This window comes from Macrotis lagotis, chromosome 8 (genome assembly GCF_037893015.1).
Source record: "Macrotis lagotis isolate mMagLag1 chromosome 8, bilby.v1.9.chrom.fasta, whole genome shotgun sequence".
NCBI classification, from domain to species: domain Eukaryota; kingdom Metazoa; phylum Chordata; class Mammalia; order Peramelemorphia; family Peramelidae; genus Macrotis; species Macrotis lagotis.
Window position 1 is genome coordinate 78,490,425 of NC_133665.1, and position 72,089 is coordinate 78,562,513.

General features: G+C 32.8%; 1 pseudogene; it reads left to right on the forward strand.

The window, feature by feature from the left end:
- The first annotated feature begins 31,303 nt into the window (after positions 1–31,303).
- On the forward strand, positions 31,304–32,044 carry LOC141494861 (ribose-5-phosphate isomerase pseudogene; annotated as a pseudogene).
- Positions 32,045–72,089: the final 40,045 nt, after the last annotated feature.

Genomic DNA, 72,089 nt, shown 5'->3' on the forward strand with positions numbered 1-72,089 from the left:
ACCTTTGAGATACTTATGATTATGACCAAATTAGCTACAGTTTTAACACAAGGACAATGTCATCTTGCCACACTTGGGTTTTTGTTACTCTGATCTGTTAGTAAACTCCCCAGAATTCACCAGATGCCACTGAACAGGGACACTTTTCAAGGTAGGCAGAGGCCACTGGGGAGGCTTTCTATGGGAGAGTGCTGGGAGAGAGAATAGAGGTACTTTGGTGCTTTGTGAGCCAGTCCTACCAACCCAGTCCTTAGAGTCACTCCTTATCCCAATGCTATAGATCCAACTTGTCAACTTCCCTTACCTACTTGGTTTAATCAATTTATTAATTAATCTTTATAGTTTTATAGTCTCTGTTGTTTTATAGTATCACTTGTTTACCAAAAAAATCCTTTCTAAGGGTCAAAGGGTCTTTTAGATCAAGGTATGTCATCCTTCTGATTTACCTGACAATACATCATTGAGCCATTCCTTGTCAAACAAAAGGCAACTCTGAGGATAAGTTGTGACTTCACATGTGACAGATTATGCTCCCTCTCTGACATTAAAGGAATGCTACTTGCTCCATGAAAGACATTTGTCTTTAACAATCTTGATTTAATCAGGCCTCACTGACTTGAATTCCCATCTGTAGATCAAGTCATCCCAAACTTCAGTAAATGAAAAGCAAGGAAATAAGAGTCATCTCTGGTAGGGTTTTAGCTGACTTCTGTTTATGGGATAAACAGAAATAAAGGAATCCTGACCAAGAACATTAAGAAGCAGATGCCTTGAGTGCTGACAGTGATTACCTTAATCTGTTGCATTCTTTAGAAATTGATTTTACTTGAGAAATAGAATCTGAGGAAATGACTGGAATCAAAGAGGAATGTTGGTATTAAAAAATTAATTTTCCTCATCCTTATACCCTAAGAAGGGATTGAGAACATGAATGAAGTCCTATACCTGAGAATTAGATAATTGTCCTTATTGTTAGTATAGTAATTCAGAATTGAATCATTGTATCCACGTGTCTATCTTTCTAAATATCTATCTGCATATACATATGTACATGCAAATAATGCATATATATACATATGTATGTATGATTATATACTTTCATTTTTCAAGCACATACTTTATACAGAATACCAGTCTCAGCATGGAAGATTACAGTTTAGGAAAACATAGCTATTGCCCTCAGAGAGTACAGAAGTAAATATGACACAGATTCATTATATAATCATACATTCATTAGAGAATTCCAAAACAGAATACTTTATGAAGTCTGTGGGAAAAATGTCTTACTAGTAGGAGGTATCTGAAAAGACTTTCTTCAAGGAAGTAATCTTTGAATTGATCTTTGAACCATGATTAAAAATTCAACAGGAAGAATTAAATTGACAATCCATTACCAACACATATTTATAAAGACTCTGCTGATTGCTTAATTTCAGGCATAGTTTACTGTGATAAATGCCTTAAAATGGGAAAAATGTGGTCTTCAGAGATTTCATAATTAAATGATATTAAATGAATGCACATTAAAGAGTGAAAGAATCATGAAAGTATAGGCTAGAGACCTAGACATGGAACCAGGAAGAACTGTGTTCAGGTTTTGCTTCCCATTTTACCAAGGAGTAACTGAGACCATGCAAGCTAATTAACCTGGCTCAATTACTCCTTGGTAAAATAGGAGATAAAAACAATCCATATCTCATGTTGTGGGGATCAGACAAGAAAAAAAGACAAAGCATCTTGCAAAACTTTGATATACAATAATTATTATTAACATGAATAATAATAATTATAATAACTATTTTAATAGTTTTAAAAGTTTCTCTAATCTTTATTTACAAACACCTTATCTGAGTTTCATAACAATTCTATGAAGTGGTACCAAAAGATAGTAGAATTTTGTAGAATAACAAAGATAGTAGAGTTAAGAGATTAAATGACTCTTTCATAGTAACACAAATAATAATGATAAGAGGCAGAATTTTAACTCAGGCCTGTCTGACTTTGGTCCTAGAACTCCAATCATTGTACCTTACGGTAACCCTGGAAATGGTGAATTCAATGACTGGAAGATCATTAATAAGAAAAATTAGTGTTTATTCCAGGGATTAAAGAAGGAACAACAAAGAAGTGAGTACCAAATTGAAACATGGGTAACAATATCATAAGCAAAGGGAACAGTTAAAAGTCTTTACAATGGAAGAGAATACCTTAGAATAAAATTATAAATCATATTAAAATGCAAATAATAATTGGCAGCTTTAGTTATGTAGCACTTTAAAGTTGTCAAAAGAGCTTTACATACGCTAATTTAGTTGCCACTAGCAACTAATCTGTGGAGTACATACTATGAGGTAACTCAAGATAAGAAAAGTCAAATGACTTGCCAAGGGCCACACAGCTAGATAGGTTTTATTTATTGCATTTAGGTCTTTATTTAAAGGAAATGGTAAAATAATAAGTTGTACCAGAAAATCTCTGATTATATGAAGATGATTTAAAAAAAAAGAAGAGTTAGGTGGCCTCTTTATGCGGGGAACCTGAGTAGAGGAGATGAGTTAGAAAATATATGAGAAAGCTAGAATATGGTTAGATTATTGAAGGTCATGAAAATTTTCAAAATTAGTTTAGACTGAACCCAAAGGAAAAAGGATCAATTTAAGATTCCTAAGTAGTGAAATGACATGATGGAAATCATGTTTTATGAGGAGTTGGACATAGAAGTAATTACAAAATTGGATTAGATTGCATTTTATAAATTGCATAGCACTTTAAATAATCTTACATTGCTTGTTCCTATAAAACACTAACTCTTTAAAACCAATATTTTCCTATAAATCAGATCTATAATCTTAGAAGAAAACAACACTGCATCTGAATGTCATGGTAATGAGAGGCGGGGGTAAGGCTGTAAAAGTATGTGACTAACAATGATGAAGCTGTGAAAAAACATTGAAAAAGGTAAGCTAGACATATGATGAAGATAAATATTAATAAATGGACAACCTGATTGGCATATTGGTATCTCTATGGGTGAAAGAAAAGTACATTGGAAAGATCAGTGACTCAAAAATAAACTGAATTCATATCCTTCTTCCTCTGTGATCTTGGTCAAGTTACCTAACTGCTTTGGATCTTAATTCCCTCATCTTTAAAATTAAGCACCTTAACTTCTTTTAATAGATCTATGATCCTATGAGTAAAATGAGGCTCATAAAATATTTTCAGGAGGAAGATGCATTTCATATGGGAAGGGAGGTGTGAACACATTACAGGGGGATCAAAATATTCAGTTTGGAGTGAGTTGTAGATATCTCACACTTGAAAAGTTTCAAATGGAACTTATGATCTTTCCTCACATTTTAATCCATCTTCCCAATTACCCAGGCTTATAAATTTGGTAGAATTCTGAAATTCTTCTCAGTTAGTCCATATTTACTTTGTCAAATCCTGTAGCTTCTACCTTCAAAATAATTCTCCTATATTTTCTTTCCCTCCATTTTCACAGCAATGACACCAGTTTAAACCTTACCATTGAAAGTCTTCTAACCAAATCCTTGCTTCAAGTTTCACCCCTTTCCAATATCTTTCACACATCAGCAAATATGATTTTTCAAAGGTCTGTGCCTGACTATATCACCCCTTGAGCTCATCACTCCCTATTACCTTCATGTTCATATGTAGACTTCTTTGTTTAATATTTAAAGTTAATTCTAAATACACAATTCCCTTACATTTAATTTCCTCACACTTTAGTCTCTGTCACACACTTTTCATTCCAGATACAATGGCTTACAGCTTTTTCCTAGCCTCCCATCCTTCTCCCTTAGTTACTAATGTCTTAACTCTCAAAGAGTATTCTCTTTATTTTATACATATCTTGAATTTGCTGAGTTGCTTATATATTGTCATTCTTATTAGACTGGAAGCTTCTTAAAGACAGAAATTTTATTTTTCTCTTTTTTTTGTATAATCAGCACTTTGAACCAACCTTCAATGCTTGTTGAATTGACTTGTTAGCCATGGGCAGAAAGAATTAGAGTGGGCACAGAGGAAAAAGATAACAATATTTATTCAACCTTTTTAAAAGCAAGATTCTTATTAATGTAATGATCAAGTAACCATGAATGCATGGGATTGCCTATATTTTTTATCACAACTCTCACTGCTATATGAAATTAATTCTGACTTTAAAAATTAGCATCATCAGGGGTGGTTAGGTAGCTCAGTGGATAAAGCACCGGCCCTGGAATCAGGAGTACCTGGGTTCAAATCTGGTTTCAGACACTTAATAATTACCTAGCTGTGTGGCCTTGGGCAAGCCACTTAACCCCATTGCCTATCAAAAAAAAAAAACTAAAAAAAATTAGTATCATCTTTAAAAATAGATAGTTTTTCTTCAAACAAAGAACTTTTCCCTCAGGATAACCTAAAAATTTTTGTTTTTTATTCTCCATAATATAACCAAGGCACTGATTTATTCTAGTTGTTGATATTTGAGATTTTGACCTTTTTTCTAGGTTTTTGCAAGGCCACACAGCTAGGTAAGTATTAAATGTCTGAGGTCGGATGTGAACTCAGGTACTCCTGACTCCAGGGCCGGTGCTCTATCCACTATGCCACCTAGCCACCCCCCCCCCAAAAAATTTTGACTTTCAAACAATAATTCTGAATATTTGAAGACAATATAGAAAGGTCAATTAAACTCATTACCTAGTGTTTCTAAATGACATAGATATTGTTTCAAATTTCTGGGTTCTATGATAAATTACTTCATAAATGAAAGGGATAAATAAGCTTTAAAATAGAAAGGATGCTATCCATTTTTTAAAAAGAAAATATATTCAATGAATTGAGATTTTATTCATTAATTGAATTCAGATGAATATGCAAAAAGATGATTTCATCCTTAGCACTGATTGGAATTTAATGATAATTAATGATACAGGTACCCAGACAATGAAAACAAGTAAGTAATCATTATGGGTGTATGTCACAAAAGATTGCCAGTTATAATGTACCCACCTCAATAAATAGAACTGAATTCAATTTAGAGTTCCAGTTTTTTACAAATTAAAAATTCTATTGAACTAGTTTTCTGTCAATGCATCCCTTCTGTTAAGCAATGTTTGTCTTGTGAAAAAGAAAACCACATCTTAAATTTTCAGGAGATTACTTATCAGATGTCAAAGTGTAGAAAATTATCATTAAAGTACAGTGTTCTTAAGGAGAAAATATATGGCATGCCTGCTAAAGTTATTAAAATAATAAATGTGTTATGACAAACAAATTATATTATTTAGAAAGCAGCAGTATGAAAAACACATGCACAAGAAAGATACTTTAATATATCACTATTTCTAAAGTGGAACTCAGAAATCTCACTATTTAATAAAGGTGATGATGTTAAGTTCTTTAGTATTATGCCTGTGGAGTGTAGCCTCTTTCAAATACTACCATGTCAGAAATTTTTTAAATATTGTTTAAGTTACATATGTATGTCTGTTATCCAACTATCTGCCTAACCAAATGCAGCCAAATGGTTAACTATACAATGATCATATTTTTTATTATACCAACTGAGAGAGGATTTTGTGATGTGTGGTTTTGACAGGAAGAGTATCTGTAGAACTGAAATCCTTTAAAATTATAATAGAAAATATTCTTATTCCTTCATGTGTTATGATATCACGGATAGATAAAGAGCCAGTCCTGGACTCAGGAAGGCCTAGGCTCAATCTTCCTTCTGACAAATACCAGCTGTTAAAACACAGTGAAGTCATCAAAAATCTCAGAGTCGGGGGGAGGCTAGGTTGTGCAGTTGATAGAGCACCGGCCCTGGAGTCAGGAGTACCTGAGTTCAAATCTGGCCTCCGACACTTAATAATTACCTAGTTGTGTGATCTTGGACAAGCCACTTAACCCCATTTGCCTTGCAAAAAATTTTTAAAAGAGATCTCAGAATCCTAGGTAACTCAACAAAGTTACTACTAAGTATTAATAAAATTTCATATCTGCATATATGTGAGTAAAAAGATGCACATATATATATTCACTCAAATATGCCTGTATATATATACATATATATATATACACATATTTATAGACACACACACACACATATATAATATATATATACTCAATAAAATGTGTAAAAATGATAGGCACACCCCTATGGTTGTCTTATAAAGAGAGAAAAGGATAGATAAATGAAATTGCAATTCAAGTATATGTCCTCAAAAATAAAAACAAATTTTAGATAGATACATAGGTACATAGATACATAAATACATAGATACATAGTTAGGTAGACATTATTAATACACATATAAATGTGTTTATTAGATTAATGTATTTAAACATATTAATGTAATAAACACATTTATATATCTATAACATGCATATTAATCTCATAAAATGATGTTCAGAATTAACTAGAAGTCCAATATGATGACCATAAAAATCACATTCAAAATAGACTTTCAAAATAAAGACTACAGGTCAGCTTTTACAAAGCATTTCCACTTTTTTTTAAAATAATGATGTTGGGGAAAACATTCTGATTATTTGAAAGAAATGAGATTTTAGGTTTTAGTCAATGTCATTTTAAATTTTCTTGAGATTGAAGAAAATACTTTAAAATTTTTCTGGCTACAAATAACTCTCTCTCTCATTCTCTCTCTCTCTCTTTCTCTCTCCTTTCACACACATAAAAGCACACACACACAAATATATTCTATAACTCTATTTTTGTAGTACCTGTAGAAATTCCCTCCAAATTTAAATTGAGTATTGTTTCCTTTCTTTCTTTTTTTTTCTGAGGGGGGTTATTCCAGAAAAGAACCTGTCAATTACTATTTGAAGCTGATCAATCTAAGCTCAAGATCCTGGGAGAATTTTCTTCTGGTGTTTGAATCTAAAACTACTCATTGGCTATTTATTTACTCTCTCATGATAACTTGAACGGAACTATATTAATAGGGCTCAGAAAGTTATCTATTGTTTCAATTAAACTATATTTCTTCTTTCTTGAAATAAGTTGTCATATGAGATAAAGATGTTAAACCAAAAATAATATAAATGAAGGCTTTGGAAGATTTTTTTTTTTGCCGCCATTTTAGGAGCCTCCTTATATTCTCCCTATCCACAACAGGATTTTGATCAGTAAAAATAAATCCTCTTTATTTTCTTCATTATGTCTCCTCCCTCCAGATCTCTTTCCCTTCTTTCTTGCTTTGCTTCTTCCATCCCTTCTTTCCTGGCTTTATTTCTAACTTCATTATTTGCCGCATCTTTTTCTCACTCTCTTCCTTCTTTTGTCCCTTCATTCTTATTTTCAATTTTTTCCTTTTTCATTTTCCCCTTCTCTTCCCTTCTTATTCTCCTTTTCTCCCATTCAACTCAACATTCCATATTTTGCAACACAGTTCTAAGTAATTCAAAAATGAATACTAAATATAAATCATTAATAAATTTTGTTCTGAGCTAAATTTAAAAAGAATGACACAAAAGGCACTGGTCCTGGCCCTGGAGTTATGGGGACATGAGTTCAAATCCTGCCTCAGACATTTAATAATTACCTAGCTATATGATCTTCGGCAAGTCACTAAACGCCATTGACTTGGAAAAAGAATAACCAAAAACAATGGATGACTCCACTTTCTAGTCACTATCATCTTTGTTCTTACAATCTGTTTTTTTCCCCTTTCTTGGGGAAAGTGATTTTATTCAATAAATCTCAGTTTTCATAGTCCTCATATTTCCACTGTGTGGGGAGTTTGCTAAGAGAGGATTTTAAGAATACTGAACTATCCATTTAAATTAAGGAAAACAGGAAAATTCTTTTTCCTGGAAGAGGACTGAAGATAAGTAAGATGATGAAATAGGCTAATTTCATGTAACTAATGAATTCAGATCACCAGTTTCAGACAAACTCAATACCAAAGAAATTTTTAAAAAAACAAACTAATACTTCTCATGACCTAACCACTGTGTTATGTGGGATATTTCAAAGATCCTGCAGAACTTTATTGGTACTTCTAGTCTAGATAAAGACCAATGCTAATTTTGACAAAGGAAGTGCACAAAATCTATAAACTGTAGAAAAGTGAGCTTCTTAGGGCTGAAAAAGAGGAGGGAAAACCTTATGAGCAGTCTCTAACATGATTTGTGAGCAGTTTGAAATGTGAACAATGCTAATTTGATAGGATCATCAAGAACCAACCATGTCATATTAGAATCATTTATCTTTTTGACAGTTTCTAGAATATAATTATAGATCTGGAAGAAGTATATTATACTCATATTTGAGAAAAGCACCTGGCCGTCTCTACTGCAACCTTTTAGAAGAATTTTGACAAATAAAGGATAGATAAAAGTTGTTAATTAGATATGAAACTATGTGAATGAATTGACCACTAACATAGTAACCAATAATTTAATGTCAACTTGAAGTAAGGTTCCTTACTGAAGTGCTCCAGTTATCCATCTTGACCCTGAGCTATTAAACATTTTTATCAATGGCCTGGATAAAACTACAGATAGCTTGATCATCTACTTTGAAAATATTATTTAGATCAATGATAAAGATCCAAAAAGATCTTGACAGCTAGAATTATAGGTAGTTTAATGTTAATAAATATAAAGTTCTATGCTAGAGATGAACATATAATAATAATAATAATATATAACATTTATATAACACTTGTAGATCAGACATTTGTTAAGTACTTTACAATTATTATTGTCATTTGTTTCACAATAACCCTGAGAAGTAAATACTATTATGATGGCATATTATTATCTCCATTTTGTAGATGAGGAAGCTAAGGTAAATAAAATTTAAGAGAATCATCTAGAGCTAATAAATGTCTAAGGTACTCTTCCTGGCTCTAAATCGGACATTCTATGCATTGTGCCATGTAGGATGGAAGTGACATGACTAGAAAACAATTTCTTTTTGAAAAAATATTTTCAAAGGTGGGAATAGATATTTAATTGCATACTAAATGTTTATGGTACACAGCAGCCCAAAAAATTCTATCCTATTACTAGGTTGTGTTAAAAGAGTCATGATGAACAGAAAGCATAGCTACAATATACTATTAATTCTCATGTCTCTAATTATGTCATGTGTAGAATATACCTGCATTTTTATATGTATATAGAAAACTCAGAGATCAACTGCCAAAGAGTGATTAAAATAATGAAAAGCACTATAGAATCTATCATAGATCCCCAATTAAATACAAAATTAGAAATTCTGAAAATCAAGGGAGAAATTAATAAAAATTGAAAGCAAGAAAACCATTGACCTAATAAATAAATCTAAGAGTTGATTTTTATGAAAAAAGTCAATAAAATAGATAAATTTTGGTTAATCTGGTTAAAAAAGAAGATAACCAAGCTATAAGAGTCAAAACTGAAAAGGGTAAACTAACCACCAATGTGGAAGAAATTAAATAGATAATTCAGAACTACTTTTCCAAACTGTATTCCAATAAATGTGATAACCTGAATGAAATGGATGAATATTAAAAATTGCAAACTTCCCAGATGACCAGAAGAAAAAAATAACATACTTAAACCCATTTCAAAAAAAAGAAATTGAAGAAACCATAAATAAACTTCCTAAAAAATGTCTCCAGATCCAAATGGATTTGCAAATGAATTCTACCAACATTTAAGGAACAATTAATTCCTATTCTACATAAACTATTTTAAAAATTAGGGAAAAAAGAAGTCCTGCCAAATCCCTTTATGACAACAACATGGTGCTGATATGTAGACCAGGAAGAACCAAAACATACAAAGAATATAGACCAATCTCCCTATTGAGCATTGAAGCAAAAATCTCAAATAAAATTTTAGCAATGAGATTGCAGCAAGTTATTACTAGGATAACATACCATGATCAGGTAGTATTTATACCAAGTAGTCAGGGATTTTTCAATACTAGAAAACTGCTCAACACAGTTGAACATATCAGTAGCAAAACCAAGAAAAATCACATTATCTCAATAGATGCTGAAAAAGTTTGATAAATTACAATATCCATTCCTATTAAAAACACTAGAATGTTTAAGGATAAATGGAGTATACCTTAAAATAATAAGTAGTATCTAAAACCATGAACAAATAGCATATGTAAAAGGAAAAAATTCAGAGCATTTCCAATAAGAACAGGGTTGAAATAATTATACCCATAATAACAATTACTATTCAATATAGTAATAGAAATGTTAGCTTTAGCAAAAAGAAGAAAGTAAATTGAAGGAATCAGAATTGGTAATGAGGAAGCAAAGCTTTCATTCTTTGCAGATGATATGATGGTATAGTTAGAGAACTCAAGAAAATCATCTAAAAAACTCTTTGAAACAATTATCAAATTCAGCAAAGTAGGAGGATTTAAAATAAATCCACAAGGGGTGGCTAGGTGACTCAGTGGATAGAGTACCAGCCCTGGAGTCAGAAGTACCTGAGTTCAAATCCAGCCTCAGACAACTTAATAATTACCTAACTGTGTGGCCTTGGGCAAGCCACTTAACCCCATTTGCCTTGCAAAAAACCTAAAAATAAATAGATAGATAGATAGATAGATAGATAGATAGATAGATAGATAGATGATAGATAGATAGAAAGAGAGATAGGTAGATAGATAGAAAGACAGACAAACAAATTAACAAATAAATAAATAAAAACATGCATGAATAAATGAATCGACAACCAAATAAATAAACAAATAAATAAATGAATAGATGAATGAATAAATAAACAAACAAATAAATAAATAAGAAAGCAGATTAAACAAACAAAAAATAAATGAATGAATGAATGAATAAATAAATAAAATAGACCCACATAAATCATCAACATTTTTATATGAACAACAATGCCCCAAAGCAAGAGAGATAGAAAAAGAAATTCCATTTAAAGTACCTGTAGACAACATCAAATACTTGGGAATCTACCTCCCAAGACATATTCAGAAACTGCATGAACACAATTATAAATCACTTATCACCCATATAAAACTACGAGCATGGTTAGGTTAAGCAATTATAATTAAAATGACAATTCCACCCAAATTAAGTTATTTATTCAGTGTCATACCAATTAAACTATCAAATAATTATTTTACTGATCTAGGAAAAAAGTAACAAAATTCATCTCGAGCAACAAAATTTCAAGAATTAGAAGGGAACTAAAGAAAATTGTAAATGGAGATGACCTAACTTTACTAGATCTAAAACTATACTAAAAAGTGGTAGTCATCATAACTGCCTGGTACTGGTTAGGTAATAGAGCAATGGACCAGGAGATTAAGATAAGTGCAAAAAGAAACAGTACTAAATGACCACAGTAATCTACTGTTTGACAAACCCAAAGACATTAGATTCTGGGAAAAGAACTCACTATTTGACTACATTTCTTGGGAAAACTGGAAAATAGTATGGCAAAAACTAGGCATAGATCCACATCTCACACCCTGTATCAAAAAAAAATGTCAAAATGGGTAAAAATTTAGAGAAAAAGGATGACATCATAGATAAATTAATAGAACAAGAAGTACTCTATCTATCAGATCTATTGAAAAGGGACAAATTTATGACCAAACAAGAAATAGAATGCATTATAAACTGCAAAATGAATGATTTTGACTATATTAAGTTGAAAAAGATTTTGCACTAATAAAATCAATGCTACCAAAATAAGGAAGACAGAAAGCAGGGAAATAATCTTCACAACTAGGAATTCTGATAAAGGTCTCATTTCTAAAATATATATAGAGTACTATATCTAATATATAAGGTTACAAGACATTGCCCAATTGTTTCAGTTCAAAGGATATGGATAGACAGTTTTCAAATGAAGAAATTAAAGTATTATTTAATCATGAAAAAATACTACAAATCATTATTAATTATAGAAATGAAAATTAAAACAATGCTGAGGTATCCCCTCATTCCCATCAGATTGACTAAGATGACAAAAAAAGGGAAAATGATCAATGGTGGAGAGGTTGTAGGAGGATTAGGACATTAATGCATTGCTGGTGGAGTTATGAACTTATCTGCTATTCTGGAGAGCAATATGAAACTATGTCCAAAGAGCAATTAAAACTGTTCATTTTTTTATCGTGGCAAAGAATAAGAAGTTGAGGGGATGCCCAGGAATTGGGGAATGTTTAAGCAAGTTATGGTATATGAATATTATGGAATACTGTTTTTCTTTATGAAAACATATTTGGTCAAACTGTAGAGAAGCATGGAGTGAATTATATGATCTTATGCTGAGTGAAAGGAGCAGAACCAAGAGAACAATGCCCACATTAACGACAACATTGTGAGCTGATCAACCCTGATTGATGCAGCTGCTCTCAGCAATTCAGAGAGCTAGGATAAAACCCTCTTAGACCACTATAGAAAATTCTATACCCAGCCAAAGGTAGAAAAGCAAAAGAGAAAAAAGGAAGCAAAATAAAAAACCCTTCAGAAACTGATAAGCACTACATCATTCACCTTTTAAAAAATATCTCTTGGGGTGGGAAGGGAGGGTGCAAGTAAATTTTGTAGCTTAAAAATATATATGTACACATGAATGAATGTTGAAATGCTTTTATAACATGTATTTAGAAAAATAAAATATCAATAAAATATAAAAGAATAAAAAAATTTAAAAAGGAACGTTAAATTACAATTAAAATTATTGAATACATCATGTTTATAAATTTTATTTATTTTTTCCAATTTCATATAGAGGTAGTTTTCTACATTCATCCTTCTGCAAGTTTTTGAGTTTCACATTTTCTATCATCCTCCCTTTCCTATCCCCTCCCCTTGGCAATGAACAATATTATATGTGAATTGTACATGTATAATCATGTTTAACAAATTTCCATATTAGTCATATTGTGAAAGAAGAATTAAAACAATTGGGGAATCAAACCCTTGAGAAAGAAAAAAACATAAAAGAAAATTTTTTATAAGTGAACATAGCACTTTGCTCTGTGTTCAGATTTCATTTTTTTTCCCTGATGTGGATGGCATTTTTCATAACAGGTCTCTCAGCATTGTCCTTGATAGCTGAACCTTTGAAAAGAGCTGCATCCATCATAGTCCATCATCTATTGAGTACATTATTGCAGATGCCTGAGCCCTTTTTAATATATAACTGATGCAGATGATAATACTGTCAGCTATTTTGACCATCTGTAGACAAGTGAAACATATTTATGTTCTATGGATTGCTTTTTGCCTTGCTATACTCTTCACTGATCCAGAACGGGGGGGGAAGGAGGAAAAGAGTCTTATAATAACCTATAATTCATTTCCCCTCTTCCAAGTTAGAAAACATTTTAAAAAAATATCGAGATAATCATAAAGTAGATCTCAAAAACAAATTTCCAAATAACAGAAGGCCTGAGGTATGAAATTCTTCCCCAATAACTATAGATTTGGGAGATTGGAGGTTTGGGGTTTGAGGTGGAGAGAAGTATATGATTTAAGATTTTACAGAATTATAGATTCTCAGATTTGAGAGATTTTCTTTCTAATCCTTCATTTTTTTTTCAATTCATTCAACTACATGTATGTTAATTTATATTTTTTTCTGGTTTTTATTCCCCTTCAGCCAACTATTCTTCCACTCTCTTGTTGTTTATTTTCCAAAAACTCCCTGGAGTCCAGCAGTAAACAAAATACATTTTTTTCTGCCTATAAAACAGTTTCCTCATTATTTTCTACAGTGTTGGAACTAGGTCAAGGCAAGATCTGTGCACTCTGCTGTAATGCCCAAACTATGACATGTATATGACTAAGACCCTGAAAATTATAAATAACAGTTTGTGAATTGTAAGATCAGCCCAATACTTGACATAAATAAATTAATTTACTAGGAGAATGTTATAGATATTGTGTTTTAAGAGGGAGTCATCAACAATAAGCAGTCTTCTACTGGGCATTTGTTATGTGTCAGACTCTATGTTCTGCTTTGGGAATGGAAACAAAAGCCCCAATGAGCTTATGTTCTAATGAGAAAGGAACTGTGGAGTAGTATTGACATAGGCACATGATGACAAGGTCTAGAGACAAAGTCTGAGTCAGGAGAAGAAGTGAAATTTAAATAGCCTGGGTCCTTTCCATAAACTAGTGTTGCAGAGAAACTCACCAATGGAATAAGGGACCCAGAGGAGTAGAAATATATTACAAGGTGAGGAAGGCATAGGAAGCATGGTGGTGAAATCCAAAGAATCAGAAGTAGAGCCAGAAAAGGAAATAAAGGATCTTCTTTTTTAATTTTTCTTCCAAGGGATTGTTTTATTATTCTTTTTTCAGTTTTTATCATTTTTATTTAAAGTTTGGGTCATATTTTACCTCTCCCCGCCTCCTTGAGATGCTAAACAATCAAAGGTTATACATGTGTGATTATGTAAAACATTTCCTATTAGTTATTTTGTACGAGAATCAAATGAAAGAAAAAAATGAGAGTGAGAAATAACAAGCTTCAGTTTACATTCAAATAATATCACTTTGTTTTATTTTGTTTCATTTTTCTGGAGCTGAACATTTTGGTCACCATTAGTCCTTTTGGATTGTATTAGTTCATTGTATTTCAGAGAATAGTTGTCATTCACAGTCCTTCATTGAACAATATTGCTGTTACTATGTACAACATTCTGTTTCTGTTCACTTCATTATGCATCAGTTCATTTACAACTACTGGTTTTGCTGAAATCATCTTGCTTGTCATTTCTTATAGCACAATAATATTCTATTATAATCATATACCACAGCTGGCTTTATTATTCTTGAAATTAACTCCCCTGGTAAAAAATATAATGCCTCAAATTATTAGGAAGAAAAGTATTTTAATTGTGAATTTCATATTAAAAATTGAAAGCATGAAGGTGGTAGTAAAAGTGTAATCACTTTCTATATTAACAAGAATCTCAGAGTTAAGAGAGATTTCAGAGGTCATATAGTCCAATTCATAACTGAACAAAACTCCCTTTTATAATAATCCCTGATAAACTGGTCATTTTATATCCTCTTCAGTCACTCTAGTAACTTGGAAGTTGCTCTTGTTATGATATTGAACTGAAATGTTGCTGAAGACAAGTTCACTGGTATATATTTATTTGAAGATTTAGCTATGTATTTACATACATCAAAGAAATTAGAAGCATAAAACAAATGTTTCTTCACTCTGATGTCAAGTTAGAGGAATACTTGAATTGAAGGCACATGTACCTATTATTGATTTATAAAACTAATTCTATCTGCTTTAAGATTATAAAATAGGAGATAATTATAATAAAACAAATATGAATTAATTTCAAAAAAGAATGCTTCTCATTTCACCAAAATTTTTCAAATCTAACATTGAACAATTTTGTAATAGTATGCCATTATAATCAGTGCGATGTACTGAACAACTCTTCATCTCCCATATGTATCACCTACTCAAATCTCTCATAGTCAAAACCTCATTCAACAGACCGCACAACTAGGTAATTATTAAGAGTCTGAGACCTGATTTGAACCCAGGTACTCCTGACTCCAGGGCCAGTGCTTTATCCACTACGCCACCTAGCTGCCCCATGTTGTTATTCTTTATGCAAATTTCATCTACCACTAGTATGTCTTTCCATAGGCTAGCTCCTGTGTTCTGTACTCACATCTTTCTCTTGAAATCTACCTTTCTTCAAGATTAAATTTAGAGTGATTGCCTAAACAATTCCTTTTCTTAAGCTCCCAGTTGCTAATGTTCTCTCTCCAAATAGTTATATATGTATTTTGTATAAACTTTGCATTTAGCTATCTGAGTCTAACATCAGTTGACACTTTAATCTTGCATTTTACCCACATTAATGCACAATGTTGAGGGTTCTTCAGCATCCTTAAGAGGTTAAAATGTGTCTGTACTTTGCCATTAGTTTGATGCTCCATCAGCCCCATATTTCAAGGTTCCGGTGACTCGCAACTCAAATCCACTTAATCACTTATCCAATTTTCTTCAAAGTTATAGCAAAAATAAATGTACAAATTTTTATACTAATATATTATAGACATAATAGCCTCCTTAAACTATCTCAGTGTAGTGGGGTTAATTGAGGTTGGAAATTAGACTCATTATTCAGCTCAATTTTAACACAGATCCAACCAAGTTTGTGTCCAAAGTCAGATTTGCAGACTGCAGTGGAACTAGAATTCCAAGGCCTTTGTTCCTCAGGGCCTCAATATGCAACCTGTGTTCCTGAATTCCCAGAATCCCATGACTTATTCCTGGGCCAAATTGAAGAATACACTATTTACACCTAACATAGAAATGACCAAGTGGAAAGGTCAAAGACTCAGTCTCATTTCTGAGATCTACATGGTTTGGTTGTTGGGGACTAGCAGAAGCAGGCCTCCCCATCACTGCATAGCATGAGTGAAGGAGTCACCTTCACCCTCAGATGCCAAAGCAGCAAAAAAACTGTTCCATCTGGTGCTGAGTTAACTTATTTTAAATAGGCCAATAACTGTAGCTACGCAGTACAAGGAAAAAGACTGCTCTCAATTACATGTTAGGCCACTGCAGATTGTCCACACATGCTATAGTTCCCAAGTTTCCTGTAAAGAGATTCACAGAAATAGCCAAATGGACAAGAATACCTTAAGGGGTCTGGGCATGTGCTAGACATCCCCCCCCCAATTACAAAAGCATATATTGTAGCATTACATTACACTACAGTGAAATGTAAGTTATTTGAGGTCAGAGACTTTCCCCTTATTTTGTATTCTCAGTGTCCAGGACAGATTCTCTGCAAATATTAATCATGATTGAAGTATAATTTTTTTAATTTTTAATTTTTCAAGAGGTTTCTCTTTTTTGGAGGAGTTTATGTTTACTTTTACAACATGAATATGGTGATAGTTTAAAATAGAAATTATGTAATAACTTTCTAACTTGAATTGAATTGAATAGCACAAAACACTGGGCATTTGAACATCTATCTTACTTTTCTAGCTTCTGTACCAACCCAATAGCTTATTGCCCATTGTATCATATTTAACTTGTTCAAGTTCAACCATTGAACATATCTAGATCTCCTCTAACCAGGAGCCTTTTAGCCCTTGTTCTTTTACATCCTCCTTGCCCTTTCATGGGGATCATGGCTTTGAGCTCAGTGGAGCAAAGTTTAGCCCATCTGGGAAAGTTCCTGAGGTTTCCTATGCTCATATGCCTTACTCTTTATTTTTTTAATGCTCCCAGTTCTAAATCCCTAACATTCCTGCATTAGTGGACACAGTCTCAGAGACCTCACATTTTGCTTCCCCAAAAAAAGGACATTGTGGATAATTCTTATTCATGTTTGACTAAATACATTTTGATAAGGAAAATTATCTTCAGGGCATGAGAAAAGTGGTTTCTTCCTTTGTGGAGGATTCTGGACTATTGTTTCTTCCCTTAGGGCAAGGAAATGGGAGGTAGAAAATGTGGGTATAAAGTGACTAAAATATTCATAACTTCTGAGCCAGAGACCCCATTTACAACTGAACTTATATTCCAAGGAAGTCATTGATAGGAAATTCCCATATTCAACAAAATATTTATATAGATCATTTTTGTGAAAGTGAAAAATCAGAAACAATTCAGATTGCCATCCACTGAAGACTATCTAAAAAGTTGTGCATAAATGTACTTTACTATAAGAAATTATGTTGTAATGAGTTCGAAGGAATATGTCAAGATCTATACAAACTGATACAGAGTGAAACCAAGAAAATAATATATACTCTGACTGCAACCATGTAAATAAAAAAAAACAACCATATACCACAAAATCGAAAGTGAGTGTAACAAAATTATGAAGATAAAGAATGAATCAAATGTAATCTAGGAGAGAGCACTTGTAACCTTTCACTTCAGAAGTGATACATCCAGAAATGTTGACTATCTCAAGTGTTTTTTGTATTTTGTCAAGTTGTATATGAGTTATATTAATTTTCCCCTTTCTTAATATTTAAAAATATACTTTGTTATAGGATATGGTTCTCTGGGAGGGGAAGGAACACATGGTAACTATGATGATGTCATAGAAAATTATCAAAAATGCATTCAAATATGAATACTAATTCTAGATCCAGTGTATTCATATCTCACCTCCAGTATTTCCTAACTAATTTAATCAAATCACTTAACCTCTCAGGTTGCATTCAAAAAATGAGAGGATTGGACTAAAATGACCTCTCAAGTTTATTATATGATCCTAAATTTCATTATAATCTTATGAAATAGGGATGTTACATCATAGGAGAAGGTGTTATATTTTATGTCATAATATTCTAGAAAAGAAGTATGATACTTTTGATTTATGTAGTTTACACTTTTTTTCAACTGTCTTTTAAAAAAGATCAAGGAGAATTCAAACTGTGGTAGAAGACAAATTGCTTGATATTTTTAAAAGAAATATAGATCATAAACCACTACTATAAGCCATTAACCTTGACTTTAAATTCTGAAAAATAAGTATATATAAATGAATAAAAAGAGCAGGTATGAGGAAAAAGTAGTACCAAAAAAATGTCATAGAGAAAAGGCACTTATTAAAGGTAAAGATAACCAAGGAATACTTTTCTTTCATAATCTAATTTGCATGAAACTGAGAAGAGGACTTTGAAGATAATAGCGGAAAAAACTTATTCCTATAAGTTTTGATGATTATAGGAGGAATGAATACTGTGTAGTGATAGATTCTCTAACAAATAAGAATTTTAATTAAACAGAAGGGAGTAGTATCAATGTAGAATTTATGCTTTAGGTAAAAAAAAACAGAATGGGAAGAAGGAATTAGGTTCTCTACCCATACAAAACATATAAAATTAGATGATTTTGAAAATCTACAAAAAGAAGTAGTAATCAGAACTAGTCTGTATGGGTCCAGGAACAGATCATAACTGAATTCTTCACTCCCTGTTATATAATAAAATCATTAAACTGACACATCAATAAATTGCTAGAGATCTACTTTGTATAATACTAAACATTTGACAAAAGTTTGTATGCTATTTTATAGCGAAGAAGAGGAGATCTGATTGAATTACAGGAACTCAAAAGTAGTACTTAATGTTAATATAAACCTAGAAGTAACTTCCTAGTGGAGGTTTCTAAGTATATATTCTTGCTACGTAGTCAATGTATAGTGCAAACTTTAAAAATTTAGGGTTAAAATAAAATGACAGAATGTAGGCTAGACATGAAGATTATTCTCTAGGACTTAACATAAAACCTATAGGCAGGGCCTACCTATTCAAGATGTCCACATTAAACAAAAAGAAAGGAGTATTTTCTCCATAAACAAAAAATAAGGGAACTTATTAAACTCCTGGAGACCAGTTTATTAGACTGCACAATATTAGGTTTAACAATTGTTTCTCAAAGAATTTTACAAGGCTATTTGATTGTTATCTCTTCTTGGTTTTGAAGAGGGCAATGCAAGTTTTGAGGCTTTTCTAATCATTTGCCTTCTGAGTTTGTAATTAAACACAGGAGGAGATAACATTCTAGTTTTTTTCAAAAGAAAGAAATCTGACTTTTTGACAAAAAATCAGGTTTAAAATACTTATTAAACCTCAATAGAAACATATTCAATTTTGTTTAAGGAGTTTTGCCTGACACACACCAAATTTTACTCTTCTTTGTAAAATCTCTTCCTTCTTTTATGTGAAAAAATCTTCCCCAGTCTACCTCTCTTTTCCCTCCTCTCTCATTATGTCCTTCTTTCTTATCTTATAATTTTTCCCAAGAGATGTTTCCAACACAATCAACTCCCACCTATTTCCTCTACATAAGATACTTTTAACTGTCCTCTCAATGAAAGAATTCTTAGACATTTCAACTATCATTTCCCCATATTGGAATGTAAGCAGTTTAATCTTCTTGAGTTCCTTACAACTACTCATGTATGTTTACCTTTTTTATGTTTCTCTTTGAGACATTGTTTTTTTTTTAATATCAAATTCTCTGTTCAGCTATGGTCTTTTCATCAGGGTTATTTGAAAGTTGTCTATTTCATTAAATATCCATTTAACCTGGAAAGTTTATACTCAGTTTCTCTGAATAGGTGTTTTTTGGTTTTTCTCTTAGCTCCTTTGCCTTTTTTTAAATATAATATTCTGTACTTCTGCCTCCCTAAATTTAATTAGGCAGGACAAAATTTCTCAGGTTCTGCTACCCCACCCCAATTTGAATGAAGATTGTTATTTTAAAGTTGTTTAAAGTATTTGGAGAGCTCAGTTATTAGATTACCCCTAATATGCTATCTTGACTCTGACTTCAGAACAACATTAGTATTACGTTTATTGTATCCATCTAAAATGCTTTAAGCACTTTGAGGAATGTTAAATAATGTCAAAATGTCATTATCTGTAAAATAATATCTCTACTTGTGAAAGATTGCATTATGATAGACAAATATTTTCTACAATATTGGTATGAGAATTACACTTCATTTTGTACTTTGTTTGATCTGAAAGTAGTTGAGATAATGTTTCTGATTTTCTCTACATCTTAGATTATGAAAAATAACTAGGCAATAATTGAATTTCCATTAAAGAGAGGATTTACTTTGTCTCTTTCATTCCAGAGATGGACAGCAAGAACAATGCATGCAAGATACAGAGACTAAATTGGGTTCTGTTTAAAATTTAAAGTTATTTGGAAGTAGAATAGATCCCCTTAAAAGAAATAGGCCATCCCTCATTGGACTTTACAAAGACTGGATAAGCAATTATCAGAGATGCATGTCATGGAATTTCTGTTCAGAAAGTTGATTAGAGGATTCAGACAACCCTATCTAACTCAGAGATGATATATTTCAAAGACAATTCTCTGAACTAATCCTGTTCTCTAGAGGCATGAAGTGGGAAACACTTAAATGCAATGTTATCTTAATCCTTTTTCTGAAGATTTCATTTAATTTAAATAGTCAAAGGCACAAAACTAAGGCAAGAGATAAGTTCATTTCAAGGAGTATTCCTTTCTTTCATTAGCTTCTTTTTTCTAAAGCCATCAGAAAAGACTAGGGTTTTTGATTAAATCTCTATGAAAAAGCCTTCCAGTTTGATCACCATGTCTCCTGTCTGCTATTTTGCTTCTTTAAATGTTATTGCACCTTAAGAGACTTCTGGTCCTTACTCTGTATATTTTGGTAAGTGTCTTTGTGTCTTAGTTTCCTAATGTGTAAAATGAGGAGACTAAATAAGATGATCTCAAAATCCTCCTTCACAGGTGATAATTTATGACCTTAAGAGTCAATTATTGGGAGATATAATTTCCTTCACCCTCTGTTCTGTTCAGATTAATAGCTAGGTCATTCTTGGTCAGCCAGGATAGAGTACCAGTCCTGGAGTCAGGAGGATCTGAGTTCAAATCTGACTTCAGGCACCTAATAATTGCCAAGCAAATCACTTAACCCCATTGTCTTAAATAAATAAAATTTTAAAAAAACTAGGTCTTTATATTACAATCTGGTACTCCCTAAAAGATCTCCAATATTAAATACCAATATTTACATAAATTCCAAAACTAAAACTATAAAATGTCATAGACAATTTGTCAGGACATCACAAATTTCATATAAAATCTTCATGAAATATATTGAATCTACCATCAGATGCACAGAAAATGAATATATATTCCATTCAAATCCTTGACAAGACTTTTAAAATTTTGCTGACACTGGGAATATTTAGGTCAACTTACCCAATTTCTATCTGAACCATCCTAGCAGGGGAAAATGGATATTCAAAACTGGATCAAATTAATGAATTTTTCTGACTGTTTTCTACCCAGGAAAGAATTTCATTCTGCCAAAAATGTATTGTTTATTTGATTTATGTACTTACATATATCTGAAAACATATATGTGGTAATTTACATATATTTAGATTCATTTTTAGGAAAAGTACAGGATCTCTAGACAGCCGACTATTTTCTTCATTGATTTGAACTTTGATTATTCTCTTCACTATTGTAGCTGGTATATGAGGAAAAGCTGAGTATGCAATTTTGGGATCAGAAGTCAGGAGGACTCATCTTTCTGAGTTCAAAATCTAACTTCAGACACATTAGTTGGGTGACTCTGGTTAAGCCATTTTGGTTGCCTCAGTTTACCCATCTGTAAAGTGAGCTAGAGTTAGAAATGGCAAACAATTCCAGTGTCTTTAGCAAGAAAACTTCAAATGGGATCACAAAGTATTGGATTTGATTGAAACAACTGAACAATACCAACTGAAAAGAAAATCAAGAGCTGGAACATCCATTCTTATTAAGAACACTTACTTACATGCAAAAATACAATAATGATATTATGTGGTAGTGGAAATGGATTTGGAAAGATGATGATAGTATAAGTCTGTTATATGACTCTAGACAAATCACAATTTCTCACTGCTTCAAACAACACTAAAACATAAGTTTAGGATGAGTTGTTGATCTGTACAAATAAAAAAAAAGTTTTCTCCAAGAGAATATCCAACCTAAAAGAAAAAGCAAAACTAAATCTTTGCTCTCATTGCCCCAAAAAGCATACTATAAGTGTATTATGAAAAGAAATTTAATCTTTTTTTTAAACAATTGAAAAAAACCTGGATAGAATCTAAATGACTTCTTAGGTCACTTAATTAGAACAGAACAAAATGAAGATTTGAACCAAGATTTTCTGATTCCAGATTCAAATAGGGAAAGTTAAAACAATGTCAAATGTCCATGTTACACCTCAGAAAAGACCTGGTCAAAGGACTCTATTCATTGCATAGAAATGGTTGTATGCCAAAAGTGTTTTCATAACATTCTTTTAAAAAAACGCTTTACTTTGTTTTTAATCTAATTTCCTTAGTTATTTCATAGACAGTTATGCTCAAGTACAAACATTTTTCCATATAAAGAAATCCTGACAAGCTTTTAGTTTTGGTAGATTCCCTGCTCTTCTCTATGGAGTAAAAGGTTTAATTTAGCAACAAACTACAAAAGATATCAGTATTACACCATCATAGTTTTGGGAAGAAAACTCATTTCTTGCCAATTTGGTTACTTATTGATTGTCCTTGTGTTCTTAAGAAGTTACCTTGGAGCGGCTAGGTGGCATAGTGGATAAAGCACCAGCCTTGGACTCAGGACTACCTGGGTTCAAATCTGGGACACTTAATAATTACCTAACTGCGTGGCCTTGGGCAAGCCACTTAACCCCATTTGCCTTGCAAAAACCCCCCCAAAAAAGTTACCTAAATTTTATAAAGTTTATACTTTGAAAAAATAGCTTCTGGAAAGAAGGCAAAATGATTGTTTTGCAAGGTACATCATTAGTAAATGTCCTTATAATTATAACCAGCATCATATCTCAATCCTTTTATCAAAGAAAATAATATTTTTTTTCTTTTTTCTTTTTTAAAAGTTTATTTGGTATTCTATTTTTCTTCAGTTACATGTAAAACAATGTTAACATTTCCCTGCTGCCCTGCAGTGAGCAGGAAAACAAATTGATATAGGCTATAATGTACACGGTCATGGCAAAAAAACTTGCATAATGATCATGTTGTGAAATATAATATAGACCCACAAAAAAACTCTCAAGAAAATAAAGTTTTTAAAGTTATGCGAAAATTTATATGCAGACATTATTAGTTTGTTCTCTGAGGAAAAGATAACATTTTTCAACATGATTCTTTCAGAGTTATCTTATATCATTGTGCTGCTGAGAATAGCCAAGTCATTCATGGCTGATAATTATATATATATATATATATTTAGTTTGTACATAATCAGACTTACTAAAAGTCATGGCCAAAAAATAGAAACTAAACATCATCTTTCAAGAAATTATCATGGAAAGCTACCCCCAAGTTCTAGACTCAGAGGGTAAAAGACAAATTGACAGAATCAATAGATCACTTCCTGAAAGAGATCCAAAACAGAAAACTCCTAGAAATATTATTGTCAAATTCCAGAGTCCCCAGGTTAAGGAGAAATTGTTATTAATAGACAGAAAAAGCAATTCAACATTTAGGGAGCCACAGGTAGGAAAACACAGATTCAGCATAAAGTATCAGAAAGTTTGGAATATGATATTCTGGAAAGCAATCAAAAATTAACTACTTAGTTATGTGAGCATATTTTTTTCAAAGTTACTTGAAGCAAAGATCAGAGCTGAACAGAAAATTTGAGATTAAAATATCAGACTCAAGAGAAGCATAGAAACATAAATAGGAAAAGAAAATAACAAGACAATTAATGGGGCTAAACTATTCATTTTCTACATGGGAAGATGACAGTATTAACTGACAAGGACTTTCTCATTTCTTGAGATGGATAGATACATAGATACATAGATACATAGATACATAGATACATAGATAGACAGAGGGCACAGGAGTGAGTTGATTATGAATTGATGATATGTAAAAAAGTAAAATTAAAGGAGTAAAAGGTAATAGAGTGAAAGAAAGGGAAAGGAAGATGTAGAATGGGGCAAATCATCTTATGGAAAAAAGGCAAAAAAATTTTTTACAAAGAAGGGGAAGATGAGGAAGGTGAAGGAGAATGAACCTTACTGTCATCAGAATTAGCTCAAAGAAGGATGAAAATTCACAGTTAATTGGGTATAGAAATCTATAATATAGAATTCTATAATACCATATAGAAAAGTAGGCAAGGAGGAGGATAAGATAAAGTGCAGGTGATAGAAGGGAGGACAAATTTGGGATGGAGTAGTCAGTAACAAAATACTTATGAGGAAGGACAGGGTAAAAGGGAAGAGAGACAATCCAATAAACCAGAGGAGAAATAGGATGGAAGGAATACAGTTCATAATACTAAATATGAAAAAAAAACTTGAAGTAAGTTTCACTAATAAAGACCTCATTTTGTATTTTTTAGGAGACTGCAGAGGTTCCTCTGCTGTCCATCAGGCAGGACTCTGCTGTATGCCCACACTCAGATCCAGATTGCAGTCTGGACCCCATACTACCATAGTCAAGCAGGGATCCTCCTCACAGCTGCAGGGCAGAGAGGAGGACCTGTGGTCATCCACATACCAGAGCACAGGCAAAAGAACAGTCTCATAAGACCTTGGAGGAATTAAGGACCTAGCAAGGTGTCCAAAACTCCCCAAAGACTTGGAAGTGCAGTAAATCTGTCATAGGCTGTGGAAATGAATACACAACAGAAAAAGAAGAATCTGACCATAGAAAATTAGGTTGGTCCCATGGAGGATCACAATACAGACTCATAAGATATCAAAATTGAAGTTTCTGTATCCAAAACCTCCAAGAGAAATAGAAAATGGGCTCAGGCTATGGATGAGCTCAAAAAAGACTTTGAAAAGCAATTAAGGTAAAGGAAATTTGGGAGGAAAAATGAGAGTCATGCTGATAAATCAGGAAAACCAAGTCATTAGCTTGGTGAAAGAAATACAAAAAAATACTGAAGAAAATAAAATGTTAAAAACCAGTTTATGCAAAATAGAAAAAACAACACAAAAGGCAAATGAGAAGAAAGCCTTAAAAAGCAAAATTGGTCAGCTAGAAAAGGCAATTAAAAAAGCGCTCTGAAGAAAAAACTCCTTTAAATGTATAATGGAACTAAAGGAAGATGATGACTTTGCAAGAAATCAGGAAGAAATACAACTATATCAAATGATTAGAAGAAAATGTGAAATAATTCAATGGAAAAAACAACTGACCTCAAAATCAGATCCAGAATGGATAAATTAAAAATTATTGGGCTACCTGAAAATCATGACCAGGAAAAGAGCCTAGACTTCATTTTTAAAGAAATAATACAGCAAAACTTCCTGAGATCCTAGAAGCAGAAGGTTAAAAAGAAATTGAGGGAATTTATCAATCACCTTCTGAAAGAGATGGCAAAAGAAAAACTCCCAGGATTATCATAGCCAAATTCCAAAACTCCCAAGTCAAAGAGAAAACACTAAAAGCTGCCAGAAGCAAATAATTCAACTACCATGACTCTATAGTCAGGATTACACAGGATTTGGCAGTGTCTACATTAAGGGCGTGTAGAACTTGGAATATGATATTCCAGAAGGTAAACAATCTTGATTTACAACCGAGAATCAACTACCCAGAAAAACTGAATATCCTTTTTCAGGGTAAACGATGGACTTTCAAGGAAATGGGACTTTCAAGCTTTCCTATTGAAACAAACAGAGATGACCAAAAAGTTTGATCTCCAAGCATAGGTCCCAGGTGAACCATAGAAGGGGTGAATAAGACAGACTAATTATGAGGAACTTAATGATATTGAACTGTTTGCATTCCTGCATGTGAAGAAGATCCTGGTAATTCACATGAACTTTCTCATTTATAAGAAGAGCAGTTAGAAAGAGCATATGTGGACAAGGCACAAGAAGGAGCTGAATATAAAGGTATAATATAATCATAAGATGGAATCAATGGGTGATAAAGGAAAGTACTAGGAGAAAGGGAAAGGAGAGGAAGAAGGGGCAAAAATTTCACTTAAGAGTCAAGATAAAGCTTTTTCAATGGAGTGGAACAGGGGAAAGTGAGGGGGAATGAGTGAGCCTTCATTCTCATAAAAGTGGCTCAGAGAGGAAATAACATACACACTTAATAGGGTATAGAAATCTATCTTACCTTAGAGAAAAATGAGAGTAAAGGGATGGAATAAGGGGGATTGGGGGAGGGAAGTGGGGAGAAGAGAGGGAAGGTTATTTGAGAGGGTACTCAGATACAACAAACTTCTGAGCATGGAAACGGTGAAAGTAGAGAGAGAGAGAATGGAATAGATGAGAGTGGGGAGGAATAGAGTGGAGGTAAATACAGCTAGTAATAGCAACTTTAGGAAATATAGTGAAGCAAATTCTTTGGTGGACTTATGATAAAAGAATGCAACTCATCCCAGACACAGAGCTGTTTGAATCTGAACACAGACTGAAGTACACTTTTCTTTCTCTCTCACTATTCTTGAGGATTCTCTATCAATTTTGGGGGGAGAGTGGCTTATGTTCACTCTCACAACAAGATTATTGTAATAAAATAGATTAATAAACCAAAAAATATTCATGCAGAAGAACTGAGGAAGTAGCAACTGTAGGGGTGGAAAAGGGGGGGGGGGGAACAGGAAAGCTTTCTTTCCTTAAGCAAGTAGAATTTGAGGAAACTAGTTAAAAACCTAAGTGGAGCCAATAGGAATAGGCATAGGAATATTCTGTGCAAAGTTACAAAGTTATGAGAAAGTTTTGTTTTCTTTGTTTATTGGTTTTTTGCTTTTTTAGGAACTTAGAATTCAGCCATAGAAATTAGTTTGTTGAGTGGATGGAGGATAGTAATGTGAAGGTAATTTAGAATTATGATAAAACAAAAGTAAACAGTTGCCATTTGACTACTAATTATGCATTTCAAGTAAATTAAAGACCAAAAGAACTGTTCTATGCATGTCAAAATATTTATAGTATCTCTGTGTGTGTAATAGCAAAGAATTTAAAGTAATTTAAATTTAAAGCCATACCTATTAATTATGAACTAGCTAAACATTGTAAGAACAATGAGAATGAAGAATTTTTGGTAGACTAAGATTTATAAATGCTTGTAGTTATGAACTTTTAAAAAATAAAGCTATACAAATAGAAATAAATGATAATTTTAATGATTACAACATTATGAATGGAAAGAATAATAAGACAAGTCACTTTATAATTATAAAGAACAAAGTTGAGGTCTTCATTCTGCTTGTTTTTATTTTTCTCCCTTTTGTTTTTAGCACATTGTAGCATTCTTGAAAAATTGTAAATGCTTTACAGATGCTTGATTAACTGCCTGAAGAGAAGACAGGAAAATACATCTCCTTTTTTTTCCTTGTTAGAGGTAAAATACTTGGGGTATGGATGATTCCAAATACTGTCAGATTCATATGTTATTTTAGCTAGCTTTGATATGGAATTATTTCCACTTTTCATTATTTATTCTTTGTTATAAAGTTTGCTGGGAAAACATATTGTGAAATGAAGATATAAAGACCAAAATACTTGGTAATAATCATTTTAATATAAAAAAGTGGATTATGTAAACCTTTGACATTGAGCACCATTTTACTTTTCCAGTCTTATTTCACCTTCTGGCACTTGACACATCTTATATACCTAGAAACCCTGGTCCTCAAATTTGACATTCCAGCTTCTACTTTTGAAACAAATCTAAAATGTGCTTTCTTTCTTCCCTTTGCTATTTAGAAGACAGCTTTCTTCAAATTCTCACTTCCTATGTCAACTCCTATTGAAAAGATTTTATAATGTTCCAAATGTTAATACTCATGTTATAGTGTTATCTATAAATGTTGTATCTATAAATATTGTAAATTACTTGAAGAGAAGACTTCCTTTGTTTCTTGGACTTTGTATCCTTAGTTCCAGCATCCTTCCTGGTATTATAATAAACTATTTAAAATTCTTCTAAATTGAATTAAAACTGCATAGCATATAGCATTACTGGTTTTTAATTTTATTTGAAGGGGTTTATTTTGCATAAATATATCAGTTAAGATTATAATTACTTTATGTAATTGTGACATCAACTACTCTAAAACATTCCTTAAACAGATGATTCAGTCCTTTTAAAAAATTAAAGATTTGTTTTTGCTGTTTTCAGTTGTTCAATTATATCTGACTCTTCATGACTCCATGGATGCCAAGCTATCCTACCCTCCACCATTTCCCCAAACCTGTCCAAGTCCATGTTTATTGAATCCATGAAATTATTTGTCTCATCTTCTGCCATCCCTTTTTCTTTTTTCTGTCATTCTTTACCAATGTTTGGCTTTCTAGTGAATAATATGAAATGATTTCTTTCAATGTTGAATGATTTGATTTTCTTGCTTTGAAAGGGACTTAAATGTCTTTTCCAGCATCACAATTCAAAAGTGTCAAGACTTTTGAGATATTTTGAGTTGAGATATTTTTCTGGCCTAAAAAAAGCTTAGGAGGTTATATAGGAGAACTTTGTGACAGTAAAATGGAAACCTGTTCAAGAACTCACACATGTGGTAGCAGTATCTTCTGAAATTCCCAACCTGAACACAGAAATGAGTTTAGACTATTTGTCAGAAAGAGATTACGGATTACGGAAATGTATTGGGTACTGATTGACAACTATATATATATATATATATATATATATATATATATATATATATATATAGTTCTGGTTCAAAGTCAAAGTTGTAGAATGGAGAGAACTTGAATTTGTTCACAAGTGCACAGGGACTTTGACCACATTTCTAAGTCCCTTGGGAAAAAAAGAAATAAACTTTGAAATGTCACATTGGAAATACAATTAACCGACCTGCAAAATAGATTCAGGAAAGATAATTTAGCAATTAATGACTACTTAAATGATATATTGTCCAAAGAGCCTAAGAATCATATACAAGAAATCATTTAAGAAAACTACTTTAATCTCTTATATCCATAGGGTAAAATAGAAATTGAAAGATTCTACTGATTGCCTCCTGAAAAAGGTGCCCAGATAAAAACTCCCAGAAAAAATATTTAGCCAAATCTTGAGTCCTCAAGTCAAAAAGAAAATACTTCAAGCACCCAGAGGAAAACAATTCATATATCATGGGGATGCCATCAGGATCCATAAAGTTTAACAGTTTCTACATTAAAGAAGTAGAAAGCTTAGCATATGATGTTATGGAAGGCAACGGAACTAGAATTAAAATCAAGAATCACCTACCCAACCAATCTGAATATAATCCTTCTGGTGAAAAAAAAATGAGATTTAATAAAATAAATGACTTTCAAGTATCCCTGCTGAAAAGACCAGAACTGAATACAAAATGTGGCAAAGACTCAAGAGAAGCAAAAAAGATAAACATCAAAGAGTAATTATTAAGGGAATCAATAAAGTTTAACTATTTACATTCCTATATGGGAAGAAAATAAATGTAATTCCTAAGAGAATTACTATTTTTGTTCATTCAGTTAGTCATGTCCACCTCTTCATGATTCCATAGACCATAGCATTCTAAGCCCTCCTATCTTCCACTATCAGTTGAAACCTCTCTAACCTCTTTTTCATTGCTTCCATGTTGATATTTATCCATCTACTTCTTTGGATCTCCTTTTTCATTCAATCTTAGACAAGATCAAGTTCATTATTATTAGGGTGGTTAATAGGCATTAACATATAGCTAGGTCATGGATATGTGCTAATTATATTGGAATGATCTCCAAAAATTGAAGAGTTGAGAAAAAAAACAAATGCACTTGCAGAAAGGGGAAGAGAATAGTAGAATGGAGAAAATTGTCTAACATAAAAAGGTGCATAAAGGAAAGATTTTACAGTGCAAGGTAACGTAAAGGGACAGACTAATATTTGAAGCTCAATCTAATGCTTTCATCAGCACTGATTCAAAGGAGAGTGAGATAGAGACAGAGACAGAGAATGAAAGAAATAGAGAGAGAGAGACAGAGAGAGACAGACAGAAAGACAGACATGGACAGACAGACAGAGAAAGAAAGAGAGACAGAGACAGAGACAGAGAAGAGATACACACACACACACATACACACTAAGATGTTTATAGAAATGCAACTTGCCTCCTAGAAAAAAAAATAGTAGAAAAAGATAAAAGAAAGTGAAGGAGAATGATAAGGGGATGGCAAATTAAGAGAAATGGGGATTAGAAGCAAAATGGAGCTTTGGAGAGGGACAGAATAAAAACAGAAAGAGATGAAAAAAGGTAATGGAATAGAAGCAAATACAAATTTAGTCATAACTGTAAAGGTGAGTGGGATTATCTCACTCATAATATGGAAGCAGATAACACCATAAATTAAAAACCAGATTCCAACAATATCTTAATTACAAGATTCACATTTTAAAGAGAAAGACATACTCCCAGAGCTAAAACAAATGATTGTTGCACAATATAGTATGCTTCTTATGAACTAAAAAAGATAGGGTAGAAACCATAAACTCAGACAAAGCAAAAGAAAAAAAGAGATCTAATAAAAAAGCATAATCAGGGAAATTACATTTTATGAAAATGTACCATATCAAAAAATGAGGGAATAATAAATTTTTATAGCAAGTTTATCTGACTAGGCTTCATTTTTCAAAGAAATACTAACTTTAGGAATGAGTCAAATTTTCGTAATTAAGAATCATTCTTCAATTCATAAATGATCAAGAGATATAAACAGGAAAAGAAAGCAAAGTTGGTCGCCCCAGTGTGAGCCGTGCCGGGAGTCAGTCAAGCTCTGTTGGCTTCGGCCTCACCCCTGGCTCCGGCCCCGCCACACCCCCAACTCCTGTGCCCCAAGACCGGACCATGTACACTACCAAGGACGCCAAGCGGACTGGCCACACTGCCGTGGAGAACCGCGTGAAGAATAGCCAAGTGCTGGGCAGCGGCTCTACCATTGTCCATGCAGTACAGAGGAAAATGCCAAACAAGAAAACCTGAACATTGTCTGTATTCCCAGGTCCTTTCAGGCCTGGCAGGCAATTCTTCAGAATGGTTTAACCCTAAGTGACCTGGACCAACACCCAGAGCTCAATCTTGCTATTGATGGTGCTGATGAAGTAGATGCTGACCTCAATCTCATCAAAGGTGGTGGAGGCTGAATGACTCAGGAGAAGACTGTAGCTGGCTATGCCAAATATTTCATTGTTGTTGCTGATTATAGGAAGGATTCAAAAAAACCTGGGCGACCACTGGGTGAAGTGCTGAAGTCATGCACATGGTCTATGTCCCTGTGACGAGGGCCCTGTCTGGGGGTTTTGGCGGAGTGGCTAAACTGCAAATGGCTGAGTACAAGGTGGGTCCTGTGGTAATGGACAATGGCAATTTTCTGCTGGACTGGAAGTTTGACCCGGTCCATAAATGGAATGAAGTGAACACAGCCATCGAAATTGTACCAGGCATTGTGGACATGGGTCTCTTTATCTACTTGGCCGAAAGAGTCTACTTTGGCATGGAAAGTAATTTGGTCATCATAAGGGAGAGGCTGTGTCATTGACTGAGACCCACTGGTCACTTAAGCAGAGAAACCTGAGAGCCTTTTCCTTAATATATTTGCCCCAGGACGGCTGGTCAGAGTATGGTGGGAAAACTACTAAAATATTGTTAAATGTCCCTGTTCTTTTTTAAGGAAATAGAGAAATATATATATAAATATACTCACTTTTTGAGTTATCAGGTTTTTTTTTTTTCTGGTCTTTGTTTGAACTCCACAATTCTTTCTCTGGATACAGATGGTATTCTCCATTGCAGACAGCCCAAAATTGTCCCTGATTGTTGCACTGATGGAATGAATGAGTCAATCAAGGTTGATCATTGCCCCCTTGTTGCTGTTAGGGTGTACAGTGTTTTTCTGGTTCTGCTCTTCACATTCAGCATCAGTTCATGCAAATCCCTCCAGGTTTCCCTGAATTCCCATCCCTCCTTTTTTCTAATAGAACAATAGTGTTCCATGACATACATATACCACAATTGCTAAGCCATTCTCCAATTGAAGGACATTTATTTCATTTCCAAGTCTTTACCACCACAAACAGGACTGCTATGAATTTTTTTGTACAAGTAATGTTTTTACCCATTTTCATCATCTCTTCAGGGTATAGACCCTGTAGTGGTACTGCTGGATCAAAGGGTATACACACTTTTGTTGCCCTTTGGGCATAATATACTCACTTTTTAAAAGAAATAAAAAACTTGATTTCATGTTTTATGTGAAATACTACCCCCAAAATATAGTTTTGTTGAGTCCTTGACTTGAGGCTTCTAGTTTCTTATTATTATTCAGTGTTTGGTTTTCTGGAAAATTCCAAAATGCCAGCCACTGATGCCAGCCCAGATGCCTTACAGGACCCATTGATGATTTTTATGCCTCCATTCTTGATTTGTTGGTTTATGTTTGAGTTCACATTTTCATAGCTCACAGTACAGAGTCACATATTTACATCTAGTGTGTGTGGGTGAGCTGGGCAACACCTTTGATAGTGACCTTCACGAGCATGTTGTTTTGACCTGGGCCACAGTGCTTTTCAGCTGAGGTCAGGCCCACTCACCCAAATGGGGAAGCCCATGAACCTTGGCCTCACTGCCAGGGAGGACATTGCCAGTATATCCCTAGTCCTGCTGGGAGAGACCTCTCATCAGGAGGATTTGTTTTTGTTGTTGACCTTTTTTGGATTCTTTGTTTGCCTTTCTCCCCTAGGTTCTGTCACTTGCACAGTTGTACATCAGATATCTCCTCTTTGCATTATGCATGTATTGAAATAAAACAACTCCATGCCACTTCAAAAAAAGTTATCTAAAGTCTTAAAAAATGCTCTACTCTAAATCATGAAAAAAATTTGTCTCATATTTTCTCACTTGATACCTATTGTAAATGAGAAAACCCAGAAAGTATGAAGTGAAAAAGGTATACTAATGCATTGCTGGTGGAGCAGGAGATTGGTTCAACTATTCTGGAGAACAATTAAGAACTAGGCCCAGAGAAGTATGAAAATCTGCATTCTCTAATAGTGTAATTCCCCTCCTAGTGTGTCATTGCAAGTGAGATCAAGAAAAAAAGGGATAGAATCAATGAGTAAAAAATAAACTATAGCAACTCTTTTTTTGCAATAAGAAAGAATTGGAAATTGAAGGTATACTCATCAATTTGTATCATATGATTGTGACTGAGTACTATGGTACTATGTAAAATAATGAGGGGGTGGTTTTAGAAAAACTAGCGAGGCTTTCATTTACTGATATAAAGAGAAGGGAGAACTAGGAGATTATTGTGCATAGTAATAGCAATAGTGCAATTATGATCACCTATCACCTCACTTAGCTACTCTGATGAATCCAAATGCAAGATAATTTCAAAATACTCTTGAAGGAAAAAAAATTATCCTTCTCCAGGGAGAGAACTGATAAATTCTGAGTGAGAATTAAATAAGAATTTTCTCACTTTATTTTTTCATGATTTTTAGTATCTAAATATGGAGATATGTTTTGCACAATTTCACTTGCACATTATATTTTACTTACTTTTCTCAGTGGGTAGAGGAGGGGTGGGATGAAAGTAGATAATTTGGAGCTCAAATTTTTAAAAGGAAATAATGTTTAAAATTAAATAATATTTTTAAAAGAGGTTTGGAACTTTCTAAGTTGGCCTGCAGAACCCCTTCATAAGAAAGTCAACAGGGTTGCAATAGTTTGACAAATTTGTGACCTAATTTGAAGTTCTGAGCTTGAGGGTAAAGGATTTTATTATATACTAGTTTAATTTTTTAATACTTCCACTTTTTTTGTTTTTTACTAATCATTTTTGCAAGGTTTTGAGTTTTACATTTTTCTTCCTCCCATCCTTCCTTCCTCCCCTCCCCTCCCGACATAAAGCAATCAGAAATAGTTTCTACATTTATAATCAGGCTAAACCATATATTCATATTGATCACATTGTGAGAGAAGAATCAAATCCAAATGGAAGAAAACATTAGAGAGAGAAAATGGTGTAATACACAAGACAGCTTTTAAAGATTGAAAACTTTGGCTTTCATTTAAATTACACAATTTCTTCCCTGGATATGGAAGGTATTTTCCCTCATAAGTCTTTTAAAATTGTTTTTGATTATTTTACTAATAAAATGAAGAAGTCCATTGGAGTTGATCATCATTTTCCTTTCTAGTCATTTAATGAATTCTTTAGGCAATTTATTACCTCAAAGTTGTTGCATTTTTCTAATCAATAATGATTTAAAGCATTGTTTCATATGACTATAGATATCTTTCATTTCTTCCTCTGAGAATTGCCTTTCCATATCCTTTGATTATTTATCAATTGGGGAATGCCTTTTTTTTTTATAAATTTGTTTCAGTTCTCTATATATTTTAGAAATGAGTCCTTTGTCAGAAACACTAATTATAAAACATGTTTCCCAAGTTATTACATTCCTTTTATTCTTGCCTGCTGTGGTTTTGTATGCATGAAACCTTTTTAATTTAATACAATCAAAATTATCCAATTTGCTTTTGGAAAATGTTCTCTATCTCTTCTTTGGTCATAAACTGCTCCTATTTCCATAGATCTGATAGGCAAACTATTCATTGTACTCCTAAGTGGCTTATAATATTCCTTTTTATGCATAAATCCTGAACCCACTTAGATCTTATCTTGATTGAGTGTGAGATTTTGCTATATGCCTAGTTTTCTGCCATACTATCTTCTAGTTTTCCCAGCACTTTTTAATTGAATAGTGAGTTCTTATACCATTAGAATATTTGGGTTTAGCAAACAGTGGATTGCCAGAGGCATTTGCTTCTGTTTGTTTTGCACCTAATTTATTCTCTTGATCCATCACACTATTTCTTAGCCAGTACCAAACAGTTTTGAAGACTAATGCTTTATGATATTATTCTAGATCTTGTATGGTTAGGCCACCTCCCTTTGCATTTTTTTCATTAATTTCCCTTGATATTCTTAAACTTTTGTTCCCACATATGAATTTAGTTACTATTTTTTATAGTTCATTGAAATAATATTTTTGAAGTTTGATTATTATGGCAATGAATGAGCAATTTATTTAAGTACAATTGTCATTTTTATTATATTAGCTTGGCCTACCATGACCAATTGCATTTGTCCAGTTATTCAGATCTGATATGTGTATTTTAGAGTTGTTTTCATGTAGCTTGTGAGTCTGCCTTGGCAACTAGACTACCAAGTATTTTATGTTATCTGCATTATTTTAAATGGGATTTCTCTTTCTATCTCTTCCTGTTACATTTTGTTAGATATGTATAGAAATGCTGAGCATTTGTATGAGCTTATTTTATATCCTATGATTTTGCTAAAGTTGCTAATTGCTTCTAGTAGTTTTTTAAATGATTTTCTAGGATTCTAAAGTTATGCCATCATATCAACTGCAAAGAATGATAGTTTTGTTTCTTCATTACCAATTCCAATTCCTTCAATTTCTTTTTTCTCTATTATTGCTAAAGCTAAAATTCTAATACAAGATTGAATAATAGTGGTGATAATGGGCATTGTTGTTTTACCCCAATCTTATTAGAAATGTTTCTAACTTATCCACATTACATATAATGCTTGTTGATGGTTCTAGCTAGATACTGCTTAGCATTTTAAGGAACATTCCATTTATTCCTATGCTCTCCAGTGTTTTTAATAGGAATGGGTGTTGTATTTTGTCAAAAGCTTTTTCAGCATCTATTAAGATAATCTGATCTCCGTTAAGATTGTTATTGATATGATCAATTATGCTGATGGTTTTGCTAATATTGAACCAATTCTGCATTCCTGGTATGAATTCTGCTTGATCATAGTGAATTAATCTACTGACAACTTGCTGTAATCACTTTGTTAATATTTTATTTAAATTTTTTCTTCCATATTCATTAGGAAAATTGATCTATAAGTTTTCCCTGCTTTGACTCTTTCTGGTTTAGATTTCAGCACCATATTGTGTCACAGTAGGAATTTGCCAGAACTCCTTCATCTATTTTTTCAAATAGTTTACATTGAAATAGAATTAATTGCTCCTTGAATGTTTGGTAGAAATAATATTTGTTGTTTTCTTTATTTTGTTTTTGTAAGTCCTCTTGACTCCAGGCCACTACTCTATTCACTGAACCTCCTAGCTGTCCCAGAAATCATTTTTGAATCCATCTGGTTATGGAGATTTTTTTCCTTAGGGAGTTCATTGATGTCTTGTTCACTTTCTTTTTCAGAGATGGGCATATTTAAGCATTTAATTACCTCTGCTTTTAACCTGGGAAGTTTATATTTTTGTAAATATTCATCCATTTCACTTAGATTGTTAAATTTATTTGCATACAGTTGGGCAAAATAGTTTTGAATTACTTTAAATTCTTCCTCTTTGCTGATAAATTCAACTTTTCCACTTTTGATACTGGTTATTTAGTTTTCTTCTTTCTTTTTGTTAACCAAATTTACCAAAGTTTATATATCTTTTTTTTAAATAAACCAACTCATAATTTTATGTATTAGTTTAATAGTGTTCTTGTCTTTGATTTTTTTCATTTCACCTTTAATTTTCAGAATTCCTTAGTGTTGAATTGGAGATTTTAAATTTGCTCTTTCTCTAGCTTTTTTTAATTTCATGCTCAGTTCATTGATCTCCTCTTTCTCTATTTTACTCAAGTAAGCATCTAGAGATATAACATTTCCCCTACTAACTACTTTGACTGTAACCCAAAGTTTTGGTATGTTGTCTCATTATTGTCATTGTCTTGGATGAAATTATTATTTCTTTCTATGATTTGTTGTTGGATCCACTCATTCCTTAAAATTAGATTATTTAGTTTCCAATTAGTTTTAGTTCTATCTCTCCATGGCTTTATTATTGCATGTGATTTTTACTACATTATGATCTGAAAAGAATGAATTTCATATTTCTGTCTTTCTGCATTTGATTATGAGACTTTATGTCCTAATACATGTTCATTTTTTTGTGTAGCTACCATGTACCACAGAAGAAAGGTATATTCCTTTCTATCTCCAGTCAGTTTTCTCTAGAGGTCTGGCATATCTAAATGTCCTAATATTCTTTTCACCTCCTTAACTTCCTTCTTGTTTATTTTATGGTTAGATTTATCTAATTCTGATAGAGGGAGATTGAGGTCCCTCAACAGTATAGTTTTTCTGTCTATGTATTTCCATAACTCATTTTGCTTCTCCTCTAAGAATTTGGATGCTATAGGGCTTGGAGAATATATGCTTAGTATTGAAATTTCTTCATTATCTGTCTTTGAGGAGGATATTGTCTTTCCTTAATCCTTTTAATGAGATCTATTTTTGCAACTGCTTTGTCTGAGATAAGTATTGTTACCCCTGCTCTTTTTCACTTCAGCTAAAGCATAATGTATGTATCTCTCTGCTTGAAATCTGTTTCTTGAAAGCAGTATATTGAAAATTCTGATTTTTAATCCACTCTACTATTCACTTCCTTTTTATAAAGTTCATCCCATTCTCATTCACAGATATACATACTCTTTTATTATCTTTCATGTTATTTGCCCTCAGTTTGTATTTTCCCCATCCTTTCACCTTATCCCTCCTCTTCTGTGTTTTGTTTCTGTTCCCCACTTCTATCAACCACCCTTCCTTTTCTTTCTCCTATTCCTTTTTCAGTTCTTCTTTCCCTCCTGTCTATCAGTTCCTGCTTTCCTCCCCATCCCCTTTCACTCCTAATACTTGAAAGGAAAGATAAATTTCTAAATTCAATTGAGTGTGTATGTTAATCCTTCTATGTGTCATATGTGATGTGAAAGCCATCTATTTCATTAAAAATTCATCTTTTCCCCCTGTGTTGCTATATAATTGATTCTTGGTTGTAATCTATGTTCCCTTATTCTCCAGAATATCATATTCCAGGTCTTTTGATCATTTAATGTTGCTGTACCTAGGTCCTCTATAATCTTGATTTGGGGGCAGATAAGTGGCACAGTATATAGAACACTGTCCCTGGAGTCAGGAGGACTGGCATTCAAAAGAGACTTCAGATACTTACTAGTTGTGTGGCCTGAGACAAGTCACTTAAACCTGATTGCCTCGCATTCAGAGCCATTTCCAGTCATCCTGATTCATATCTGGTCATTGGATCCAGATGACTCTGGAGGAGAAAGTGAGGCTGGTGACTTAGCACAACACTCCCTTACTCTCATGCAATTCATGTGCTTTTCATGGTATCACCTCTCTGATGTCATAGTCTTCTTTGAGAATGAAGGGCAAACATCATCATCAATCCTGACTATAGTTCCTTCTTTCTGGCTACTTGCAGCATTTTCTCCTTGATCTGATAATTCTGGAGTTTGGTCACAAAATTACCTTAATGTTTTCATTTTGGGATCTTTTTTGGGAAGTGATTAATGGATTCTTTCAATGACTATTTTACCCTCTGGTTCCAGGATATGACAATAGTTATCCTTGGGTATATCATGAAGAATGGAGTCCAGGATTTTTTTTTTTGATCAAGGTTTTCAAGTAGTCCTCTGATTCTTAAATTATCTTTCCTGGACCTATTTTCTGGATCAGTTGTTTTACCTTTGAAGTATTTCACATACTTTCTTCTTTTTTTAAATTTTGTTTAAAAAATTCTTGTTGTCTCAGGAAGTCATTAGCTTCCATTAGTGTCATTCTATTTTTCATTGAGTTATTTTCTCCATTTAGTTTTTGTATCTTCTTTCACATTCCAACAATTCTATTTTTAAAGGAGTTGTTATCTTTTTCCATTTACCCAATTATGTTTTTGAGGGAATTATTTGTTTAATTGTATTTTTTAAATTTATTTTTCTTAAATTTTATTTTCATCCATATGCAAATGTATTTTTTAAGTTACAAAGTTTACTTCCACCCTCCCTTCCCACTCTCACCCCCTAGTGGTGAACAGTCAGATTAGCATTGTGCATGCATATTTTGATAAACATGTTTACAGATTAGTTATTTTTGATATGAGGAATTGGAATTAAGGGAAAGAACAACATAAGAGATAATTATTATAAAGTGTTCATCAGTATCTGAAGGGTATTTTTGGTGTGTCTGTATTTTCTTTTGTTTTGTTTTTCTTCCCCTGAATGGGGGGATAATATCTGAACTGCTGAGAAGAGCTGCTTCCATCAACGTTGTTCATCTCACAATATTGTTGTTGATGTGTATATTGTTCTCTAGATTCTACTCCCTTTCCTCAAAATCAGATCCTGTAAGTCATTCCATGTCTCTCTAGAGTTCTACCATTTATGGTTTCTTATAGAACAATAGTATTCCATAGGGTTCATATACCATAATTTGTTTGGCCATTCCCCAATTGATAGGCATCCACTCAATTTTCAATTCTTTGTCACTACAAAAAAAGGCAGCTATGAATATTTTGGAAGATGTAGGACTTTTCTCTTTTTTATAATTTCTTCTGGATATAGATCTAGAATTAGATTTGCTGGATCAAAGGGCATGAACAGTTTCATTGCTCTTTGGTCATAGTTCCATATTGCTCTCCAGAAAGGTTTGCTCATTCACAACTTTACCAATAATGCTTCATTGACCCAATCCTCCCACAATCTCTCCAATATTGATCATTTTCCCTTTTTTTTCCTAATCTTGGCCCATCTGATAGGCATGAGATGTTATCTCATTGCTGTTTTAATTTGTGTTTTTCTAATAAATAATGATTTGGAGTATTTTTAATATGATTATGCTTTCACTGTTTATCAATCAGTGAATGACTTGTGACCTTATAAATTTGATGCAATTCTCTATACATTTTAGAAATGTGACCTTTATCAGAATTCCTAGTTGTGAAGCTTGTTCCCCAATTTTCTACTTTTCTTTTAATTTTGACAGCATTGATTTTATTAGTGCAAAATTTTTTAAATTTGATATAGTCAAAATCATTCATTTTACAGTTTGTAATGTACTCTAATTCTTGTTTGGTCATAAATTTATCCCCTTTCCATATATCTGATAGATAAAGTATTTCTTGTCTATTAATTCATCTACAGTGTTGCTCTTTAGGTCTAAAAGTAATTGTATTTTTAAGAGATTTGCTTTCTTCTGTCATTTTTTTTTGTTGCAAGATGTTAATTTTCTCTGCATGATGATAATTTTCTCTTGCATTTCATTTCCCAATTTTTGCATTTGAGTTTTAAACTCTTTATGATCTATTCTAGTAAGTTCTTTTTTTTTTCTGGGTGGAGACCAATTCATATTCTCTACCCATTCAGACCTCCTTTTTAGAACTAGTATCCCTATCTCCTATTAACATTCAACAGACGATGCTTTGTGCTGGTCTTTCTTCATTATGGCATGCTATCTTTCCCTAGGGTCTTGTGTTGGGAGAGAGGCTTGATCACAAACCTTTAGTATTGAAAACCCTAGACCTAGGACCTCCACAAAGTTACTCAGTGGACCAACCAGTCAGGATTGACAGAAATTTTCTCTGAATTGTCTGTGTTGTGGTGTTAGTCACCTGTATGCCTGGGACTGGATATGTGCTGTTTCCACACAATCCAGTCTCTGGACTAGGTCATCAGGGCTGGAAATACCAGAGGTTCTCTCTGTTTAGTCAGCAGTGGGAAAAGCACTGCCCATAGTGTGAATAGTGTGAACACCTGGAGTTGTTTCTGTTTGTACTAGGGAAAAGTCAGACCTCCCACAAGAATGCCAGGGTCTCATGATTCAGGTTGTCTAGATCAACCACAATGACCAAAAGGGTGTCCTGAGCAACCATGTTGGAGTTCCCCCAGTCCTCTTACCTCACACTCCACCAAGGTTTCCACTCCCACAGTCAAGTATTTCAGAGTTACCCTGCCACCCATGGACTGGGGTTCTGCTCTCCAGCAAAGACCGATGACAGATCTTGTTAGAAGACATTCCTCTCTGTTTTTTCAAGGTTTTGTGGTTCCAAAAGGCTTGATTCTTATCAGTTCTGAGAGAAAACCAGAAGAACTTAAAACATTGCCTGACTTCTCTCCTCCTTGGCCAGAAGGAAGGTTCAAGGTTTTTAAAACTTAATTATGATGAACAGCTAGCAACCTGTACTGATATTCTCATTTTGTTTACCAAAGGAGAGATAAGGTTACTATCTATAATTTTCTTAAAGTTATCACTAATAGTATCCTGAATTATCATGGAATTAAAGTGCTTTTTCTTCCTTTGTAATTTATGGTTTTCTTTTCCAAATAGTCTATATATTTACAGAAAATCTCAAACTATAAGCACATATATAAATTAGTTTATTTATAGACTAATCAGTGTTCCTGAAGCATAAGAAATATTTGTTGAATTAGAGAAATATGGGAAGATGTGTGTGAACAAATACAGAGCATAATAAGTCAACCCAGGACTATTACATTCACAGTTGCTAAAATAAAGCAAATGAAAATAATGGTCAAAAGCATCCAAAGGCCAAATGATTTATCTCTGCCTTAGAAAACAGAAAATAAAACATAATAGTGTGAAATGGAGATTACACAATTTACTATAACCACTTAACAGACTGTTTTTGTTTAACAACAGATATAAAAGGTTCAGTGAGGTGGATGGATCTAGTGTGTATTGGGAAATGTCTTTGGTATACAAATAAAACTCATAAGTAGCACACATAAGAAGAAATTCTGATAGTCAAGACATACAGGAAATTATAGCAAATACCTATTAATTCCAATAATAATTTATTAATATACATAATAACCTATTACAACACAAATCTATTACAAATTGCGATTATTAATCCATTACAAATAATAATCTATAAAAGCCCAAAATTTTTAAGTAGTCAAATGATCTAAGCAAACAGTTTTCAACAAAAGAAATGCAAATCACAAACAACTAAAGAAAAAAACGTTTCTTGTCACTAATAAGAGATATAAAAATTAAAACAACTCTAAGGATTCACTTCTTAATCATCTGATTGGTAAAGATGATAATAAAAGATAGAAATAGCAAATATCGGCCTGGTATTTAGAATATGGGCAAATTATTGGTGAAGCTATTAACTGGTGAAACTATACATACATACACATACATACCTACTCACCTAGCTGTTTAAAGCAGAATTTTTTAATGACAACAAAAGGACAATATAAAATGGGTATTCAAAAAGAGGTAAATAGCTGAAGAAATTATGGTATATGAAGATAATGGAATACAATAAGATCTTTAAAAATCATGAATATGAAGGATTCAGATCAACTTGGGAAAATTTCATGTTTTGATACAAAAGGAACAAAAGTAGAACCAAAACCAATTGTGTACAATAAATATAATAATATAAAGAATAATAATATTAAAGGACATCAAAATAATGCTGTTATGAGATGACTAATATTGCTTTATAGCACTGATGATATTAAATGCTTCCTTCTTCACAGAAGAAAAGATTATATGTGTAGAATAGTGAATGAAAGCATTGTTGATATGACTTTTCAATTAACATTTCATCACTGGTTAAATATCTAAAAAGTTGATGTCATGCCTTGAATCTTTAAAATGTCAGCAGAATAATAGATTTGGTCTAAGGTGGTAATAGATCATATAAATAGAGTCAATAGATTTCTGTTTTTAAGAATTTAGGACTGCTGGGGTGGCTAGGTGGCATAGTGGATAAAGCACTGGCTTTGGAGTCAGGAGTACCCAGATTCAAATCTGGTCTCAGACACTTAATAATTACCTAGTTGTGTGGCCCTGGGCAAGCCACTTAACCCCATTTGCCTTGCAAAAACCTAAAAAAAAAATTTAGGACTGCCTTGACCCAAAAACAAATTGATTTCTCTCCTACTAATAGATTTCAACTTAGAAGTTGGTGCAGAAGGTACAATTCTACTGCCAACTATTTAGGGGGACACTGATAGCCTAATTATAGAAATTCCAAGGGAAAAACTCTCTTGGAAGTATTAGCAAGGATACAGGGAAAGTGCACTCTTCTTTATGGTTTTGCTCACTATTGGTGGGGAGATCTTTAGCTTGCAGCATTCTTCTCCTCTTCCATTTATCTTTTGCTCTCCTTTATTAGACAGAAGATTGTGAAGAGAAATCTATACATGAAGAGGACTATATCATCTTATCTTAAAGTCAGATGACCTAAGGTAAAGAAAAATAACTAATTCCCATGTTGTTTATAAGCATTCTTTATGTCTCTGACTATACTAAAGTTAATATTAAATATTGTTTCCAATTTATTAGCCATTTTCATTACATTTACATGTTTGTACAGGTATAAAATTTTAATCAAAAATATATCTTCTTCCATGTTCGCATGAAATATCACTTTCTTTTATGTAAAATTGTCTTTATTTTAAGAGGGATTCAAGGAAGACATCAACTTGAAATATATTTTGCATAAAGAGTTATAGATTTGAAAAAGGCAACAAGTTATACCACCATGAAGTAATCAACTAAATTTTGTATGAAAATAGCTCAAAAAATTTTAAAGTGCTGTGCTATTATCACCTTTTAATTTCTTATACCATGTAGGATGTAGGATCATCATCATCTACATTTTCATATTCATCATTATCATTATTTCATAAAGAAATTATTCAAAATAGTGAATACTGAGCCAACCTTGAGAGCAGGATAGAGTTTTGTCTCCTCCTTCCCTATTCTAATTCCTTCACTTTCCTTTTCTTCTCTTATTGCTGAGGCTAACATTTTGAATACGATATTGAATAGTAGTGATAATAATGGGCATCCTTGTTTCACCTCTGATCTTATAGGGAATGTCTCAAGTCTATTGCCATTGCACATAATGCTTGTTGATGGTTTCAGATAGATACTTCTTATTATTCTAGGGAACAAACCATTTATTCCTATGCTCCCTAGTGTTTTTATTAGGAATGGGTGCTGTATTTCCTCCAAAACTTTTTCAGCATCTATTAATATGATCATATGATTTCTGATAGTTATGTAATTGATATGATTATTTATACTAACAGTTTTCCTAATATTGAACCAACTCTGCATTCCTGGGATAAATCCTACTTGATCATAATGTATTAACCTAGTGAGAACTTGTAATCATATTGCTAAGATTTTATTAATGATTTTTGTATCTATATTCATCAGGGAGATAGGTCTATAAATTTCTTTGTGTTTTTCAACTGGTTTAGGTATCAGCAGGAAATTGTTGTCATAGCAAGAGTTAGATAGAGTTCTGTCTTCACCTATTTTTCCAAAGACTTTATATAGAATTGGAACCAATTGTTACTTAAATGTTTGATAGAATTCACATGTGAATACATCTGGACCTGGAGATTATTTCTTAGGGAGTTCAATAATGGCTTATTCAATTTCTTTTTCTGAGGTAGGATTATTTAGGTTTTTAATTTCCTCTTTATTTAATCTGGGCAAAATATTTTTGAATATATTAAACCATTTTACTTAGATTGTCAAATTTATTGGCATATAGTTGGGCAATATAATTCTGAATTATCACTTTAATCTCTTCCTCATTGGTGGTGAGTTCACCTTTTTCATTTATGAAACTAACAATTTGGTTTTCTTCTTTCTTTTTTTTAAATCAAATTGACTGGAGGTTTATCAATTTCATTGGTTTTTTTATACAACGAGATCTTGGGTTTATTTATTAGTTCAATAGCTTTCTTCCTTTCAATTTTATTATTTTCTATTTTAATTTTTGGAATTTCTAATTTGGTATTTAATTGGGGCTTTTTCACTTGTTCTTTCTCTATTATTTAGTTGCATATTTAGTTCATTGATTTCTTCTTTCCCTAATTTATTCATGTAAGCATTTCAATATATAACATATCCCCTGACAGCAGCCTTGAGTGTATCCTATAGGTTTTGGTATGTTATAAAATTATTGTCATTATCTAGGATGAAATAATTAATACTTTCTTTAATTTGTTGCTTGAGCCACTCATTCTTTAAAATGAGATTATTTAGTTTCCAATTCATTTGGGTGTATATCTCCCTGGCCCAGTATTACATATGATTTTTATTGCTTTAAGATCTGAGAAAGATATATTCATTATTTCTGTCTTTCTGAAATTGATCATTGGGTTTTTATGTCCTAGTACATGGTCAAGTTTTGTGTAAGTGCCATGTCCTGCACTAAAAAAGTATATTCCTTTCTACCATCATTCAATTTTCTCCATAGGTCTATCATATCTTTGTTTTCTAACACTCTATTTATCTCCTTAACTTGCTTCTTTTTTATTTTATGATTTGATTTTTCTAAACCTGAAAGTGGGAGGTATAGGTCTTCCACTAGTAGAGTTTTGCTGTCTATGTCTTCCTGTAGCTTTTTCAAATTCTCCTCTAAGAATTTGGATGCTCTCCCATTGGGTGCATACATATTTTGTATTGAAATAACTTTATTGTCTAGGGTAACTTTTAGGAGTATATAGTTTCCTTCCTTATCTCCTTTAACACTATCTATTTTTGCAGCTGCTTTATCTAAGATAAGGATTGCTATCCCTGCTTTTTTCGCTTCAGCTGAAGCAAAATATATTTTGATCCAACCTTTTACCTTTACTCTATTTGTATGTCTCTGTTTCACATGAGTTTCTTGTAAGCAGCATATTGCAGGATTCTGATTTTTAATCCAGTCGGCTATTCACTTATGTTTTAAGGAAGAGTTCACCACATTTACATTCAAAGTTATAATTATAAACTCTTTATTCCCCCCCCATGCTATCTTCCTTCTGTTTCCATTTTCCTCTTTTTTCCCTTTTATCCACATTCTCCAGTGTTTTGTTTCTGAATACCGCCTTCTTCAGTTTTTTTGCCCTCTTATATCAACCCCTCCACCTTTTTACCCTTTTCCTTATTCCCTTCTTTCCTTCCTTCTGTAAACTCCCCTTTTTCTCCCCCTCCCTGTCCCCCTCCCCTTTTCCCCATTTAATTCTTGAAATGTAAGATAAATTTCTTGACTAAGAGTGTCTAAGTTAACTTTAAACCAAGTCTGATGAGATGAAGATTCAAGTGGTTCTCACCTGCTCCTTTCTTCCCCTCAATTACAATAGATCTTTTGTATCTCTTGATGTAATAAGATTTATCCCATTCAGTCTCCTTCCATCTTCCCTTCTCTTTACTGTCCTGCTTTTTAAGGAGGCATTGTTTTTAAAACATTCTATCTGAATCACAGAAAACTTATGAGTGTCCATACTTCTGGCTATGTATATTCTCTCTAATAGAGTTACAATTCTCAAGAGTTACGAGACTCTTTCTCCCAAGTGGGTATACCACCAATTTCATCTTATTGGATAGCAGCTTTTTTTTTTACCTTTTCATGTGTCTCTTGAGCCTCCTGTTTGATGTCTAAATTTTCTATTTAGCTCTGGTCTTTTCATCATGAAATCTTGGAAGTCTCCCATTTCATTAAATGTCCATCTTTTTCCCTGGAGGAGAAGGCTCAGCTTTTCTGGGTAGTGGATTCTTGCCAAGCTGCCTTACTCTTCAGCATATCTCATTCCAGGCCCTTAGGTCCCTTAATGTTGTTGCAATCAGGTTCTGTGTAATCCTTACTGTGGCACCTTGGTATTTAAATTTTCCCTTTATTTCTGCTTGTAGGATTTTTTTTTCTTTATCTGATAGTTCTGGAATTTGGCCATAACATTTCTTGGTATTTTCAGTTTAGGATCTCTTTCTGGAGGGGATCAATGTATTCTTTCAATAACTATTCTCCGTTCTGTTTCCAAAATATCAGGGCAATTTTATTTGTCACTAAATCCTGTAATATTAAGTCCAGGCTTTTTTTTCTCTTCAATGTTTTTAGGAAGGCCGATAATTATCAGATTCTCCCATATCGATTGATACTGGAGGTCAGTGGTTTTACATTTTTTTCTATTTTTTCAATCTTTTGGTTTTGTTTAACACAATCTTGCTGTCTCATGAATTCATTAGTTTCTGCTGATTCCATTCTTTTTTTAGAGAAGATCTTTCTTCATTTATCTTTTACAACTCCTTTTCCAGTTTGTCCATTCTGTTTCTGAAGTACTTTTCATATTGCCCAAGTGTAGTTTTGAGAGAATATTTTCTTTTTGCTTTTGCCCATCTGAAGATATGAGAGAGTTATTCTCATTTTATATTTGTCAAATTGTATTTTCCAAGGATTCATTTTTTTTGTTGCATGCTGTTAATTTTCTCTTGCAATGTATTAATTTTCCCTTGAATTGCTTTTCCCAATTTTTCCAATTGAATTTTAAACTCCTTCCTGATTTGTTCAAGGAAGTCTTTCTGGCCTGGAGACCAATTCATATTCCCCTCAGCAGTGCTAGATCTCTTTGGGTTAGAATTTTTCTCTTCTAAGTAGTTCTCCCTTTTCTCTGGTCTTTTTTCATCTTGTGTTGTGGGGGGAGGCTGGCTCTCAGAGGTTTGCTTTTGAAGATCCCAGAGGCTTTGTTCACTTGGCTTAGTAATTCCAAGGTCCAGTCAGTAGGGGACGCTGCTTGCTTTCTCTGGAGTGTTTGAGGTTCTCAACATCAGGGTCTGAGTTGATCTTGAGCACTGGGCTGGGCCCTGGGATATGGAGTAAATCTCTTTCCATTGAGTGAACTCTATTGCCCTGGGGGGGGGGGGGCGGATTTTTTAATGTTTGTTCTGGGCAAAGGGCTCTGCTGAAAGTATGGAGCTCAGGTCCTCAGCCCAGCTGGTTGTTCTGCAGGTGTGCTCTGAGACTCTGTGCTGGAACTCACCCTCCCATAGCTCATCTCCCCCCACCAAAGACTCTACATCTAAAGTTGGATCTTGCATTTGCCACTCACCAAAGTCTCTATGACTGAGGCTGGCCCTCTGTCTTCCCCCAACTGTTGTCCCTATGCTGATCCTCTGCTCTCATCTCCTGGTCCACTCATGTTCCCCCTGAGACAGACCTTCTTTGGAGGTGTTCTCCTAACTTCTCTTTCTGGGTTTTGTTGATCGAGTTTCTGTTAAGAGTATTCTCTCATGTTATTTTTAAGCAGAAAGAGAAGTGCTTATCACAGTGTCTGTCTTCACTCTCTGTCATCTTGGCTGGAAGTCTCCAAATAAAATATTTCTATAAAAACTGTTTGTCTTTCTATGCTACTGAAATTTGCATTGTTTATGAGTATATTCTATTAGAATCATCTTGAAGAAGTTTTTGTACATTTTTTGTGTGTTTTTCAAGGTAGAGTCCACATCTGCTGTGGTTCAGGCTAGTGTTGGGTAAGCAGACTATTTTTGTGGTCCTACTTTCTAACATTTTCCTTCCACTAGAAGGTGAGCAGAGCAATGTTTGAAAGGTTGTTCAGATACACATGGGGCTGCCAAATCTTACTGCTGCTTCTAGTGAAGATACAATCAGTTGTGTTGGGCTGACTATGTGCAGCATTGTGACTACAGCTCCCAGTGTACCCATACCTAGTGTTTTGTCACTTTGCTGTCACCACAGGACAATAAGACATAAATAATAAAATGGTGTAGTTACTGTCTTTGGATTCCTGCACAAACTGAATTTAAATGAGGCAAAAATACAAAAAGATATCAGCCTCACTTTCTTCCAAAGTCATCACAATTCAGGAGTAAAACAAATTCAAGTCAACTGGTGATGATTTTAGAGTCAGTGTATAATCTTGGCATCTTTGATAACTAGCCATGCTCTCAGAACTCCACCATGACTACTTCAATTGTCTTCATGGACATTGAAATTAATTGTTTTTATCTACCCATTCCAACAGATAAAGTCTTCATGTGCTTGAAACAAACAGCATCCTAAATAATTGATGGGTTTGATATCTCCTTGGTAAGCCTCAACCAAGTTTTGCCTTTCTGCCAGAATTGTTTACCAAGTTGTAACCACTGTACATTCTACAAATTCTTAGTGCCACAGTTGAGAGTTAGGTGACTCCATTATGCATCAAATGTGGGAAGTAACCCTGAAAAGGGCTTGGCTTCCCTCACTCTAGAGGTACCAGTCTTCCTTGAACACACCCTAAATCCATGATTTTGATGCAATGATACAAAAAATAATGAAGAAAAAGTCTTGTACAGGGAAAAGGAGGAATTGGGACTCAGAAAATGGTAAATTATAGCTCATGAAGAGGCACAAGAACCTATAAAAGTAGTGAAAGGGAGAATTGCTTTAATCTTACTCTCATTACAATTGACTCAAAGAGGGAGTAACAACAGTTAGGCTTAGAAATTTATCTTACCCTACAGGTAATTAGGATGGAAAAGGGGGAAGAAAAGGGAAGGAAGGACTGATAGATGCAAGGGCAAAGGGGAGGATGAAAGTAGGAGAGGAAAGGGGCAGACTAAGGGAGGTGGTAGTCAAAAACAAAACAATGGTGAGGTAAGATAAGAAAAGAGAACAGTACAAATGAGAGCGAGATGTAATGGAGGAGGTAGAAATCATAAATGGGAATGTGAATGTGATGAACTTTCCCATAAAATAGAAGCTGGTAGCTGAGTGAATTAAAAGTCAGAGTGTTACAATAGGTTTTTGTTTTTTGTTTTTTACCAGAAATATATTAGAAGCAAAGAAATACACAAAGATTATAAGTAAGATACTGGAGCAGACTATATTATGCTTCAGGTAAAGTTTAAAAAAAAGCAGGGGAAGCAATCCTAATCTCAAAGCAAAAGTAAAAATAAATCTAATTAATGTGCATAAGGAAGGAATCTACATATTCCTTAAAGGTACCATAGATAATGAAGTAATATCAGTATTAAATATAAATACACTGTGATATGGAATGTAAATTCTTAGAGGAAAAGTAAAAGGATTAAAGGAAGACATTAAAAGCAAAAAAAATAGTAGTGGGGTACCTCAAGCTACCTCTTTCAGCACTAGATAAATCTAACTACAAGATAATCAAGGAAGTTAAGGAGGTAAATAGAATTGTAGAAAAGTTAGATAGGATATCTCTCTGGATAATTCTTAATGGGCATAAAAAGGATTATGATGACATTTTATCCCTCATTCTAGAAAAAGACCATTATATCAAAGGCAGTGATACCAAGACAAGCACATGAACTGGATTTGAGGGATGTGGTACTGGTGCTAAGTCGCCAACCTCACTTTTTCCTCCAGAGTTCTCTGAGTCCAGGGATGAGATATGAATCAGGATGACTGGAAATAACCCTGGATATGATCAAACAGGGTAAAATGACTTGCCCAAGGCTACACAGCTATAACAAGTGTCAAGTGTCTGAGGTTAGAATCAAACTCCAATACTCCTGACTCCAGGGTCAGTGCTCTAACTGCTGTGTCACCTGAAAAGGAATGCATCTTTTTTGTCATAGATATATGGCACCTACACCAAAACTGAACATGTATTAACTCATAAAATCTCACAATCAAATTCAGAAATACAAAAATATTAAATGCACCATTGCCACATCATGATGCAACAAGAAAAAGCATAAAAAAAGTTAATGGAAAGGTAGAATAAAAATTAATTGGAAACTAAATAACATAACTTAAAAGAATGAGTGGATCAAAAAGCAAATCACAGAAATAATCAATTATTTCATTTAAGTCAATGACAATAATGAGACAACAAACCACAAGTTGTAGGTTCAAACACAGCATTAATCAGGGAAAATTTTATAACTCCAAATACTGATGTGAATAAAAAAGAGAAGGAGGAGATAGATGAATTGGGTGTACAACTAAAAATTTTAGAAAAAGGAAAATTCAAAAATGTTCAATTAATGCCAAATTAGAAATTCTGAAAATCAAGAGATTAATAAAAATTTTAAATTAAAATCTATTAAAATAACTGTGCTGGTTATATGAAAAAACAGCAACCAAATAGATAAATCTTTACTAATTTGATTAAATAAAATAGAAAGAATAAAACCCAATTACCAGTATCAAAAATAAAAAAGGTGAATTCATCACCAATGAGGAAAAAATTTAAATTGTAATTCAAAGCTATTCTACTCAACATATGTCAATAAATCTGGGAATATAAGTGAAATGGTTGAATATTTGCAAGAATATAAATTTTGCAGATTAACTGAAGAAGAAACAAAATAATTAAATAACCTCATTTCAGGAAAAAAAACGAATAAACCATCGATGATCTCCCTAAGAAAGAATCTCAAGGATCAGATGGATTCACAAGTGAATTCTACAACACATTTGAAAACAACAAATTCAAAATCTATATAAAGTATTTGAAAAAATAGGTGAATAAGGTCTTCTTTCAAATTTATTCTATGACATCAATATGAAGCTGATATTAAAACCAGGAAGAGTCAAAAAAGACAAAGAAAATTATAGATCAATATTCCTAAGAAATATTGATGCAAAAATTTTCAAAATATTAGCAAAGAGTCTAGAGCAAATTACTAATAGCATAATATACTATGATTAGGTAAAATTTATCTCAGGAAATCAGGGTTGATTCAACATTAGGAAAACAATAAGCATAATTGACCGTACCCATAAAATACTAGCAAAAAATTTATTGTTATTATTATTATTATTATTATTATTTCTTTAGATGTCAAAAAAGTTTTTGAAAAAAATGTAGCATGCATTCCTATTAAAAACACTAGAGAGCATAGTAATAAATGTAGCCTTTCTTAAAATAATAAGCAATATCTATCTAAAACCATCAACAAGCTCTATATTTAATGGAAAGAAGTTAGAAGCATTCCCAATAAGAACAGGGTGAAAGAAGAATGTTCATTATCACAAATATTGTTAAATATTGTAAAAGAAACATTGGATTTAATAACAAGGGGAGAAAAAGAAATCGAAAGAATCAGAGTAGACAAAGAGGAAATAAAACTCTTATTCTTTTCAAATGACATGTTAGCATGATTAAAGAATCCCAGAGAATGAAACAAAATACTACTTGAAACAATTATCAACTTTAGCAAAGTTGTTGTATTATAAAATAAACCACATAATTTATCAGTACTTTATGTATTACCAGTATCCAGAGATTAAAAGAGAAATTCAATTTAAAGTAATTGAAGACAATATAAAACACTTGGCAGTCTACCTACCAAGACAAATCCAGAAACTATATGAAAGCTATTACAAAACATATTTCACACAAATAAAGTCAGACCTAAACAACTGGAAAAAAAGTCAATTGTTCTTGCCTCGAGTAGTCTGCGCAAATATAATATAAATGAAAATTTTAAGCAACTGAAATTACTTATTCAGAACCATACCAAAAAATATTCTTTTATTGAACTAGAAAAATAGAAACAAAAATTCATCTAGAGGTACAAAAGGTCAATAATGTCAAGTAAATTAATAATAATAATAATAAAGCAGTTAACATCAAAACTAGTACTAGCTAAGAAATAGAATAGTGGATCAGTGGAACAGCTTAGATACAGAAGAAACAATAGTAAATAACTATAGCAATCACTGTTTGATACACCCCAAAACTCCAGGTTTTGGGCAGAAAGTAGGCATAGACCTATATTTCCACACCTTATATGAGGATAAGGTTAAAACGATTTAGACATAAAAGATGATACCTTCAGTCAATTAGAAGAAAAAAGGAATAGATTGTGTCATCTATGGAAAGTGAACCAGAAGAAGACCAAAGAAGAGATAAAGAACATTACAAAAATGGAAAATTGGGTCATTTTGATTAATTAAATTTAAAAAATTTTACACGAATAAAAACAATGCAATCAAGTTTAGAAAGAACACAGGAAGGTGAGGAACAGTGTTTTACAGTTAGAATTTCTGATAACTTATTTCTAAAATATATAGAGAACTGAGTCAAATTCATAAGAATAGTCAAATTGATATAATAAATAGTCAATTGATATGAACAAACAACTGTCAGATGAAGAAATAAAAGCTATCTATAATCATATGAAAAGTTGATCTAAATTAGTATTGATTAGAGGAGTGCAAATTGAACTCTGAGGTACCACCTCACACTTATCAGTTTGACTATAAAGACAGAAAAGGAAAATGGTCAATATTGGTGGGATTGGGAGAATACTCATTGGGAGATACTCATGCACTGGTGGAGTTTTGAACTGATCTAACTGGAAAGCAATTTGGAAAAAATCCCAAAGGACAAAAAAAATGCATATCCTTTGTTCCAACAATACCACTATTAGTCTGTATTCCAAAGAGATCATAAAACTGGGAGTAAGACACACATGTACAAAAATGTTTACTGTAACTCTTTTTGTAGAGGCAAAGAATTTGAAATTGAAAGAATCCCATCAATTGGGGAAATGCTTGAACAAACTATGGTTTGTGAAGAAAAGTAAGCAAGCAGATTTCAAAACAGTCTGGAAAGACTTACATGAACTGATGCTGAGGGAAGTGAGCAGAACCATGAGAACATGGTACACATTGACAGCAACATTTTGAGATGTTCAGCTATGATAGACTTAGCTTTTCTCTGAAACACAATGCAAAAATATTTCTAAAATGCTTGTGATGGAAATTACCACCCACATCCAGGAAAAGAACTATGGGGCTTGAACATAATTCAAAACATATTATTTTCAATTTTAAACATTCATTTTCTGTTTTTCCACTCCCATTTTTGCCCTTTTGTTGGGATTTTCTTTCACAACATGGACTGATTTGGAAATATGTTTAATATAGTTATACATGCATAAGCTATATCAGGTTATTCACTGTCAAGGGAAGAGATGTGGGGAAAGGAGAGAGAGCTAAGAATGTGAAAATCAACATCTTATAAAACATGATTGCTAAAAATTATCTTTATATGTAATTGGAAAAATAAATAAATTTCAAAAAAAGATTATCAAGAAAATTAATGAAAAAATGCAAAGGAAGGAGGTCTAGCCCTTACCAGATCTAAACTCAGACTACAAAGGGGCAGTCATCAGAACTGTTCGTACTAGTTAAGTGTTGTGGATCAGTGAAATAGATTGAGTAAAAAAGAAACAGGAGTAACTGACAATTGCAATTTATTGTTTGATAAACTCAAAGACTCCTCCTTCTGGGCTATGAACTCACTATTCAAAACTGTTGGGATAACAATAAACTAGTATGACAGAAACTAGGCATAGTCGAATGCCTCACATCCTAAACCGAAATAAGATCAAAATGAGTGTATGATTTAGAAATAAAAGGTGTTTTCATAAGTTAGTCATGAACACAAGGGATAGTTTATCTGTAAGACTTATGTAAAAGGGAACAGTTTATGACCAAACAAGTTATACAGAATATTATAAAAGATAAAATCAATGATTTTGATTGATTTAATTAAATATTTGTGTACAAATAAAACTAATGTTGTCAGGATTAAAAGGAATGCAGAGAGCTGGGAAACAATTTTCACAGTTAACATTTTGAATAAAGAACTTCTTTGTCAAATATTTAAAAAACTGACTGAAATTTATAAGAATAAATGGTATTACAGGGCACCTAGGTTGCACAGTGGTTAGAGTACCAGCCCTGGAGACAGGAGGACCTGAGTTCAAATCCAGTCTCAGACACTTAATAATTACCTAGCTGTGTGACTTTGGACAAGTCACTTAACCCCACTGTCTAGCAAAAAATAAATAAATAAATGTTAGTCCTCAATTTTTCATTGGACAAAGGATATGAAGATAGTTTTTAGATGAAGAAATTAAAGTTATTTCAAGTCATATGAAAAAATGCTCTAAATCACTATTGATTAGAAAAATCCAAATTAAAATTACTCTGAAGTGCCATCTAACCCTTATTAGATTGGTTACAATGACAAAAAAGGAATGTTATCAGTTTTGTTGGAGAAAAGTGGGATACTAATGCTTCCTTGTTAGAGTTTTGAATTGATCCAACTTTTCTTGAGAACAGTTCCCAAAGGGCAATAAAACTGTGCATACACATTGATTCAACAACATCAAAGTCCAAAATAAATCATAAAAAGGAAGGAAGACTACATATTTGAAAATAATTATAGCAGTTCTTTTTGTAGTAGCAAAAAATTGGAAATTGATGGAATGCCCATCAAGTGAGGAATGACTGAACAAATTATTGTGTATGATTGATGGTATATTTTTGTTCTGTAAGAAATTATAAGCAAACTACAGAAAAGACTGGAAAGACTTACATGAAGTGATTCTTAGTGGAATGAGTAGAACCACTTTGTACACATTAACCACAACATTGTGTGCTGATAAAGTAACATGAAGTTAGCTCCACTTAGCAGTTCAGTAATCAAGGAAAATTCTGAAAGATTAGTATTTGAAAATGCTATCTACATCCAGAGAAAGAACTTGGAATCTAGATGTAGATCAAAGCACATATTTTCAATTTTAAAATTTGTTTTAGGTTTTTTTTTTCTTTCTCATTGCTTTTCTGCCTTTTAGTTCTGATTCTTCTTTCCCAACATGACTAGTATGGAAATATGCTAAACCTGATTGCACATGTAAAGCCTGTATCAGATCACTGTCATGCAGTGATGGGATTCAAATAAATTTACAACCAGTTCTCTGGCATTATAAACATTTTACCAAAGGCAGTTTAATATTTTATGCATTCAAATGAAAACAATATGAGGTCCATAAGACTAGAATTTGTTATATTGATCACAGTAAGTAAATTTATCATTATGGAGTAATTTCATTCCATAATGATAAATTTACTTACTGTGAGCAATAAATGATCACAGCAGCCAATGATCACAGCAGTCAATACTGGAACATATGTAGAACCATAACTCATTCTCCCTATTCCAAATCTTTTTCTTCTACCTTCATGACTTCCAAAATGGACATTAAGAAAACCTTGAAATCTAAATTTCTATTGGTTCATTTTGTCCCATCTTCCTATTGGTTTTACCGTTCAGGGAACACCAGCACACTCATAATATCTCAGGAGAATTCTGGGCATAACACAAAGTGGAAACAAATGACAGCTTGTCACCCCTTGGATGTTTGGCATTTTTTTCTCTCTATGTTATATGTCTGTTTACTGAAGTAGTAAAACTGAAGGCATTAAAATGTAGTATTTCATCAAAGGTATAATGAGTTTTAAGTTTTAAGAAATGAATAAATAAATATTGCAAGCATAGTTCCATCAATTTTTTTCACCTACAGATGGAACGAAAATTACTAGGGGAACTTAAAAAATGTTGTTGTACAGAAGAATGTAAAAAAAGGACTAAGGAATGTAAATTTGTGATTTCCACATTGGGTGACTGCCCAGGTGCCCACATTTGAGAGAATCCTGCTTACAAGTGCCATTTTAATAACTGCTTTACCAAACTCAACATAAAATTAGGTATTGCTTCTGCTGAACTAATGTGAACTGACTGAATCTCAACACTACTGTCATGGGGAAAGAGGGAAGGTGATGAGGTATAATAATGTGGCAAAAGCTTAAAAAGAGATGAATGTTAAAAACTATCTTTGCATGTAACTGAAAAAAATCAAAATGAAATAACATACAAAAAATTGTTCTGCCACTGGATTTCAATGACGCTATAAAGGAAATTGAAATTGATGACTTCATGAAACTCTGCCTCTTTTAAATTCAATTCCTATACAAGCCAAGATATCACCTGTGATTTAGTGGTCCTCTTCACAAACAAAGCATGAACCATAGCAAATAGGACAGGATCAGTAGAGATCTTTATCTCATTTCACTTGAGATATACTTTCAAGTTGACATTAGAACAATAATAAGTATTTTTAAGCTTCATTTATCCAGTTCTGAGTGAATAATACTGCAGAGGAGTGTTTCTTGTTTATAGGATTCCCAGCACAAAATCTATGCTTTCTCCATTGTTCCATATCACTGAATAAATGTTTATAAAATTAAATACCTTTATTTTGATTTATGAATTTTATGAAATAATTTAATATATATTATTGCCATTCAGAAAACTCTTTGAGGTTACCAGAGTATGATGGAGAGAAATAACTGGACCTGAAGTCAGGGAACACAGCAGTGAATTCTGGCTCTTCAAATTTTTACCTGAAAAACTCACCTATGGGGCGGCTGAGTGGCACAATGGATAGAGCACCGGCCCTGGAGTCAGGAGTAACTGGGCTCAAATCTGGTCTCAGATATTTAATGATTGCCTAGCTGTGTGGCCTTGAGCAAGCCACTTAGCCCCATTTGCCTTGCAAAGACCTAGGAAAAAAAACAACAAAAAAATCACCTATTAAACATTCATTACTTTAATACATGTATAAAATAAAGTCTCAGTAATAATCCTTAATGAAGGCAATATTAACAAATTGATGCTCATAGCAGGTGGAAGCGTTACAAGATAGAATCATCATAAAATGTATTATACCCAGGATCACAGTATTTCACAGGTAGCTAAGAAATTACCTGCTATAATGCATTCAAATTTATAGATAAGCAAACTAAATTTTGGGAGATGTCAAATTACTTGTTGAAGATCACAAGTATTTTTGTAATAGACATGGGATATGAAATCATGTCATAAGGCCCTCATTGCAATGTTCTATCACCTGGATTTTGATAATAAATATATTGGCCAAGTTACAGGTACTATATCCATTTGGTCTTTGTCAGTCTGTAAATAATGATAATAAAAGGTTTTTGAGGAGGGGGGAAGGTAAGTTATTAATCTCCCTTTTTCTTAGTACATAGTAGTTCATGGCATCTCAAAATATCCCTTTCCCTTCACACCATTTTGCTAATAGAAAATGAAGTTTTTCCTATTTCCCTTCATATAGTGGCCGTCAGGAACAATGAATGCTTCACAAGTTCTTTTCATTTTAAGATACTGAGATTACATTTTTAAAACTCCTAGAAAATATAGCCTAAATGGTCTGACACCCTCAAAGAAGATTCAGGTCTCTTGTAACATGGCTTCTCAAGCTGTCATTAGTTTTCAATTTTGAGCAATTGATTTTTTAAGATCAAGAAGCTTTGAATTTTTCTGAGACACTGATATAAAGATCATATATACATACAGAACAAATATATTTTCTACATAAAGCTCAAACTATCAAATGCCTGTTAGCAGATTAGAACAACTCAGACTCATTAATTTCAAAAAGTAAATAATTATGTAGACTCTCCCAGATTCTTACCACCTCAAGAATATTTTTTTAATCTGGATTAATCATCTCATTGCAAAAGGATTCTAGAGTTTTCCACTACATAATCCTTAGTGTGCAATATGTATTTATGGTATGGTATGAGGTGGGGGTAAGAGACAATATGTCATAGCAGATGGGACCATGGGTTTGAAGCAAATAAGAACTAGAGTCATATTAAGTTCATTTGACATATTTGTTGTATGAACCTGACTTCAAACAAATCCTTAGAATCTCTTTTTTTGTTCTAACATCATTTATAGGAGAAATATCAGAATCGATTTGCTTAGGTCTTCCAGTAGTATATCTGACTATTGTTCACTAGACAAGAACTTCATATGCTCACATTTAGAATACCAACAATCATTATTTTTTTGAGGATTTTCCCTAAATATATTTTAGGGGAGTAATCTGGGATTTGTTGTGTCACTTGGAATTCTGCAAAACAGGGTGTGGAGTCAAATTGTAGGAAGGAACGTTTTTAAATATTATACTATTCTACATGAAAGCCATTACTGCAACAGTAATAATGATCAGCTTTTGATCATGACATCAGTTGTGCACTTCCATTACAGATTGATAAGCAAAAGAAACCAGTTTGAAGCAATTGGCATTGTTAGATTTTTCTGAAATTTCCAGTCCAAAGGGGTAATCAGTCCCTTGTAAAGGAATCCATCATTCACCTCTAACCATGTAATTGTTTCTGAAGGCAATAGGTTACCACTGAAGTTATTGAGTAGGGGAATGACATGATCAATCTATGAATTAGGAAAATCACTTCTTTGACTGAATGGAGGATGGATTGGAGTGAAGAAAGATTTGAAGAGGGCAGATTAACCAGTGGGCTGGTGTAGTAATCAAGGTATGAGGTGATGATGACTGCAGCGGAGTGCTGTCAGAGACAGAGGAAACAAGGAAATGTATTATAGCTATTGGAAAAGTAAAATCAACAGGCTTGGCAATAGCTTGGATTTGAGAGATGAGAAATAATGAGATAACTCCTAGGTGAAGAGCCTGAGGGATTGAAGATTTTCACATCCTTCCAAATACCAAGTTCCTGTCACAGATCAAGTTTTCCCTCTTCTGCTTCAGAACTTTTATTCTGTCTTTTTAAAATTGGAAATTAATCTGGTTTATTTTCTCCATGACTATTCCAAGCTCATAACCCTAAGAGTACTGTACAAGGAAACTGCCTAACAGGGAAAGACAAACTAATGAAAATGCAACACATGAAACAATGATAAAATCACTTTTAAAAAATCATGTGGGTAAATGGATTTTTCATTAGTCAAATGATTTCTGAATCATTTTTTGCAAGCTATTTTTCAAGGTATAAACTTTTTAAAAATTTAAATTTTATTTTAAGGCAGTGGGGTTAAGTGATTTGCCCAAGGTCACAGAGCTAGATAATTATTAAATTTTTGAGGTTGAATGTGAACTCAAGTCCTCCTGGCTCCAGAGCCAGAGCTCTGTTCACTGTTTATCCTCCTGAACTCTTTTATAAATCGGCTGCAGCCCCTTCCAGAAAGATCTATCTTCTTTCTGTGGCAGGGGTTTTTAACTTCCAGTCTAAAGACACACATGGAATTCATAGATAGATTTTAGATGATCTGTATTTTCCTTTGTAATCATAAGCATTTTATTTTATATATTTAAAATCACTATCCTTAGAAGAGATCAGTAGGTTTCACCAGTTGCCAAAGAGGTCTACATCATGCAAAAATGTTAAGAACTAAAACATTGTGCCTTTAGTTATATATTTAGTTTTCTTTTATTATCTTATATTAATAATACCAAGACTTTAATGGCAAAAAGACTTGCAACTTGTTTATTGATGATGCTGATGATGATGTACGTCATTCATTCTCAAAGAAGACCATGATGTCAGGGAGGTGATGCCAAGACAAACATATGAAGTGGATTTGAGTGTGCTCATGACAACTAATAGGTGTCAAGTGCCTAAGGAAGGATTCAAACTCCTGTTCTCCTGACTCCAAGGCCAGTGTTCTATCCACTGCATCACATAGCTGCCCCCTTCTTATTGTAGCAAGGGGTACATTATACAAAGACAACCTTCTCACTTGCCTTTTCCAGATCGATTTTCAGTGTATGGATGGATTTAATAGGAAACCATGATGTAGCCATTCAGTCACTGGAAACCACATATTGGTGCTTTGCCCAACAGTGAGTTTAGGTGCTTCATGATATGGGCAAGGAAACCATAACCAAAGGCCAAGAAATCACATAGTATGAGAGGAAAGAGGAAACAAGAATGATGATTTCTCGTTGCAAAGGTAGTTTCTTCAGTATTTTTTCAATGTTACCTAAAATGTGCTACTGGAAAAATGCCAAACATACATATATTAATTTAGAATTATCAAAGAAGCAGTGAGATGAAATTGCTAGCCAAGAGTTTGGTAGTGTGGAAGACTTTGGGAGGTGAGGAATTTATAAGGCTTTTGTCTTTTTTCCCTTGTTCTTAAAAACATCATTCTGGTTAAGGTAGAATCTAGTAATTTTTCTTCTCTTCTTATTTCCAATAAGAAAGTGTTTATTTTCTCTCTCTCTCTCTCTCTCTCTCTCTCTCTCGCTCGCTCTCTCTCTCTCTCTCTCTCCTCTCTCCTCTCTCTCTCGCTCTCTATCTCTCTCTCCCCTCCTCCTCCTCCTCCTCCTCCTCCTCTTCACTCGGTGGGGGAGGATATATATATATATGTATATATATACATATATATATATATATATATATATGTAGTCAAAGAAAATAAATTCCCATACTGAATACATTCCAAAAATGTGTCTCATTCTTCATTTTTAGTCCATCTTTAAAAAAACCTAGATGTTAAAAGGTCACATAATAAACAAATTATAATAACTAGGAATAAGGTATCTTTTATTTCTTTGGATAGAGAAAGAGTTAATGACCAAAAAAAGATAAAATGGACAATTTTGATTAGCCAAATTTTTAAAACATTTTGCACAAATAAAACCAGTGTCATTTAAAAACACTAACCAATGACAGTTGGTAAAGGTCAAATTTAGAGATTAAATGAGATGAGAATAATTTCAATTTGCTGTGATTTCCAGATAAAATTTTTAGAGACATTTTTGAGTTCCCAGAGATGTGACCTAAATCTGACCATCAAGCATCTCTGATTGTTGAAATGCAAAAAGATAAAGATATGATTAGGGAGTATGGAGTGTGAATTTCAAAATAGAAAGGAAGACTTGAATACTATAGGTATCTCATGTAGGTCTCTATATTATGCTTTTGGAAAATATTTTCATAAAGTGACATTCTGATGTTTTTATTATTTTTCCTTATCTTTTAAAAGATAATATAGCAAAACTTGTAGTAAAATTTAAATGTTATATTACTTTAATAGAGTCAAATTTGATAGTGGTGAAAAGATGTGGTATTCCTTGAGAATTTTGGCATAAATAAATCACACAAAAAGCTATTTGCTAAGATCTAACAGGAATATGTATTGGAGAAGCATACTCCTGCTTTGTAAAAATATATATTGAACTTCTTTATATTAAATATAGGGAACTGCTAGTATTAAAATTTTACCAATGAAAAGAAGCTATTTGTTTCTAACTCATCTTTTCACAGTTTTATCTGGGGCCATACAAGCAGTAGTGAATTAACACAGGTGAATACAGGTCTCTCTGATGCCCAGGTCAATTCTCAGTTTAATTCTTGCTACCTTCTCTAGGTATCCAAGGTGGAGCTTAAATTTTTTTCATATTTTCATGAGCACTGCATATAAATATGAATCACTGCAACCTAGACCGTGAAAGAGGTGGTTTAGATTGTATAAAAAAGAATGAGAGGTGTTTTCACTGAATAATGTACACCAATGTATTTGTATTGGTTGCTTAGGAACAGATGATCATGGCATCACTTTTCTTCAAATTAGTAGCAAGTTTTATTGGCTCCTTGACCTCTTATATCAGGCTAAATTAGAAACCTCATCAAAATAGACCATAAAAAAACTCAGTCTATTGACATTTAGGTAAAAAAGGAGACAGAGATATAACATATAGAAGTTTAAAATAGGTAAGTTATAGCTGATAATAGACAATATCCCTAAATATTAAAATAGCATATGTTCAAGTCTACAAAATCACAATTTCTAATTAACAAAATTGTTTTCATAAATTTCTATTAAGAAGCTCATATATTTCTTCCTAAATTTGTTTCCAAAGGAATTGTATGACTTGGATATGTATATGGGTTAGGAGGGAATCTTTTTTAAAAGAAACAAAAATCCAATTCATCATCAGCAACTTGTGGTGAGATTTCCAATAAAGCTTGAAAGATAATTATCTCACTTACCAGGTAAAAGAAAAAAGAAAAAAATCATTGTTGAATGAATTTCATTAGTAAATGAACTATACATTTCTATCGTGAGGATGCAACTAAGTTCTCTAAATAGATAGTAGTCAGAGATGGATAGATAGATATAGATATTGAAAGATTATATATGTATGTATGTTGTGTGAATTTGTGTATATCCATGAATATATATATATATATGCTAGTTATACATAGTCTAGACAACATGTTAAGTGCTTTACAAACTTTAAAACACAATACGTATGTTTGCCATGAAAATACTATCATTATTATCTTTTAACTAGTCAGAAAGAGAAATGATATTAATTTTAATCATAACATCTCTTAAATCAAGTTTGTTTCCCACCCCCCTCTACTTATGGTTCAAATTGTCATCGAAATTAACTTGGGGATCCAAGAGGATATAGTCCTTAGTGTATATAGTGATTCTATAATCAAAGAAACTGAAAAGTAAAAAACTTCTTAGAATTCCAGAAATACAAATCATTTAGCTACTTCTACCTGGTAAAAGGAAGTTTTTGTCACAAGGAGTTTCCTAAACCAATTAAAAACCTGTCTAAAACAAAATGTTCAGTTGATTCAGGCATTTTTATTCTGATTTTAACAGGTAAAAATCATACTCGTTGGGAAATACATAGGCATACGCAGACAAGATAAAATAAATTAGCAGTTTTATATTTTTTTATTATTGTCATTATCCTACTCAACCAAATACTGCTCCTAGTTTTATTGTTTTCCTGTTAATTCCCTCATTAGAAAGACAGTTCCTTGAGGTCAAGACTTGTTTCTGCTTTCTTTGAATCCCCAGTTTAGCCCCACATTATACACATACTAATAAATATAGTTGACAGGTTATATACCTTGTTTGATCTTCCTCTTTACTTCAAAATAACTTAAAATACCATTTTGCCATCCATAGATTTCTATACTAGCCTCAATTCATTCTGAATTGGTACTCATTTCTCAACATTGGCAAAGGATCTATTATAGCAAGGGCATTTTGAAAGTGACTTTTCTGTGTGTTAGATATCCTAGTAACAGGTTCAATAAGGAAGGAAATAAAAATTAAAGACATCCAGTTGTTTGAAATAGGGAGGGAGGAGGTGGGGAGGGAGGCGGGTTCTGAATCTATGTGCTTATTTTATCTTTGTTTTTCTTAGTCATTGGAGAGAGCTGATATTATCTCTATCCTTTCCATAGTTTATTTTGCTTCATTTTCTTTAATACCATATGTAATTAGTTCACAACAAAGCAGTCAACCTGAGAATTGTATTGCTATTTCTACAAATCCCTAGTGTTCTTTGTCACACTCCCCCATTGCAATTTTGGGGAAATTGACCACAGAAGTTACAGGGATCCTGTAAAGTTTTCCACCTAGGACTGGAATCTTAGTGGAAAAATTGATTATCCCTCCTATTCAAATCCAAATCATCAAACATCTGTCCAGAATCTACTATGTGAGAAGAATCATGCTCAGTTTTAGGAATGCAAAGACATAAAGTAGAAGTTCAGAAAGAACAAGTGATCTAAATGAGGAGAGAGAAGATATTACATTATCACGGAATTGTTACACAAACTAGAATGTGAGAGGGGCAACAGAGATATCCAGACAAAACAAACCTAGAGAATTTCCACTTGAAGCATCATGGAAAGTTTTGTGGAAATAACAGAAAAAAAAAGATAAATATCAGAAGGAAAGAGGATTTCAACATTTAGAGTTAAGGAAATTATATGGTATAAGAAAAGAGGATAAACCCTAAAAAAAATAAGACTTCAGAGAGCAGAATGAGATTGAGAAACAAGTAGATATCAACTTTAGCTCAAGCTCAGTCAGGTGGCTGCATCCATTAAAGGCAAGAAGACATAAATTCTATTTTGGCCTCTGTCACTTAGTAGCTGTATGCTCCTGGGCAAGTCATTGAACCTCTGTTTGCATAATAACAAAACCTACCTTAAAGTGATGGTTGTTGGGTTCAAATGACATCATAATTATAAAGTGCTTATAATAGGATCAAATTTAGGATCTATATAATAGGCACATAATAGGATCCATATAAAATGTTCCTACTTTAATTAGTTATTATTAATGATTATTATTGTTAGCATTGTCATCGTTGCTATTATTGTTACATTATTGCTATCACTATCACTATCATCATCAATATTATTATTGTTATTAATGTCATGATTATTAGTATTATTATTATTCCTTGGGCGGCTAGGTGGTACAGTGAATAGAGCACCAGCCTTAGAGTCAGGAGGACCTGAGTTCAAATATGGTCTCAGACTCTTGACACTTACCAGTTTTGTGACCTTAGGCAAGTCCTTTAATTCCTATTGGCTCACCTCCAGGTTCATCTCCAGTCATCATTATTCATATAGGAACACTGGACTCAGATGGCTCTAGAAGCTAGTGACTTAGCATAACACTCCCTCACTCATATCCAATTTATGTGCTTGTCATGGTATCACCTTCCTGATGTCATGGTCTTCCTCGAAAATGAAGGACAAAAACATCATCATCATCATTAAGAATATTTTTATTATTATTTCTATTGTTACCAAATAGAGAATAGGATTTTTCATCTTGTCTTTTTCAACAATTGACAATTTGACAATTCAAACACTACTGCTCAACATTGTTAAATTCTTTCATATCTGTCACCTGTCTCAAGTAAACAGCAGTCTGAGTCTCGTCTTTAATATTTACTGTCAGTGTAATTTTAGGCAATCTCTCTATCTCTTTTGACCTAAGTTTTCTCATCTATGAAATATTTTGTATAAGATGCTTTCTAAGGTTCCACTTTTACTCTAAGTCTTATAGTCTCATGGTTCTGGAAGAAAGTAACAGCATCTTTTATTTTCCTTTTTATTAATACCAATAATCTTTTGCAAATTTAGCATAGAATAATGCTTATACCCCTGTGGATACTATTAGCCATCAAATAAGGTTAATATGGTTAATAAATGATAGTAATGATGTTATAGTGACAATTTCTTATCTCTTTATCTAGCTCAAAAACTACAACTGATTCCTAATGTCCCATTAATTTTTATCTCTATTGGTCTCCCATAGCTCAATGGTCTTCTCCATTCAGTGCTTCAGATTGTATTCATTAAGCAGAAGCTGATAAACAGAATTTATCGGCAGTAAATCAGGTATAAATATGGTCTTCACATATCATATATTGACTTTTCCCAGTATTTACTACTATATGACAGAGAGAGAGAGAGAGAGAGAGAGAGAGAGAGAGAGAGAGAGAGAGAGAGAGAGAGAGAGAACGAGCTTTATGTAGTAGATAACATTGGACTTGGAGTCAGAAAAATCTGAGTTTACATATTTCTTCAAAAACTTTGTCACTCTGATAAATCATGCAATTTCACTCAACCTAGGTTACCTGATCTGTAATATTAGTATGCTTGAAAGATCAAATAATAAGTTTATATATTTAAAGAGTATTGCAAAACTTCAATTACTAGATACATGTATGTTATTTTTATTATCGTTATATTTGCTATTGTTGTTGTTGCTATTAATGTTATAACTCCTTTCCCTGACTCATTTTCTGCTTATTGCACCATATCACTCTGTCAGTTAGTTTATAGTCAATGTTTAGTCAATTTGCACATGATCTTCAGGTGTATTATCCCTCTCTTCATCTATTTTTTTAAAGTTCAGTTTTAAAGCCTGCTATGCCTCTGCCATTGATTTACTCTTTCTTTAATCTATGATCCTACAATTATATATATATATATATCAAGACAAATCAACAAGCAATTTTTCAATGTTGAATATTTATCAAGCAATGAACTAATAATCTGTAGCTTTCTAATAATAGTTTTCTCTTTACAGATTCCATATAATAATTGTTTATTCTAATTCTAGTGTTCTATGTTTCTATCTTATCTTCCTAGTAGGCCATCTGTTACATGAGGGCATAAATTGTACTTATTCCAAACTTTGCATCTCTGCAAGAAGTTAACATACCTCTCCACACACAAAAGACATGGAAAAAATGTTTAATAAATAAATTAATAAAAATGAAATATATATATATTTAGTTATCAATACAGGGAAAGAAACTTTAGCTCTGGAATCAAAAGAACTGCTTTTTTGCTATTAATAAATCAACATAATTATTTGTATTTTGGGAAAATCATTTTTCTTTATTGTTTTTTTATTTTGCAAGGCAATGGGGTTAACTGACTTGCCCAAGGTCACACAGCCAAATAATTAGTGTGGGGTCAAATTTGAACTCAAGTCCTCCTGACTCCAGGTCTGGGGCCTCATTCACTGAGCCACCTACCTGCTCCAAATCACTTTTCTGAAACTATTTTTTCAAGCAAGGAAAATATGACTTCTATCCTCACTAATAAAATTGCTATTATAATTATAATAATCAACAATTACAAGCTTTTATGTGGGCTTAAATATTTGCAAAACACTTCACAAGAATTATGTTGTTTGATCCTCACAGCACATTTAGGAGAGAGGCCTTATTATTGCCCCTAATTTTATATGTGAGAAAATCAAGATAGACAAATGTTAAGCAACTAGTAAGAGACTGAGGTCCATTTGAATATAGGTATTTCAAATTCAAGATCCAATGATCTAACTACTCTTACTGCTTCCTTGACCTTTCTCTATATTCCTCCCATTGTGGAAATACATAAAATCTCCATTATAAATGTCTACTAGATGCAAGCAAATTCCCACATTAATTATGTCCAGAAATGTTGCAATCCATATTCTGAACATGTGTCATCATATGCCAATATCTTGTGATCTTGTCATTGCATTAATCAGAGTTCATAAGTCTTTCAAAAAAGTTTGGTGTTATTGTATAAATTGCACTCCTGGTTCTATTAACATCACTCTGTATCAGTTCATATAAGTCTTTCCAGGTTTTTCTGAGATCATCCCTTTAATCATTTCTTATAGCACAAGTATCACATCATACTCATATACCATAACTTGTTCAGCTATCAATTTCTAATTCTTTAACACTATAATGATAGTTTGTGCAAATGTACATATAAATTTGGGTCCTGTTCTATTTCTTTAAAATCTTTGAGCATAGACCTAGTACTCAAGATGACTGAGTCAAAACATATGGACACTTTGATAGTATTTTGAGCATACCACCAAATCATTTTCTGGAAAGGCTACACTGGTTTACAACTCCATCAACAAGGCATTACTGAGTCTGTTTTCCCATAGAACTTCCAGATTATCATTTTGCTCTTTTGTCAATTTTGCCAATGTGATGGGTGTGTAATTGAACCTCAAAACTATTTTAATTTGCAATTAACTAATTTATGATAATTTGGAGCATTTCAAATGAATATTGATAGTTGAATTTCTTCATTTGAATACTGCCTATTTATCTCCTTTGATCAAGTCTAAATGGAAAATATATTTTTATTCTTATAAAATTGTATAAGTTCCCTCTACATTTTAAAATAAAACATTTAATAGAGAAACATACTGCAAATACTTTCCAATTTACGTGCTTCTTTTCCAGTTTTAACTGCACTAATTTTATTTTGGAACAAACTTTTTTTAATTTATGTAATGAAGATTGTCCATTTTATCTTCTGTGATCTTCTCTTTCTTTTGTTTGGTCCTGAAATCTCCTCTTAAATATAGACCTGATAAGTAAGTTCTTCCTTGCTCCTCAACTTGTTTATAATATTATCCTTTATGTGTAAGTCTTGTACCTATTTGGAGCTGATCTTAGTATATAAAAATAAGCAGCTGATCTACCCATTTTTCTTGGACAAAGTCACTTAAACTCATGACAATCTAAGTTTTTTCTTTATAAGATGAAAAATGAAGAGGTACTACTTGCTGACCCCTGATGTTCCTTCCAAATCCAAGTTTATGATCTATCATTCTTTCATCTCTATATTTAATAACCCATGATCCTATAATTCTGTATTTTAAGTCAAGAAGGTTTTGGGGGGGATATTTTAGGTTAGTTTTTAGATTCCCAAGTAAGATGAACAGAACAATAACTTAGGAGGAATTGAGTTCAAATCTGACCTCAGACATCTGACACTTACTAGATATTTGACATTGTACAAGTCACTTAGCCCTGATAACTTTGCATCTAAGGTCAACTTCAGTTGTCCTGATTCATATCTAGTGACTGGATCCAAATGATTCCAGAGGAGCAGGTGATTTTAGCACAGCACCCTCTCATTCAAATTCAATTCACTTGCTTGTCATGATTTAGTGCAATACCTTGCAAAACACTTAGTATAAATAGGTATGTGACAGAGATGAAGATCCAGCAAAGATAACCATCATTTGAGGTTCATAATAAAGCTGGTTATCACATTGTGTTAATATGAAAATTTCACAAAGGATTTGAAGCATATTTTCTCAGACCCTTTAGTCTCTACCCATATGCCATTTTTGACATCTTTCACAAAATCTCTTCGAAGGTACATGATTATTTTACAAATTGATTCCTATTTGTTGAAATGTACCTTTGATGTTATAGTCTTCTTCAACAATAAAGGACAAAAACATCAAAAAAGTAATCAAACAAGTCATGACTACACAAATAAAGACAAAACAAACAAAAAGCCAGTCCATGCTTTCAAATATTTATCTCAAAGTCAAATTGAATAAGCAAAATCCAAAAGTCTTTGTATAAGCAAGAAATATACAAGATATATTGAAGATAACCTCAGAAGGAAGGCACTAAGATTAAGACCTAGGAAAGATACTTCAGAAAACTCTATTTTAAGTAAAACCAAAGAAAACCAGGAAGTAGAGATACAGAAAGATAATACTACAGGAATAAGGAAAATCCAATGAAAATGCTAGTAGTCAAAAAGATGGAACATCTAGTTCAGCAAAAACTCAGCAAAAAAATCTAATGTCATTGGATCAAAGGTAACTTTAGGGAAGTAAGGTATAAGAGGATTTGAAAAGTAGGAAAGGACCAGGTTGTGAAGTGCTTTAAAATCTAAAGGATTTTAGATTTTATTCCAAAGATAATAGGAAGACCTTGGAATTTATTTAATGAGATAGTGAATGGTATGAAATGTACTTTAATTATCTTGGAGGTTGCATGGAAGATGGAGTGCAGAAAGGCTTAAAGCAGGGAGATGAACCGGCAAAGCCTGCCCCAGGGTTGGAGCAGTGTCAGAGGAGAGAATGAGAAATATGTAAAAGAACTTTAAATGATAAATCAATAGGCTTTGACAAGAAATTTAGTATGAAGAATGAGAGTGAGGAGTCAAGCATAATGTTTATGTTTCTTAAATGACTGGGAAAATAGTGGTGACCTTGACAATAACAAGATAATAAAGGATGGGATACAGTTGGGAGTCAAGGAAGGAAAGATAATGGATATAATTTTGGATACACTGGGGTTTAAGATATCTGAGAGATATTCCATCAAATACGTTCAGTTGGAGGCAGTTCAAGATGTAGAATAGAAATCAGCAAAGATAAAAACATCTAAGAATTCTTAGAATAGAGGTGAAAATTAAATTCATGGGGACTGATGAGATCACTAATTATAGCAATATACGAGAAAAGAAGATGATCCAAGAGAGAGCATTAGGAAACACCTAGTATTAATAGATGTTTGATAAAGATGAAGCCAGCAAAGAGGTAACTACCATAACATCTATAAAAAGTATTGTCATAATGTATTGATATGAAATTTTACAAAATACTAAAAACACATTTTTCCTGGACTATTCATTGTCTCTCCTCAGATGCTTTTTGTTGGCAACATATCCCTTTCACAAGACCTCTTCTAAGCTACATGATTACTTCACAAATTAATTCCTATTTATGGAACCAGTCCTTTGTATTTGACAAAGTGTTAGTAATGAAAGCTAGAACTCCACTAGGACCTCCATGTATCTAGCCCATCAGTCTAGGAATTAAAGTCATTGTGGCAAGATAATGACATTTTTAAAGCATGCTGAAAGGCGAATGATTTTTCTTCAGTTCATTTACCCAAGTACATGACTCATTATTTATTACTATACAAAGGTGATGAATATTGTGCCTGTGTACTGCCTTCAAATTTTATAATGTCTTCCTATAAATGTTTTGTGCTTGACTGGTAATGCTCTCAATTTTATCTCATAGTATAGATGATTATTATTGTTTTTATACAACTATTTTATGTGCATTATTGCCCTCTCCACTGGGAAGAAAGCAAAAAAAATTAGTATAAAATTTCATTAGGAGAATTTAGACTAATTGTTGAAGTTAATGCCCCTATGCAGAATAACTTAAATTTCTGTTTGTTGGGAAGATAAGTGTATTCTTAGATTCACAGAATCTGGGAAGGACATAAGGTTTCAACTAGACCAATCAGTAAATATTTAGAAATATCTTTCACAGTTCCTAATACAATTCATTTATACATTCATTCAACAAACACAATTTATTTAGCCAGTTAACTTCCTTGAACCTATACAAAATCAAAGATGTTGAACAATATAAAAGAATAAATAACAAATTATTTTTTAAATGTAACCTAAGTCATTCTCCAAACCAAGATAAAAAGTATTTGACAGTAATTTTCTTCATTATAAATTTTAAATACTTGTTACATATTGTATTATAATTATACATTTCTATTATTTAAATATTTTATTCTGTTGGTTAGCTAATGGTAGCCATGGTAATTGAATCCTGTTTTTATACACCTAACCCTCCAAAAATGTAGTAAAGATTTATGTAACCCTTATGTGATTAGGTATTACTAAATCATTGATTGTTGTCATTACAAGAGCAATAAAGTATCTCATAGTTTCTTTAGTATAACCCTTTCACTTTATAAATGAGAAAACTGAGGTCTAAGAAAGTTAAGAAGACTAAATTACCTGTTAGTCATATAGGTGATATGCATCAGAAGTAGGATTTGAAAACAGAGCCTCTGAACCCAAAGTCAAGAGTTCTCCAGTGTATCATGCTTACCAGCAACTCATTCTTAGGAAAGATACAAATTGTGAACAAGCTAATATCAGTGAACCAAAGAACAAAAATAAGTCCAATATAGTAGAATAAAAAGACTGTTTCGTTTATTTGTTTGTACAAATTTTAGGGATAGTTCATGTCACCCACCCAGTAATGCCTTTGAAATTATGACATCATTCACCACAGCCCTAAAGAGGAAAGCTGGTGATTTTCACAGAGATAATTCAGGAAGAGACCTTGGGAAGATAATTAAATGGACATGG